This window comes from Pantherophis guttatus, chromosome 1, assembly GCF_059756535.1.
Source record: "Pantherophis guttatus breed Tessera chromosome 1, ASM5975653v1, whole genome shotgun sequence".
In the NCBI taxonomy this organism is placed as follows: domain Eukaryota; kingdom Metazoa; phylum Chordata; class Lepidosauria; order Squamata; family Colubridae; genus Pantherophis; species Pantherophis guttatus.
Genome location: NC_142063.1, coordinates 252,694,716 through 252,766,804, shown reverse-complemented (window position 1 = coordinate 252,766,804; position 72,089 = coordinate 252,694,716). Strand labels below are relative to the sequence as shown.

At 39.4% G+C, this 72,089-nt stretch overlaps 1 protein-coding gene and 1 long non-coding RNA gene across 2 annotated transcripts; one reads left to right on the top strand and one right to left on the bottom strand.

Moving 5' to 3' along the window:
- Window positions 1-17,578: 17,578 nt before the first annotated feature.
- CLVS2 (clavesin 2) lies at window positions 17,579-67,515 on the bottom strand. Its single transcript, XM_034418714.3, has 5 exons — window positions 65,162-67,515; window positions 54,207-54,381; window positions 25,040-25,150; window positions 22,297-22,517; window positions 17,579-18,989 (listed from the first exon to the last, which is right to left on the bottom strand). Exons 1-5 carry the CDS (start codon window positions 65,548-65,550, stop codon window positions 18,902-18,904), a joined length of 984 nt encoding a protein of 327 aa, XP_034274605.1. The 5' UTR covers window positions 65,551-67,515; the 3' UTR covers window positions 17,579-18,901.
- On the top strand, window positions 62,545-64,655 carry LOC117666233 (uncharacterized). The gene is made up of 2 exons (XR_004591693.2): window positions 62,545-62,673; window positions 64,334-64,655. It is a non-coding gene; the product is annotated as an uncharacterized LOC117666233 (long non-coding RNA).
- Window positions 67,516-72,089: the final 4,574 nt, after the last annotated feature.

Below are 72,089 nucleotides of genomic sequence, written 5' to 3'. Positions count from 1 at the left end.
ATTAGTCTCAAAGTACCCAATCTGGTATGAAGATCAGTTTTTAAGGGCAATGTCCAAATTGCCTTGTAGACTGCTTAGAGGAGTCCTTACTGAAATTATAAATTAAATTATAAATTTAAAAAATGCATGAAGCTATTTGAAACCAACTCTTCCATTAATCCAATTTAAATAAAAAATGCATTATGATCTCATCTACCACCCAGAGGGCTTGAACAGCTAGTAAAAAAACTGACCAGTTTCCAGCTGTTTTTTTCTGAACATTTTCTGCCTCTGTGAATGCTGCTTGAAAAATGTCAGCCAATGTTGAAATATATCTTTCTTCTCATTGAAATGTCCTTATTCTTCATTTATCCATCTCTGAATATCACCTTAACTTCTTCCCTGTCACTATCAGTTTGCTAAGCATATTCTTAGTGAAGTTAGTGAATGAGACACTCATTTTCCACTTCGTGTCATACTGAAATTTTACTTATTTTCAGCTAATAAATTCATCTGTAATCCCTGCATTATACTGCATTTTGTGTAATAATCTCCAGTTTTGACCTGTCGTTTCTTCTAATCTTACTACTTTTATTCACAAGTCACAATGTGAATAAAACAAAGGGGAGATATTATGAAGCTTGGAAAAAAAAAAAGCTCTTTTTATGCAGGTGATTATATAACTGGAGATTTACATTATTGCAGTGGTTATTGAATTCATAGGTGGGTGATGGCTGGGTCGATATTATTCCTGTGTTACCGCTTGGGCCTAATCCATCTTTCTTCTTTTATAAATAATTCTGAATATCCTTGCTAAAAATAAAAAGCCCTGGTTTCATGCCAGATTGCTTCAAAGTGATAACTCTAATCCCACTGGGAAAGTATGAGCATCACTATGCAGTACTCTGTGCTCAGTTTTCCAAGCTTATTAATGAACTCTAGAAATACTGGCCTGTCCGCTCTCAGTTATTCCTGGGAGACACAAGGAGGATACATGCATGCAGAAGGACCAGGAAATAAACCAGGCTCAAATTTCATTACTAATCCTTTCTTAATTACAGAGGTTTTATCGATTTAACAGTCTCCTTCTTTCTTCTTCTTTTTAAGAATTTTTCCTGTACTGTTTCTCTCCCTTCACTTTTGGCATCTTTGACATATTTTTGGATTGCCTCTTACCTGCTAGTGGAACACACACACACACCCTCTCTCTCTCTTTCCTTCCTTCCTTCCTTCCTTCCTTCCTTCCTTCCTTCCTTCCTTCCTTCCTTCCTTCCTTCCTTTCTTAAATGTAGATGTTCCCATCTCAGAAATCTCATTATGCATCATGAATAAACTACCTTGCCATTTCTTTATTTGCTGCCATAAACCAGTCTTCAGATTGATAGTAGCAGCAGGCTACTATGGACCACTCCAGTGTAAAACACAAAGTCTTTAAACTGAGTTCAGTTTCTAGTGACTTCACAAATCACCCATGTTCTTTTCTGGATAATAATAATGAAATAATCTGTTATTGCCTTTTTCATGGACCTTTTTTCAGGTTCTCAATCTAATCGATTTTGGGGGACTTCCTGATGGTTTCCCATCAAATAATAACCAGGACTGACCCTAGATACTATTTTTTAAGGTCACCTTTTAAAAGGAAAATATCTAGTGTTTTATACCCATAGTTTCTAAACTTTCAGTCAGAGAGTAACTCTCCTCACATTTATTAATCTCTGATTTGTATTTCCAATTAAAACAAACCTTATGAGTTGAATCTTGGGCTAGCAATTAGAAGCATGTATCCAGATCATGACAATCCTGGCTTACATATAAAGCAGGGGTGAAATGCTCCCGGTTCGGACCAGCTCGGGCAAGTAGGTAGCGATGGCGGCAGACAGTTCAGAGAACTGGTAGCAAAAATCCCTGCCCCTGCCCTCGCCCCCCATGCCCAGCTGAGCCGCGCAATCATCAGAGCCTTTTTTTTTCTTTTAAATGGCTCTGACCAGCCAAGCTCTGATGATCCCAGCTGAGTTGCCTGCTAATCAGGCAACTCAGCTTGGATCGACAGAGCCATGTAAAAGAAAAAAACTTTTTTCCTTTTAAATGGCTCTGCCTGCTAATCGGTAGCAAAAATCCCTCTCCCTCTCCCCCCTCAGCTTGCTTACCTTAGCTGCTGGTCGCAACGCCTTGCTGTAATCCCTGCATCCATTGCATCAGCAAGCAACTGAATCTCCCTGCCTGCAATCAAGCAGGCAGGGAGTTGTGGACTTCAACTCCCAGAATTCCACAGCCAGCAAAGCAAAGCTGGCTGAGGAATTCTGGGAGTTGAAGTCTACAAGTCTTAAAGTTGCCAAGGTTGGAGACCCCTGTTCTATTGGGTAAGTTTTTTTCGCCTTTGGGAGCTTTAAAAAAATAGTTAATTGGGGGTTTTTTTAGTTGTTCTTTTTTTAGACCTAGCCATTTAAAGTTTAGGAAGTTTTAAATTTAGCTGCTTTTATATAAAAATAAAAATAAATTAAAATAAAATAATATTTGTGCAGCTTTCTGAGATTTAGTGTGTTTCTGTAGTGTTTCACTCTAACTACACAATCACACAAAATCTCACAAAGCTGTATGTGGAATTTTGTGTGTGTAAAGTGTGAAAGTTGGTTTTTGGGGCTTTTTGTGGCTGTGTGAGGTTCCTGCTTGTTGCAGGGGCCATTTTGGGTCTAGCACAGCTGCTTTTATATTGTGGGTGAGCCAGTTGTGTTGTGTTGTGTTTTGTAGGTTAAAAAAGGGCAAAGAAGTGACATTGACTTGGCCACAGCCACCTGACCAACAAGCCACGCCCTCCCAGTCACCTTACCACCAAGCTCCACCCACTAATTAAGCCACCCCCACAGAACCGGTAGCAAAAAATTTTAGATTTCACTCCTGATATAAAGCCGAATCCAATGTAGGATGAAGGAAAGTAACAGAAGTGTAGGATTGGGAGATTTGGCTTGGTGAAGGACTATGAAAAGGTTCTAGGAATAGTAGTCACAAAAGTGCTTTTTCAAGAGGCAACTGGACTTTCTTTTTTAATTTTTTTATTTTTTATATCCCAACATAAACATAAAATATATCTTTTAAGAATGAAGTCTTGATCTGGTCATAAGTAGGTACAATTGCTTACATTTTTTAACAAACTCCATTCAAAATTTCCTCATTGCATCTTTTAAAATTACAAATTAAAACAAAATTTTTTAACATAAATTCTAACATCTTAATTTAGGCCATACTATTATATCACCACAAATCTTAATTCCCAAATAAACTCCACTCATTTTTATATCCAAATATAAATCAAAGTTCATTCTAACTCTTTCCTAAATTTCCTCCATTACTTCTTTTAACATCAATATCAAAACACAAATTTAAGAAATATTATAACCTCTTAATCTAAGTATTTACCTTACTATTTTATCACCACAAATCTTAATTTCCAATATATACAACTCTAATTTTATTTCAATTTATAAATCAAAATTCTATCTGTATTTCTTAATGTCTGGACCCATTTCCTCCAATCTTTAGATCTTAAACTTTGTCAATTTACACTTAATTTTCTTGATCTTATCATCTATTACACATTTCATTTTACACAGAATAATCTCAAAATCGTTTTACTTCATTTTAATTGTCTTCCAACATATTCTTTTTCACCCCATATTAATTTGACTATTTTCCAGTATATTCTCCTCTATATCTCCAGCTATTGTTTAGCTGATTTCCAGCAAATTTTATTTTAGCTGAATTTCAGCATATTCTCCTCCATAATTCCAACTGTTGTTTGGCTGGTTTCCAGCATTTCCAACTGGACTTTCTTGTTCTTGTTTGAAGACATTTCGCTTCTCATCCAAGAAGTTTCCTGGATGAGAAGTGAAATGTCTTTGAAGAAAAAAAAAATACAGTTGCCTCTTGAAAAAGCACCTTTGGGACAATCATGAGCTGGATGACTGAGAATCTCCTTAGTCATCTAGGAATAGTAGTGGACCATTAGCTTAACTTGAACAAGCAGTGTGATGCTGCAGCTAAAAGTGCTAATGTAGTCTTAGGTTACATTAATAGAGATCCCAAGTTATAAGAGGCAATAGTTTCATTATCTGATATAACTATAGCTTGCATTAGGAGGATTGTGTCCAAAATTTACCACAGCATTTTAAAGTGAATATGAAGATATTGGAACCAGTTCAGAGGGAGAGCTACCAGGATGCTTAGCGGTCCCTAAACCAAGCCCTCTAAGCTTACAAAAAGGAAAAATTGGGAGAAATACAGTGTGGTCTAGAAAAATCACAAGCCCTGACACTTGTGAAACAGGGGTGGCTGATTGTTGAAAGCAGACCAGGACAAGAATCAAGTGGTTGAAAGAAAAACAAAAAATAATCACTTCAGAGTTTTCCTGCCAAACTGTGAACCACATAGACAAAGTTTACAGACCAATTTATGCAGTGTTGTATTAACCATTAAGCAGACTAAGCATGGGCTTAGGGCACCAAAGCGGGCACCACAAAGTTGAGAAAGAAAAAAAAAACAATGAAGTTTGTACAGTATGTACAAAGGAGGGGGTCACCGAGATTTGTCAGTGCTTAGGGCACCAGTGAGCCTTAATTTACGCCTTGGTGTCTAGTCTACACATACAGGTAGTCCTCAACTTACAAATATAATGGCGCCTGCCCATCACAGTAGTAAGTCATGACGATCATATTCAGATTTGGTGTGCTTGTGAAAATGACTCGGGGATTTGCACATGCCAAGTTTCAAAAACCTGAAATGTAGAGTTTCAGTTTATGTGGAACAAAATTTTGAGAAAATCCATGTGCCACGGGTGATAAATCTTGCCAAGTCTCTCTGATGGAGAACTATTGTACTTCTCTTTTACAGTTGTCAACCTTCTCTGAAAAGGATGAGGCTGCCAGCTGTGAACCATCTGGTCTAATAGAAAGATCCCTATCAGTTTTGAATTGCAGTTAAGCAAGGTATGAAAGACTGCCGCAAGATTGGTGCCTATGTGACTACATTTATTTTATTTACTTTGGCTAATTACTGTAGATTTGGCTCTAAATGAACAAAGGGAGGTTGCTCTTTTTCAACTAGTCTTGAGATTTGATAGCTTCTGGAAAATATATAAACTAGGAATACTTTCAAAGAAGTTCAATAAAACATTCACACACCCAATTCTTTATAAATTGGAAGGACTATGTTTTTATTAAGGGTTTAATCCAAATACTCATGGGAGCAAGTTCCAGGGATAAGAAAGAAGAGATCTTTTCAAGTGGGATCACAGAAAGAGATCTGTTTCACAGTTGTTTCTTCCTTAAACCAACAGGAGGAAAATCCAACATTTGATGATGATGCAGAACAGTCTTGCAAGCTTAAGGTAGAGCGATTGCACCTGAACTGCAAAATGGCAAATGAATATTGTATGGCAAACAAAGCCATAGACAACTCACATCCATTGTTGCCCAGGGGTCATCTAGATTTTTAGCAGTTCAGATACACTAGCCCTGATCCCCCCAGCCCAGAATCCAGTCTCCACCATTCTGTCATCTAGCTCCTCTTCTGATGAATAATAATGTTTTTGCATTACCATATCTGGTCTATAAATATCTAGATGAGCACAAAATAGTAGCAACTCAGTATCCCTCTGTTCCCATCTAGTGGTTGTCCAGATTTTTGCAGATCTGATATGGTAGTGCTAAAAGAAAAGCAGAAAATATACAGGACTAGGTCAGATTACAAATTATCAGGCTCCAATTTTCCTACTTTGGACACATTATGGGAAGACCCAGATCTCTGGAGAAGGCTCCTATGTTGGGAAAGGTGGAAGGAAAGGGTAGCAGAGCACAACCAGCAGCAAGATAGATGGATTCAGTTACCGTGACAAAGGTTGCAGGGGTGAAATCCAGCAGGTTCTGACACGTTCTGGAGAACCGGTAGCAGAAATATTGAGCAGCTCAGAGAACCGGCAAATACCACCTCTTAGCTGGCCCCTGAGTAGGGTGGGAATGGAGATTTTGCAGTATCTTTCCCCTGCTATGTCCACCAAGCCACACCACACCCACCAAGTCACGCCCACAGAACCGGTAGTAAAAAAAATTTGGATTTCACCACTGGTGTATTGTTAGAAGTCTTTAAAATCCAGGTTAGGGATAGTGTGTCATAGAGGAAATGTATCTATGTCATCATTAATACTTGATATTAATTTGATGGCACATATTCAGATCAGTATCTGTGGAGATTCTCAATCATCCAGGTTTATGGTTGTCCCAAAGGTGCTTTTTCAAGAGGCAACTGGATTTTCTGGGATTTTCTTTGAAGATGTTTCTCTTCTCATCCGAGAAGCAGAGCTGAAGAAGCTTCTTGGATGAGAAGCAAAATGTCTTCAAAGAAAAACCAGAAACTCCAGTTGCCTCTTGAAAAAGCACCTTTGGGGTAATCAGATTAGGTTATGTATTGGATAGCTGCCAGCACAGATGCATGTAAACATATGACTTTGTTCTTCTGGCATGTACATTTTCATTCTAATACTCAGGCATGGATCCATTATCTTGGTAGATTGTACTTGGGACAATTAGGACACCATATCCTTACCAGAAGTATAACCCATTGTTACTTGTGAGCACTTGCTGAATTGGATCTTCTATTTTCTGGACAACCTTCTGATATGTGCTGACATATACTGAGTCACATTTGCCATATTGATGCTTGTTTAGAAAGATGAGAAAAGATTCTTTCACAGCCAATGTAATCTGTAAGCATTTAGTGGAGCTCATGAGGAAAAGATAAGTAAAAAGGAAATAAAGAAATAATACTGTGTAAATATAAGACACTATCTTTTCCAAACATGGAAGAGATTATTTGCCATCAGCATTGCTAAGAGAGAAAATGTGAAAATAAATAAAAACAGGCAAGCTTTTCTTAATTCTGTCTCTCTCTCTCTTTTTTCATTTTTGAAAAATCTTTCCTTTTTGTTATTAGGACAAACCTCCTCTCCATAAGCAAGGTAGCAATCTAAAACAGGGGTCTCCAACCTTGGCAACTTTAAGCCTGGCGGACTTCCAACTCCCAGAATTCTGGGAATTGAAGTCCTCCAGGCTTAAAGTTGCCAAGGTTAGAGATCTCTGATCTAAAGGAAATAAAAATAGTCATGAAGTCACTAAGAATTATGTTGGAAAACTCCAAACTCAACTCCGGTCACTAACCCTCCATCACAGCAACCTGGATGAGAATACAATATAAAGAGAGATGTCTGGGAAGTGGAGAGAGGCTGTGTTAAAAAAGTCAGTATGTCAGCCATATCCACATGACCCAAAGCCTTCTCCCCCTTTTTTTATGTCACTGGACTCAGATTGTGCAGTTGGAGGGGGGCTGCTAATTTGGCTTTTTTGATTGCCTCCTCTGCAGGGAAAACTATTGTTATATTGTGATGCAGTCTAAATGGATGCTGAGAGAAATGGGGCTGTTATCACAAAACTGTCCCTAGCAGTAACAAGGAATTTCATTTAGAGAATTTTGTGTTGCAATATGCAGAAGAAGAAAATAAAACCCCATCTATTTCTTTCATTGTATATCACAGAAATGGAATACGTTAGCTGCCACAAAGTGGAAAATACCAATTCAGTGGTTAGGAACATTTAGGGAAAGAATTACAAATAAAGCAGCCTCTGTTCCTCTTATGGCATGCTTTTTAAGTGACAACCAAAAAGGTAGAAGATTAGGGATTTTGCAAAAGGTAAAATAACTGTTTTCTAACATGGTAGTTAAAGGAAAAATATCACCTTGCTTATTTATTTATATGTTTTTCTATCCTGACCTGCTAATGCATATTGATTTAATTTCACGTACGGATATTTCAGAAAGCTACTATTCAAAAACCTAGATGCAAAATGCTGGTTTTCAGAAATAATAGCACAGAAAAATTTACGAAATTTTAAATGTCAAATAAAATCAGGACTCTCTAAAGCTTTTTTTTTCTCATCAAAGCTTTATTTTGACAAAATTGAAGCCCTCTGCACTCATTAGCTTCAGCAGTTTATTTTTGTTCAAATATATATTGTTTATATAAACAGTGAAAAGGCTTGTTACAATTTTTCAAAGAGTTTTGTGTGAATAAATGGTTATGAAAAAGTTCTATTTCATGTACATACACTGATCAGTTTTGGCACAAATGTAGTACAATAATTGCAACTTTTCCCAAACAGTACAGAACAATAAACAAGATCTCTTTCAGCAAAATTCTTGTCTGTGGTGTGGTTTGGGCCCAATTCACACAAATATTCAAAAGGTTATTTTACTTTTTGTGAGCTATCAATCTGTTTGGGGGCCTGAAATACTTTAGCACAGTTAACCACTCTCAGGCATTTTTTTTTTTTAAAAAGTGTCACAACAGCATCACGTGAATATGCATCTCATAAAATAATTCACCTTATGAGCTTGAAAAATAAAAGCAATTTTGTGAAAGTTTTGTTCCATCAAATATAGGGGAATTTGATCTCAACTTGAAGTGTTATATAAAAACAGATTTAATTTCTTAAATCTCAGCATTCTGTCTGATTTGCAAATAAAATGTTTGAACCTTTTCATGAAGAAGAAATGACATTTTTTGCCCCCGAAGTCGTTGCTACCCACCATGCAAAATTCAAGATTTACATATAATTAGGCTGACAAATGTTCTGCATGAAGAAAATGTAAACATTATTTTCTGTATCATTTCTTTCCTCTATTTAATTCTATTCTAACCAGAAAAAAACCAACAAGGAAAAGTAACCACGGATGTCTTGGAGGCAGGGAAAAAAATACCTGCAGATATCCTGATGTCTTTCTGCAAATGACATGAATTACATATTTGCGACAGAAGTGATGATGTAGTTATACAACTGCTTTATTTGCAATATGATATCATGGCGTATGTACCATTTGAGGTAACTGTGGCTGATGGATATAACTAATGACTAAAAAACAACAGAAAATCTAACAATCATGAAAGGTACTTGAAGTCAAGATTAAGCTGTGCATTATTAAATTAACTTGTAAACATGGGTATTTTTTTTCTCTTCCATCTCCCATTACAATAAGTTGATTAAAGGCTTGTGTTAGAGAATTTTTTTTTTCCAATTTACATTAAGCTTCGTTTGTTTTCTTATTTGGCACTGGGATTACATGAAAGGTCTTTTTCTTGGGTTTTTTTTTTTTTAATATGATGAAACAGGGGACAGTTATTAATGATAACACTGATAACAATTCTGAATTTTCCATGTTGTAAAGTGTAACATTTGTAACATCAATTGCTTAGTCTTCTCTCCATGCAAGTTTTATTTTCTTTAGTAGATTGCTATGCCACCTTTTCTCCCTGAGATCAAGGTAGCTTACATAGGGCTTTCTCATTGTGCTATCCTTGGAAAAACTTACCTAGTCAGCTAAACTGAGAGTGATTGGCTGAAATTTGGCCAGTGAACTGCGATCCCAGTCCTAATCCAATACTTTAACTGCCACACCATACTGGCATATGCAGATGATCTGAGAAGCAGGCGACAGAACTTTTGTGAAGCACAGAAAAACAAAAATAAAGTTGCTTACTAGTGAATGTTGACAATGGTACTATAGTACATATAGTATATATTTATGAAACTTCACAAACTTTTGTTGTGATTCAGAACTGCAGTAGACAACATATGAGAAATGGGTAATGGATAAGGATATTTTAGTTTTGAATGGGGTACAGAAATTGGTAGCTTATTAGTAACAACTAAGTTTGGCTTCTTGGATACTTCAAAATGTGATCGCTGCTCAGAGTTACATGCAGAATTCTTAGATATGGATAATTCATAGTACAGGAAGTCCTTGACATACGATTATTTGTTTAGTGATCGTTCAAAGTTAGGATGGTGCTGATAAAAATGACTTACAACCTATCCTCATACTTATTACTGTCATGAATGTGAGGTTCAAACTCACACTACCTCTTCAGTTACAGGATCAAAATTTGGGCACTTGGAAACTGGTTATGTATTTACAACAGTTGCATCATCCTGGGTCATGTGATCACCATTTGAAACTTCTCCTGGGGGCTTCCAACAAGTTAAAACAATGGGGGAAGCTGGATTTGCTTTGTGACCTTGGCAAAAAGGATTGTATAACCAGGTATGACTCTTTTAATAACTGCATCTCTTAGTAACACAAGTTCCATTCCCAATTATGGTTGTAAGTCAAGGACTATTTGTATTATTTTCAAAATGTTTCCAAAATTTGCCTGAACTCTTTCCATATTTCCTAATTCTGAATTCACATCAGAGTGTAAAATACAAATAGGATGGTTCTAATTGGTTTTCAGTATTGTGGTTAATTGGTTCTGGAGAAGACTCCTGAGAGTCCCTTGGACTGCAAGGCGATCAAACCGGACAGTCCTAGAGGAGATCAACCCTGACTGCTCTTTAGAAGGCCAGATCCTGAAGATGAAACTGAAATACTTTGGCCACTTAATGAGAAGGAAGGACTCACTGGAGAAGAGCCTAATGCTGGGAACAACTGAGGGCAAAAGAAGAAGGGGACAACAAAGAATGAGATGGCTGGATGAAGTCACTGAATGAGCTTAAATGGTCTCCGGAGGTTGATAGAGGACAGGAAGGCCTGGAGGAAAGTTGTCCATGGGATCACGATGGGTCGGACATGACTTTGCAATTAACAACAACTGTGGTTAATTATGGTTCAGTAAGTTAAAGGCAAATTGCAACTTCAACTTACATGGTTGAGAGGGCAGGAAAAAAAGAATGTGCCACGGCTGTCCGTATCCACTCCTCCAATAGTCTATTTTTTTCAATCTGTTTATTGTATGAAAACTGAAGGAGGTAAACGTGATGCCATCAATGGTGGTGGTAGGCTTTATGCCAATCATAAGCAAGCAATATGTCCAGCCTCCTACCGCCCCATGGGAATTTCCAGGCCTGAAAGTCACAACTGGGGATATGGGATGTTATGTAGCAAATTGGGAGGACAGACGCGCCCTATGTTGATGTAGGAGGAAGAGGTGGCCCATGAAGTAAGTATTCAGAGTAAGATTGTTGGGAGGGTAAGAATATATGTGCTGATGGAATGCAGTGGTGACTTCTTCAGCCTGATTGAGTCAACAATAACTAAGACAGAAGTTGGAAGTCTATAAAAGCCATAAAACTGTAGCCATAACTGTAGCCATAAAACTACAAAACTGCCCATCTACTTGTGGATTAAATAAGATATCATGCTCTCTATTTCCTCAATCCCCACCATTACCATCTGCCAATCTGCAGCTGTTTTATACAGGATGTACAATCCAAGTGGTATTTGTCACTGCTCTCAGAAGACCATACTTTCTGCAAGGAGTATCTCTATTGTTGCTAAAAGATGGAAGATGAATTATGCATAATCAATCTGAGAAATCACATCCTGAGAAAACTTTCCAAATGCTCCTTGTAGTAATTGATCAATTAGACATTTTGTAAATTGCAATTAAGCAAACATAGAGTTGAGAATTCAAACGCAAAAATAAATCCCAAACAATATCAGACAGAGTTTTGTCTTGGGCGTCCTCCTGGATTCACGGCTGTCTTTAGAAGAGCACTTGACAGCCGTGACCGGGAGGATTTTTCATCAGGTCCGCCTGATTCGCCAGTTGCGTCCCTTTCTGGATCGGGACTCGTTACGCACGGTCACTCATGCCCTTGTCACCTCCCGCCTGGACTATTGCAACGCTCTCTACATGGGGCTCCCCTTAAGGAGCACCCGGAGGCTCCAACTGGCGCAGAGTGCGGCCGCGCGGGTGGTAATGGGAGCAACATGGCGTTCCTATGTAACACCCCTCCTGCGCGAGCTGCACTGGCTCCCGGTGGTCTTCCGGGTGCGCTTCAAGGTTTTGGTTACCACCTTTAAAGCGCTCCATGGCTTAGGACCTGGGTACTTGCGGGACCGCCTACTACCACCAATAGCCTCCCACCGGCCGGTACACTCCCATAGAGAGGGGCTCCTCCGGGTGCCGTCAGCCAAACAATGCCGACTGGCAGCCCCCAGGGGGAGAGCCTTCTCTGTGGGGGCACCTACTATCTGGAACGAGCTCCCCCCAGAGATACGGAGGATCCCGGATCTGCGTACCTTCCGCCGCGCTTTAAAGACCTTACTATTTCACCAGGCGGGCCTGGCCTAATTTTCTCCCTCTTTTATAAAAGATTTTTAATTTTTAAATATCTTTTAGTATTTTATACATTCAATTTTAAATTGGTTTTAAAAGTTTGGGGTTTTAAATTTGTCGGGGCCAAAATTATTTAATTTGATTTTATCCTACTTTTAAATTTTGTATGTATGTGTTTTATTGTTTGGCTGTGCACCGCCCTGAGTCCTTCAGGAGTAGGGCGGTATAGAAATCAAATCAAATAAATAAAATAAATAAATTGATCTATGCGGAACCTTTCAAGTGTGGTGTTGATCACTGGCTACTTATATTAGACTAAATGGTTCTGTCCTTGGTGCCAAGAAAAAAAAAACCTGAATCTCTTATTGCTGTGAATGAGAACTACGGCACAAACATCCTGTTTTACAAAACCTGCATACAGTTAACCCTTGACTTACGACCATTTGTTTACTGACAGTTCAAAGTTACGACAGCCTCAGAAAAAATGACTTATGACCCATCCTCAAAATCATAATCATTGTACCCACCGCCTTTCAATTCAGACACATTGCAATCAACACATAGTTGTGATAGTTGCGGTGTCTTGCAGTCACGTGATTGGAGTTTGCGATCTTCCCAGCTGGCTTCCGACAAGCAAAGTCATTTGGGGAAGCCAGGTTTTATTTAATGACCATGTGATTCACTTAACAATGTGTGAGTCGCTTAATGGTCACAGTAAAAAGGGTCGTAAAATCCGATCTGGTCTTAATGATTCACTTTATAATGGCACTGGCTTCTGACAAAAATGCCAATCGCAATTGTCGTTGTACACTAAGAGCTACCTGTACATCTGGGAGAAAGAATCGTGAAAAAACCCTTGAAATACAAAATATTTACAAGTAATTAGAATACTGCCTATTTTTTTTTCCAATGAAAAGCTTGTTTCTAGCAAGCAGAAGTTCAATTCTTTTTAAGAGAAAAAGGAAGATGGATTAATATAGTCCTACAAAGAGAGCATATTTTTCTACAATGCTTTTTGAAGGTCTTCCAAAAAGGACCTCCAAATATTGGTTATATTGGTTGTAACCTACTCCAAAAAGGAGGATTGGTTATAAACTGTGAGGTCCTCCCTCACTGCTTATAACCAACTAAGTCAGTGTTTCTCAACCTTGGTAGCTTGAAGATGGGTGGACTTCAACTCCCAGAATCCCCCAGCCAGCGCTGCTGGCTGGGGGATTCTGGGAGTTGAAGTCCACCCATCTTCAAGCTACCAAGGTTGAGAAACACTGAACTAAGTTATAACCAAGGAGAGCAACCAAGGAGGGCAAGTAGAGAAACTCTACTGAATTATTATAATACTATACAGAAGTGAAGAGGGTTCCTTAAGTTCTCTGTTTATGCAAATATATCTGTGAGGCTTCTATACGAGGATTCAAATATGAATTCAAAAACTAGCTCAAGGTCTCTGGGATCCCTCTGGGTTAGTTTAGCTTGGCAGTTTAGTTGATTTATGAATGGCTCAGCTGATGTGCAACCCCAGTTATGATCTCAAATCTCAAAGAAGGATTTCTCGTGCAACGATTTCTATCTTTTCTGCATGAAGCAGTCCATTCCTGCAATGAAGGAAGCCTTGCTTGCTCTCTCTCTCTCTCCTCCTAGTTCCTGATCTTGAACAAGCTCTCTCTTTTTTTAAAACCTACTGAACTGATTCAGCAGTGGTAAATTAAGAGGTTTTTTTTTCCTCCCCCCTTTTTATGAATCAAATTACTGTGCCTAGCTCGGAGCTGCTTGCTTTTGTTGTTAGTGTTTGTTTTGTTTCTTTTGTACAGACTAGGGACCGTGCAATGAATTTTACTTCTTACAGCCAAAAAAAAAAAAAGCCTTTTACTTACAACATATTGCCATGCTTCAGCCAATAGCCACAATAGGCACTGAAAGAAATGGGTTGAAAAATGGGGGACATTTTATCATGCCACCTTCACACCTCTTCCTGAGGTTTCTAGAAACATAAGAAATGATGGCCTGGTAGGATTGTCTTTCTTTTTGAAAACAACTGGACAACACATTCTAAAAAGGAGGAAGGCATTTCCTTTTGTTTCAGATATGTGTGTGTGTGTGTGTGTGTGTGTACATATTGTAGGGACCTAATAATCAGTTGGGGGGGCACAATGACAGCAGTTAAAGTCACGAAGCTTGTCAGCTGCAATGCTGAGAGCTCAGGTTTGAGACCCGAGTGCTGTGTGACAGAGTGAGGCTCTCGCCCTAACTCCTGCCAAGCTAGCAGTTCAAAAGCATGCAAATGTGAGTAGATAAATAGGTACCATTTCAGTGGGGCGGTAACGGCATTCTCAATGTATAGTCATGCTGGCCACATGACCATGGAACAATGCTGGCTCCCTTGGCTAAGAAATGGAGCTTAGTATTGCCCCCTAGAATCAGGGACAAGTGGACAGGGGAAAGTTTTAGCTTTTAATGATCAGTTAGTGGGACAGCAGGGATTGACTTGTTCTCAGTATTTGAAGAATATAGTTCAACTGAAGAACTATAGGGTGTTCCTTTTCAAATTATTTGAGAGAGATTTGGGTGCTATATCGTATCCCTTTATCCCAAACCATCTTTGGAATTAAAAGGCAATTTAATCACATTTTCACTCCAGCCCAATGATCCACAGAAGGATCATTCCTTGCATTCCTTTCTGGATTAATCTTTGCAACTGGCTTTTGAATGGCATTATTCTAAAAATTGGGCAGAGCCAGAATACTAAAATTGATTTAATTAATCTAGATGAAATGGATAAATTAAGATATAATTAAAATTAAATAGAGTTAATGAACTACATCAAATATCACTCTCTACATATTAAACATTTTCTGCCTTCTGTTACATGAACATTATGATGTAATTTGTGACGGTATTTTGATAGCTGCCCTCAAAATCTTGCAAAGGTAGTGCATTGACAAGCTGAGGGGCTTTGTTCTGTTCTTATATTACAGGAGGAAAATGTATCTGTATAATTACCGCTTGTCTTGCTGAGCATTATATCCAAAAAGATAATTTTTCCACCATCCTAATTCTACCAGGTTATAGGGCAGGTAGCCCTTGTTTTATAACAGATTATTTTGTAACTGTTCAAAGTTATCACAGCACTGAAAAAAATGACTTATGACCATTTTTTACAAATATTGCAGCATCCCCATGCCATGTGATTAAAATTCAGATGCTCAGCAACTGACTCATATTTATGACGGTTGCAGTGTCCCAGGGTCATGTGATCACTTTCTGACAAGCAAAGTCAATGGGGAAGTCAGATTTATTTAACAACTGGGTGACTAACTTAGCAACTGCAGTGATTCACTTAATAACTGTGCCAAGAAAAGTCGTTCAATGGGGCAAAACCCGTGGTGAAATCCAGCAGGTTCTGATAGGTTCTGGAGAACCGGTAGCAGAAATTTTGAGCAGTTCGGAGAACCGGCAAATACCACCTCTGGCTGGCCCCAGAGTGGGGTGGGAATGGGGATTTTGCAATATTCTTCCCCCTGGAATGGGGTAGGAATGGAGATTTTGCAGTATCCTTCCCTCAGGAGTGGGGTGGGAATGGAGATTTTGCAGTATCCTTCCCCTGGAGTGGGGTGGGAATGGAGATTTTACAGTATCCTTCTGCCACGCCCACTAAGCCACACCACACCACGCCCACCAAGCCACGCCCACAGAACCGGTAGTAAAAAAAATTGGATTTCACCACTGGGCAAAAGTCAATAAACGTCTTACTTAGCAACATAAATTTTGGGCTCAATTGCAGTCGTAAGTAGAGGACTACCTGTACCAAGGTCTAATCATCCATTTTTTTTACTCCTTTAAAGCCTTGTAAGAATGTATATTTGGTGCTCAGAAGACTTTTAAGTTCAAGAACCTTCAAAGGATAAATATAAACTAACCTACTAGCATGAAAATACACTGGGAAAGAACAGACATGTGAAGTTCTTCCTTCTGATGGTGAAGATACAAGAAGATAGGTTAAAGCCAAAACTAGATGCCAAGAAATTGGCCATTTTCTTTTTCTCTATGCACCTAAAACTGTAAAGTATGAATGTGACAAATATGCTTCAAAACATGATTTATATAAGTACCTGGTTAAAGAAAGAAGACTAGTTGCTATTGCCAGTTCAATATCTTCTTAGCAGTAATTCTGAATGCATTGACACATACAGAAGAACCTCTGGTCACAACCATAATATGTTCCATGACTTTGGTCGCAAACTGATTTGGTCGTGACCCGAACCTAATTTTGGAAATTTGGCACTTACAAAAAAAGAAAAAAAAAATGGCACGGAAGGGAAGATTGGTCATGAAAAGAAAAAAAAAATTGTGAATTTTTTGGTCGGAACCCGATTTGGTCGTGGTCAGAAGCGTACATGACCAGAGGTTCTATTGTACTCCAATGCCTCAGCAAGTGACCACACGTAGCAATACATGGCTGACCATGGAAATGAAGTAAGGTTGGATCTGGTTAATATTTGGATGACAGACCTTCAGGATATTTCCAACTATAAACTAGACTAGGAAACAAAAATAAAGAAATGAAAAAGAAGGCAGTAGCAGTGATTTTTCAGGAAAAAAGTCATGGATAATCACCATGAGTCAAGCTCAATGTGAAGGAGACATAACTTTTTGCTTACTTTTTGTAATCTTTCCAAGGAAGCTGAAGCATATCCTAAGAGAGGCAAGGGTTGTTTCAGAAACATGCCTTGAACTCTGATGTGATCAGCATCAGTCTTTCTAAATCATCTCTACCAGTAGGGATCAGTTCTGATGCACTAATTCCAACATTCTTCCATTGAGAATTTTCTGCATAATACTGTACATAGGACATTTTGGATGTAGAAAGTATACATTCCTGGTGGAACTTTCCCGCTATAGCATTATGCTCACCCCTACAAGGATCCTCCTGAGGACACAAGAGAGATGGAAGTTTATGCTGTAATTTTGTATGTAGCCCTATACCACCAAAAATGAGGATGATTTAATAACACAATTAAGTTAATGTCCAGAAATATGAAGAGAACACAAGTATCAAAATGTACACAGGATAAATTAAGGCAAATGTGCCTTTCTTAGCATTCAACTGCACATAAAATGGCCTAGCATGTACTAAAGCCTCACATTATATTAATAGTAATTTGTAATGGAAATGACTCACCAGAAGACATGTTTCTGGTGAAAAGACTAAGCATCTGAATCACGCAACAATGGTAGAGCCAACATGAGATGTAATAGTCCATCCATGAACTATTACCTGCAGAGGTAATCTCTGAATGGAGCAGAGTGCTCAAAACATACTCATGCTTTTTTTTCTATCAATCAAAGATCTTTAAAATTAGGATTACAATGAATCCCACCCATGGTCAAGGATCTCAAGTATTTTTAACTGATTAATAAGTCCTTGAAAGCTTATTCATAACATTTTTTTTTGCAAGCAAGAGATCTTGTCATTCCTGTTGAACTGTACTGTAATATTAAATCTTTCTGAAGGAAAGATAGTTGTAGGGTGCAATTCTTGTTTTGATGTACAGCAGAAATACACATGCATATCAGCACAATCAAAGATGAAGACACACTCCTAAACTACAGTCCACTTCAGGTACTGTTTGATCTTCTGAGGTAAAAATGTTATTTCAGTCTAATATGGCACATATCTCATCGACACAATTACATCACAAACAAAAGATGGCCTTAGCATGGCATTGCAGCACACCATTCTTCTAACAATTAAGTTTTGCTCCAAGTAGGATGATGTACTTAATATTTTACTAAGATAACAATGACATTGCCTTAATATACAATATATAATAAACTCTAAACACACCAAATAGGTATGATTTTTTTTTATAAATCCTTGATTAAATATACTTATCTACCAATGACACTTTATATGTATAGAGACTGGTAAAAATATATAGATATGTATCCAGACTTTTGTTTCGTACAGTTTAGAAATCATTCATCCATCTGCGAAGTAGAAGGAGCAGAGGATTATGAACTAGGTTCCACAAGGATAAAGTTCTCGAATACGGTACCTAGATGAGGCTTCTTTCATTTTTCAGGAACCAAACAGCTCTCAAAATCCAGACTGTGAAAATCAGATGTCTCCAAAAATATACCAAGGATTGATATTTAGCTCATTGTCTCTCTGACTATTTCTTTTCTTTCTTCTTCTTCTTCTTTTTCCCACAGTGAATTATTTTATAATCCCTGTGATGAGCTCTGGCAAGGTTTGTGGCAATCTTTTAAACCAGCAAATCTGAGTTACAATGCCTACAGCTTGCTAAATGGAAACTGCGAGAAACAAATGAAGCAGTGTGGCAGCTGAAATATGGCTTTGTATAAAAAGGATGACATCTATCTAGGGTCTGATTTTCTATTTTTGTCTGAGTTCATTCTGTTCTTTTATAGGGCCTTCATCTGGCATGTTAATGGCCATTTTATATTTTTTTCCTGTACTATATAATTCCTATCATTACTTACAAATGCACAAAGAAGGAAACGACTATTTACAAACAGGTTGGCACTTAAGAGAATATATTATTGATATTTTCTCCTGTTTATTTTTTCCCCCACCCTGTTTTCCAGCTCAGTGGTAGCTAGGATGCCTGGCAAAACCTGCTGCCTCATTAGAATATGCTACGTTAACATGAAAAATAGGATTCCGACTTGTACATTCTTTCTCAATGGATGGCTCTGAAAAGCAATACCTTCCACCCTCATTCATATTTGATGCTCAGACTGCTAGTCAAGCGAAAGCAATGGCTGCATGTTTTCTTCTTCGTTTTTATCCATGCGCTTGAGCACTCCAGGGTCCACAACAGACTGAGACCTAGAAAAACATTAAGCAAAGATCTATTGTGACTCATTTTAGCGACAACAAAAAGGCAAGCTCCTTCGCGTTATTAAAAAAAAGCAAGACTGCAATCAGAAAATATGCTTGGGGAATATGATGGATGATGCAAGACCCTCCTGAAAAGAAATCCAGCCATGTTTCCTAAAGCAGCGATGAAAAAAAAAAAGTGATTTAAAGGTCAGATTTGGCCAGCAGGCCTCTCTTTTCAGTCTATTGTGGCTTTTGCTCACATGCATTCCCCACCTAAATGCCAACCTTCTTTAAAAATAAAAAAAAAGCTGGTTCGCTTTGAAGCTGCAACTTCCAGATGGGTGGGAGTGATTTTCTTCCCAGTTACCTCCCTCACACCTTGCCTTTGCCATTAGAGGAGGCAAAGGCTGAATGAAGTTTGATTCCATGTTGCTAGGGAGCACTTTTCTGCCTCTCATTTTGTATGGTTCCTGCTCTTCATTCCCAGGAGCCCTTCGCTCAAAAGTCTTTATTATAGCTGGGAAGACAAGCTGATGAACTAGAAAAAAGTGCATCTGAAAGTTTACAGCTGAAAGTCTTCAGAGGAATGGGTAAAGGTTAATTAGGGAGCAGCCTTTTACATATATCATCCATCTGAAAGAGGGTTTTGGTGGGGGGTGGGGAGGGGTTCCATCAAAAGTTGATGGGCAATTGACAGCTTGCGCAGAATGACGTTCTTATGAGGGACAGTCCATAGCTTATTGTGCATGAAATTGCACATGAATACTGTATGTGAAAAGGGGGGTCAAAGGCTCTGTTACAAAATAAGATCTAAAAGAGGGCGTTGCAGCACTTGCCCGAAGGGGAGTGGGCAATTCAAGTAGAATTAGGCATGGATGCTGTCCTTCAGCAAAGTTCAGCTCAGCAAACCTGGAATATTTCACAGCTTAGCAACTCAGCAACACACTGCAACCATTGTGGAGCCATATCAGTAGTGGGCTGTCCCCGGTTCGCACCGGTTCTCTAGAACTGGTAGTAAAACCGGCGGGAGGCTCCGCCCACCGACCCTGACTCATGAAAACGCTTCTGCGCATGCGCAGAAGAGCATGCACATGGCCCCGCTGCGAACTGGTAGTAAAGGTAAGTAGAACCCACCCCTGAGCTATATTGCTCTTCTATATGCAGATCCCAACATGGAAGTGCAGGTCTATATGCAATTCCTTCCCCAGAAATACTATCTAACTTGGTTTTGAAAGAATTGTATGGCATCTGGATAAATGGTGTGGGAGATATGCAAGTTTGGTATGATGAATGCATGCTAACTATACCCTTGTGCACACTAAGCACAGGGGTGCTAGGATCATGTTCAGGGGTGGGTTTGCTTTGTGCTAGGGTCATGTTCAGGGGTGGGTTCTACTTACCTTTACTACCAGTTTGCAATGGGAGCGCATGCATGTGTGCACTTCTGCGCATGTGCAGAAGCTTCTGCGCATGCGCAGATCATTAATTGTGACATCCGGGTGGGTGGGCGGAGCCTCCCACCGCTTTTACTACCAGTTCACAAGAACCGGACAGAACTGGGAGCAACTCGCCACTGGTCATGTTCCTGCCTAAAGTAAATTCACCTAATGTAAAGCGAGGAAAATCTGTGTATGCACGAGAAAACTTGCCTGTTTACGTGGGTTTCAAGCTAGCACTCAGCTTCAAAGCTGACCTTTAAAATCAACTGATTTTCCCACTCCCCCTCATCCTTAAATGGTCCCCTTTATCAATTTTATTTTCATTGTCTAAATAAATGATGATGGCGTTCTAACAATGGAAACCAATTGGTCGATGTTCTGGCCTCCATGTTCAGAGGCTAGAGATCATGAAGTGAGAAACGAATGACAGCTGTCAGCAAATGCGGAGCGAATACTAATCCCCAATGGGGGGAGGGGAAGGGAAAGGATAAGCAACAAGGACAGTTGAGAGGGCTCAGTCCAAGGCCCTGGAGAGCATATGCTTCTCTAAATTTTCCAGGAAGGGCATTCTTTAGTTTCTGAGGAAAACAGTCAGGGTGGCTTGTGTACGTACAGCAAATTTCCCAGGTCTGATAAATTTACAAAAATAGTTTTTCTCCCTCTCTCTTTTTTTGGTGGATCTGTCTGAAAAATGAAAAGTTGGCCTTCTCTTTGATTATGCACAAGCATAATGATGCATAGATGCTTTGTGAATAGAGTAGTATATCCTCTAGTGTAGTATATCCCTATATCCAGAGAGGAAGCATCTTCAGCCATAATACTGTTTTATATCCCCCTCCATGCCCTCTTTCTCCTCCTATAGTTTAAAGTAAACTATAGTTTATAGTTTACTTTATTGCCACAGCACCTCGTACAACGAAATTAAATGCCATCTTCAGTGTACATCATACATAAGAAAACTATAAAAATAAAACAAAAACACACATTCTTCACATTCTATGCAATTGAATTGAAACCCCCTAATACTGCATTAATATTACACTATACAGTAGAATTCAATATAGTTACTGCTCTGGGATAGAAGCTGTTTTTCAGCCTATTTGTCCTTTTTTTTTATTGTCCTGTGCCGTCTGCCAGATGGTAATAGTTCACACACACAAAAGAAAAGGGTGCCCAGGATGAGATGGATCTTTAAGAATGTTTTGAACTTTCTTAAGGCAGAGGGAGCTATAAAGCTCTTCCAAAGAGGGGAGAGGGCAACCACTGATCCTCTGGGCAATGATGTTAATGATGTAATCCTCTGGGCAATGACATTGGCCCTCTGGAGTGCTGTCCTATTTGCCACTGTGCAATTGGCAAACCATACACAGGTGCAGTAAGTTAAAATACTCTCTATAGTGCAGTGGTAGAAGGTCAGCAGCAATTTTTCATTCAGTTGTTGCTTCCTGAGAAGACTCAGGTCTCTGGCTGGATCCTTTGGACCAGTGCTGCAATGTGAGCACCCCAGGTCAGGTCTATATAGAGAAAGGGAGTTTTCTGCTTACAAATGGGAGTTGAAAGCAACTGTTTTGATCTGAGCAAGATTGGAAGCAATTATTTAATCCTCCGTATAGAGAAGGACTGGGAGGAGAGTTGAGTTGCCTTTCAAGCAAAGGAAGGAATACCAGAGGATGGGGGATTCAATTCAAGGAGGAAAGAAAGGGTTCCAGACTGACATGTGAGCAATTTGAATCAAAGGTTTACTTAGCTTCCCATCCCTAATTTTTTTGGAATGGCCCCATAATGTAAGAGGAAGGCATCAGTACTTAAGAACAGATATTTGACCTGAGAGATCACCTAGGCATTTCCTGCTTCAAAAGATGCCATTAACTTACCTCTTCATGGATTTGGGTGAGAGCTCCTTTTCAACTTCTTTTGCAGATGTGTTATAGGAGTCCACACTATATTCACTGTCATCATCATACTCGTGATCTAGCAGCGTTCTTGCCCATGTGCCCATGTCGTAAGGTGGAAGCATTCCTCCAAATTCGGAAGGGAGAATTTCAGGATGAATCAACTGGTGCAGACTGTTGAGGTTGTTTCCATGGAGAAATATCTAGGGGAAAGAGGGATGTAATACATTGTAAAATGATCAGAATCTATAATAATAAACATAGCTATCTGAAAAGCTGCATAGCTCAAAGATGTGGTTTTTATCACAGAAGATTTCCCAATTGTTTCAGAGGATTTTTTTAAAAATGCAATTGTTTGCCTAAAGATGCTGCTGAGAAATTACTCACATTTCTACTTCCAAGTAGCATCTGGAATCCAATGAAAATGAATCCTGTTCTATAATCCAAATAGCTCTAACCACACTCCTTCTCAAATGTACAAGGCAAATTATGGGGAACATCCAAGCTATTTTGGGCTATGACATGTCAGGGTGCCTGATGCTCAAAGGGGAAAATAGTACACACCTAATTTGTCATTGCTATGTAGGAACTTTTTAAATGGATTCATAAGGCTTTCAGCCCCCTTCAGGGATTACTAACATATTTGTAAAGAGGCTCGCAATTTGGGTGTCCTCCAAGATTCCCAGCTGTCTCTGGAAGATCATTTGATGGCCATGACCAGGGGGGCTTTCGCACAGGTTCGCCTGGTGCGCCAGTTGCGCCCTTTCCTGGACCGAGATGCCCTTTGCATGGTCACTCATGCCCTGGATACTTCTCATTTGGATTACTGCAACTCTCTCTACATGGGGCTGCCCTTGAGGTGCACCCAGAGGCTCCAGCTGGTCCAGAATGCGGCTGCGCAGGTTGTTACGGGAGCTCCCCATTACTCCCATGTAACACCTCTCCTGCGCGAACTGCACTGGTTACTGGTGGTCCTCCGGATCCGCTTCAGGGTGCTGGTACTCACCTATAAAGCCCTACATGGTTTAGGTCCAGGGTACTTGCAGGACCATCTCCTGCCTGCCTCCCACCATTCTGTCCGCTCACATAGGGCTGCCCTCCGCAGGGTACCGTCAGCCAGATAATGTCAGCTGGCGACGTCCAGGGGTAGGGCGTTCTCTGTGGGCGCTCCTACCCTCTGGAATGAGTTACCCACCAAGCTCCGGATGGCGCCTGATCTCCGCTCCTTCCGTCAGAGCCTAAAGACTTGGTTATGTCAACAAATGGGCTGAATTCTGATTCTGTGGTTTTATTATTTTGATTTTAATTGGTATTAATTAGACTCTTCTTTTATCATTATATGTTTCTAGCTTGTGTTCACCACCCTGAGTCCTTTGAGAGAAGGGCGGCATATAAATTTGTGATAAATAAATAAACAAACAAACAAGCAAATACAAACTCCACCCCATTGGTAATGCACCATGAAATTACACCCATATCCAACAGGGGCAGAGCTTGAGACCCAATGGTGCAATGCATCTCTCTCCCCATTTTGATCTGAAGCCTTCAGATGCCCACGATCCACTGAATAACGAAAAGTCCAAAAAAGATTACTAATTATGCTTTATTAATTATCCAAAGGTTTTGACCAGGTAGACCACAACAAATTGTGGTTAACCCTTAGAAACAGGAGTATACCCAGGCCTTTCCCTCTGCCTATTGAAGAAAGTGTATGATGATCAGGAAGTAACAATTGGAATGGAAGACTAAGCAACAATTTAAAAAAGAGATCAGTGGAAGACAAGGTGATTGGATGATATCACTGATGATAGAAGCAACGTTTACAAGAATTCAAAGCAGTTACTGACAGACATTCCTATTAGTAGAATTGTACCCATTAGGTCACAAAGAGAAGCAACTGGAAACCGAAGAATTTAACTGCCTTCATCTTCTATAGAATTTGGTATTACTGTATGCTTCCAAAGAGCAAGCTTATTAAATTGTCCATTTCAAGATGCTTTTGAAACTTAGCTGCAGCTAAAAGAAAGAGACCTTGGGATTTTAGTGAGAGGCATGGTTTTTGGGTGAATGTATGCATGTCACTCTGTGTGTGGGTTTACTGGTGTTTTCACCTTGTGCTTAGGATCCAATTCAAAGTAGAATAATGTTGGGTTTTTTTTTACTATTTTTACATGTTGTGTTGATAAGCATCAGACAACAAATACAGAAACAAAGTGAATCTCTAGAGTTGAATCACCGCTTATCTTTAAGCTGCTGGATGAGATTCCAATGAATACATCTGCCACGGACTGTGTGAATATATAGCAATACTTTTTACCAAGATTACATAGCTTAATTCTCCCATTTCAGAACAGTGTTTTTAAGATGAACGAAGTCTGCTTAGACAGCTGTGCAAATAACTATTCAGCTTTTAATAATTGGGACTGACTTGTGTTCTTCAAGAAACAATGAGTTGAAAATCCATTTTTATCCTTTGCTGTGTTCTAAAATGTGTTCGTATTTGTATGTACACGGAGAGTTTATGCATCAGAGACAAATTCCTTGTGTATCCAATCACATTTGGCCAAGAATATTCTAACTCTATTAATGTTTTATCTAGCATAGGTATATAATTAAAGTCACAAAACAAGACACTGGAAACATGTATTTGTTCTTTAGTTTTCAAGGCTATCAGTCCTTTCATAAAGTTATGAAATACGATGGAAACAAAGACGAATAAAATTACCCTCTTCCTTGTCTTCTCCTTTAAAAATGGACGTATAACTGTATAAAGGGCATGGATGTACCATGGCTGATTGACAAAATGAATTCCTCCAAATCGAGCTGGGAAACTGTCCTAGAAGAGAACATAAAACAAACAGTAGATATTTTATCTTATTTGCCACTTTCTCTATATCTTTAGCATTGCTGTGAAAACAGGTAGTGCTCGACTTACGACCACAATTGAGCCCAAAGTTTCTGTTGCTAAGTGAGACCATTAAGTGAGCTTTGCCCCATTTTATGACCTTTCTTGCCACCATTGTTAACTGAATCACTGAAGTTGTTAAGTTAGTAGCGCAGCTGTAAAGTGAAACTGCCTTTTCCATTGAAGTTGCTTCTCAAAAGATCAGAAAAGGGGATCCCATGATCCCAGGACACTGCAAGCGTCATAAATATGAGACAGTTGCCAAGTGTCTGAATTTTGATCACATGGCCATGGGGATGCTGCCATGTTTGTGTGAAAAATGATCATGTCACTTTTTTTTAGTGCTGTTGTAACTTCGGTCAGTAAATGAACCGTTGTAAGTTGAGGACTACCTGTATAGGATCATATAAATTCATCCTCACAATAAACTTGTAGATAGGTTTCACTATAATTATTCGGATACAAACCATTACAGATAAGCTTTTTGTTTAAGATCATGTCTTCAGACTAGTGATTTTCTTTTGCAAGCTCATTAAAAAAAGTTGTCTTCCACTCCAGGACAATAATTCTGTATCCAGCTACAAATTTGTGGAAAGAATTCTGATAAAGAGAGAGGACGTTTTCTACCAAGCAACAATGCACTTATTTTCTGCCTATATTATTTGCCACCATATAAACTTTCCATTTTATATGCACAAATGTACATGCATTTATTTTTATTTGAAATAACGATTAGGTTTTTACATACAGTATGTTCTTAAGCATCTTAGGAATCATTGATTAAAAATTGGAGGAGGGAAGAAGAGGATTTAAATGCTTTAATAAATTAAAACAGCAGCTTGATTATTCCATGTTAAATTATTTATACATATAACTGTTGGGTTTCAGTTGAATAACCGAAGTGTGAACACTGCATGCTTATTTGTCATTATCTCTCTAGTTCTTAGCTGAACACCTCCAGTGAGGTTTTTCACAGTGTGTTCTATTGTTCAATGACTCCTAGTGTCAAGAAATTAATCTAAATATTTGGCCTGAACTTCCTTCATTTTCATTTCAATCCTCCTCCTTCAATCATTTCAATCCTCTAATCTTCTTCTGCTCTAAATTTAAGAATAGAGCTGTCCTTTATTGTAAGTAGAACCTTTTGGTTTGTTGAAAATTGTGACCACATCTTACCCCAGGCATCTGTTTTGTAAGTTAAAAATTAAAGCTTTTTAAAACCCTCAGTAATCAGCTTGATAGTTGGCCCCCTTATCTTGACATACCTCTTCCATTCCACTTCAACTTCTTCACCTCTCTTTTAAACAAATATCCTACCAAGAACTGGACACAGTACTCCAGATGCAGATGAATCAGTATAGAAGGCATAGTCCTAGAAACAATAGGCCCCAAAATCCAGACCCACTCAGTCTTTCCAGGATTCAGTTGAAACCTGTTGTTACGCATCCAGATTCTTACAGTCCAGGGGTGGGTTCTACTTACCTTTACTACCGGTTCACAATGGGATCGCGTGCACACAATTTCTTCGCTCGTGTGCGCGCGAAGTTTTTGTGCATACGCAGATCACCTATGATGACATCTGGGGCAGTGGACGGAGCCTCCCGCCGGTTTTACTACCGGTTCTTGTGAACCGGTTTGAACCGGGAGCAACCCACCACTGTTACAGTCCCCATACACCAAATAAAATGTTCATGCTATTGCTTAATTCACCAAAGGCTGAGATAGCATACTGATGATGAACTAACAAGCTGGTCTCATGTAAATGTTGAAAAGAAGAGAGAGCACTGAACTCTGCAGCCTACTCCCCTTTCTAATATATAATCATGTCTAATATTAGATTATCAGTTTGCATCACAGGAAATTCTCCCCGATTCAGTGAGTTCCATCAGTATTCTTGATTCAGCTATGTTGTGCATTTCTTTAAAACTCTTAAAATTGTTGACCTAAACCCTCAGAATATCTCGCAGCATAGCTAGATATTCTGAAGTACAAAGAAACTACATTTAACATTCATTAAATTTCACAATCAATTCTTTTGCCGTGGAGATCCTTAGTTGTCTTTACATTTTCAATCTAAAATTTGTTGAATGGAAAAAATCTTTTCCAATTCTCTCAATTCCACTGGTACTTTCCATTACATTAATATTTTTGAGCTAAAATACAGCCCTTGACAGTCTTCGTGAATGATGGATCATGTATGTATGTATGTATGTATGTATGTATGTATGTATGTATGATGCAATTATAAGGCAGAAGTGACTTGGGTGATCTTCAAGTTTCTTCCAATCCTTACATTCCATGTAATTGTTATATGTGACATTTTGCAACATTCAAGGGAACATCTACCCTTTTCATTTTAGCAGAAGCTAGGATATATCAAGAATGACCTTTCTGATGTTTCTGAATTAAATTTTAAAAAAAAAGCTATGGAATAGCCGTAGGATGTATGCTCAGCAAAAACATAAAAAGCCAACCAATAAGGATATAAAAGAACAAGTTTAGCAAGAAAGTAATCTGGCAACATCTATTTATTTTCATCTCTATATTTTTCTCCCTGATGCTAGATGAAATCTGGAGCCCGTAGGCCCTTTTATACCAGGCTAATGGCTAGCTCATCTACTTCTATTCCATGCTACCATTTGAAACTGATGATTGATGGGGCTACAGGTAGTCCTCATCTTACAACCATTTGCTTAACAATCTTTCAAAGTTACAACGGCACTGAAAAAAAGTGACTTGGAACTGGTTCCTCACACTTAATGACCATTGTAGCATCCTCAGTTGCATGATCAAAATTTGGGTGACTGGTAAACAGCATATATTAATAATGGTTGCAGTATTAATAATGGTTACAGTGTCCCAGGTTACTTGATTGCCATTTCCAAACTTCCCAGACAGATTCTGACGAGCAAAGTCAGTGGGGGAAGTCGGATTCATTTAAGGACCATGTGATTGCAGTGATTCACTTAACCCTGACAAAAAAAAAAAAAGATTGTAAAATTGGGCAGGACTCATTTAACAACCGCCTTGCTTATCAATAGAAATTCTGGTCCCAAATTGAGGACTGCCAGTATAGTTTCTAAGAGATGTTTAGCTTTTATTCCAAGCTGACCTGAAAAATCGACATGCAAGATTCAAAAAACTGACAGAAATTTAGTTTTATTTCTCAGAAGATAAACATCTATTTTCATGTAGCTGTAAAGTAACAAATGCAGGATTAGACACTAACACTGAGCTTCATGTACTTTTCTATATAAGCCCTCTATTCACCAAATTATAATGCTTCCCATGAGGATTAATGAGATGAGAGGTTTTCATCTCCCCCTTTGCTGCTTTGGTGGCTGCTCATCTGGAAAACAAAGCAGTTTGATGACAGACTATTGCTATTTTATAGTGGCGGCTTTCACTTGGATATAGAGATAGTCCTCAACTTACAACAGTTCATTTAGTGACCATTTGAAGTTACCATGGCACTGAAAATAGTGACTTATAACCTTTTTCATACTTATGACCGTTGCAGCATCCTCATGGTCACATTTTTTTTATTTTTTATTTTTTTTTAAATTTGATTTATATGCCGCCCTTCTCCAAAGACTCAGGGCGGCTTACAATGCGTTAAGCAATAGCCTTCATACTTTTGTATATATTTTATACAAAGTCATCTTATTGCCCCCATAATCTGGGTCCTCATGATTTACATTTGGGTCCTCGGGATTTACAAATCCCACATGATTTACATTTGGATGCTTGACAACTGATTCACATTTATGACAGCTGCAATGTCCTGGACTCCCGGGGTCATGTGATCCTTTTTGCAACCTTCTGACAAGCAAAGTCAATATGGGGAAGCCAGGTGCACTTAACAGCCATGTTACTAATTTAAGAACTGTAGTGATTCACTTAACAAATGTGGCGAGGAAAGTTGTAAAATGGGGCAAAACTCACTTAACAAATGTCTCACTTAAAACCATAAATTTTGGGCTCAATTGTGATCATAGGTTGAGGGGTACCTGTAGATGAGGTTTCTATTGGTGTCTACTTATACACACTTACAGAGGTGGGCAGGGCATTCTATCAAACTTCTTTGTTGAAAATTTGAGACAAATTGAGAAGCTCCTTATTTACTCCTTATCTGAGTTCGATGTGCTATTGTGTTGGGGTGAGTAATAATGTCTAGCTATCATTCTTGTAACTGCTCTGAATTACAGTGTAGCCTTTTGTAATTTATTAATACCTCTAATCTAGCACCCAGCAAGGAAACAATAATAAAATATATTTTTTTCAGAAATCTACTAAAGATATTATGGATACAACAAGAACAAGAGTAGCTGGCAAATATTATTATTTTGAAGCTTTTAGAAGTATCAGCCTCACAGAGGTATCAATTGTAGCACAATGATATCAAGCGTTAATATTGTGACATCATTTTGAAAATGTGATGAATTACATCATTTAGTTAGTTTACACAAAAACCTATGCAACACCATTATTTTCACGTGCAACATTACTTATGCTATAATAAACTGTGTGTTGTTATCAGCCCGTTATTTTACAATTTAAATTTAATCTATAGTGATTGACATAATACTGATCAAACCAGGGGTGAAATGCTCTGAAGTCTGCTACTGGTGCGCTTCGCTACCGGTTTGCTTTGTGTGCGCATGCACGGTATACGCCAATTGTGTGCTTTGCACGCATGCGCACCGCAGGCACTACTGCATGGCGCTGAAAAAGGAGGATTAAAGAAGCCTTTTCTAAGTCTGCAAAGGTAAGTAGAACAGTGAGGGGAGGGAACAGCTGTGCCGCGTGATTTAGATTTGTTAGAAGCAGGACTTTCTGCTTTCTAGCGAATATAAATAGCGCGGCACAGCTGATCATTGGAAATATCGGTTCGCCCAAACCGGTAGCATTTTTTACTACCGGTTCAGGCGAACCAGTCTGAACCTGTAGCATTTCACCCCTGGATCAAACCAAACAAATAAATTCCACATCCTTAAAAGAAATCTAGGAAGATAAAATCTAGAAGGGTTAGATGAAACCCAGTGGTGAAATCTGATTTTTTTTACTACCGGTTCTGTGGGCGTGGCTTGATGGGCGTGGTGTGGCTTGGTGGGCGTGGCTTGGGCATGGTACAGGAAGAATACTGCAAAAACTCCATTCCCACCCCACTCCAGGGGAAGGATACTGCAAAATCCCCATTCCCTCCTTATTCTGGGGCCAGCCAGAGGTGGTATTTGCTGATCTCTGAACTGCTCAAAATTCCCGCTACTGGTTCTCCAGAACCTGTCAGAACCTGCTGGATTTCACCCCTGATGAAACCCAACATAATGTGAATGACATCCTATCTTCCATAGCTTCTGTCCCACCATCTGTTCTAAAGAGCCCTTCAATCTTGGCAGCTGATTGTGATATCCCACCCCTCCTCCCATTTAAATGAGGACAGTGATTCCCTTAGCAGGAGGAAATTAATTGGATATCACCTATATCTGAGGTCATTAAGTCTGTTACCAGTTCAAGACTGCCTCCAGCAAACAGCTGTTGTTGTACATTTTATTAGCTTTGGAACAAAAGAAATGTATAATCCACTTAATTACCTATGAAACAGAAGCTTGGAAAGATGAGTTGAATGAGATTGTGACAGTGACAAGCCTGTAAGAAATAGGTATTTTTGAGACTTTCATTCATTTCCTAAAACTGTGATGTGTGGGTGTGTGGGTGTCTTCGTGCGTGTGTTACAATAGTAAAATCAAAGAAAAGAACGAAAAGAACAGAAAGAGTGAAAAGTAGAAAAGAGAAGGAAAAGACAGAAAATAGAAAGAAAATTAAGACTATAATAAAAAGAAAAGAAATGAAATGTATGACTTCCAGCAGTTATCACAAGTACAAAACCTGTCTAGTTACAAACATGTATCCCTTCATCCCATATCCCATCTCTTATCTATAAATAAATCCATAAATCATAATCTTTTCAGTCCTCGTGACAGCAAAAAAGAATTACTAGAAGGAACAACGTATCTTATTTTAAACTTTAACCCAATAGGTTTAATTGGAAAATCAAGCTTTCCAAATAAACTAATGCTCTGATTTTTCTATGGGTATGCCTACATATTTTGTTAAATTTCTGTTTATTTGGGGAGTTTGGCCTTCTGAGAATAATTTTGAATGAAAGAGAACAGACAGTACCAGAAGTATGATTGCAGTTAAGGAATCCATTAAGGACTGGCCAGTGAGAAAAATCCCCTCAGAGAAAGCTAGAAGAAAACCTCCTTAGTAATTTTTCAGAGTCATAGCAACCCATTACTTATGAAAGAAATAATTATTGATTGGCAAAAGGCCAGACTAACACTTACTGTAGCAAAAGATAAGAATAAAAATGGAGGGGGGGGAATCATTCTTCCTTAGGGAGAATAAGACAAGGATGGAATATTTTCTTATCGTAAATGAAACACTATTACAGGTAATTTTCAATTTACAAGTATTCATTTACCGACCATTCAAAGTTAAAATGGAACTGAAAATGTGATCTACAACCATTGGACGATCCCCATGGTCAGGTGATCAGAATTTGGGCTCTTGGCAACCAGCACTTATAATGGTTGCAGCATCCCAGAGTGATCACCGTTTGCGACCTTCTTAGCCAGCTTCTGACAAACGAAATAAAATGGCAGAAGCTGGATTCGCTTAACAATTTGCACAATTCACTTAACATCTGCAGTGATTTCCTTAACAACCAGGAGAAAAAGGTCATAAAATCAGAGGCGACTCACTTAACAACCACCTTCCGTACCAATCAGTTGTGGTCCCAGTTTTGGTCATAAGTTGAGGACTACCTGTATAGAAGAAGTATAGTATAGAAGTATAGAAGGAGTAAAAACAAAATTCTCCCTACTAAACCACAAAACAGGTTGTTAGGAAAGAGAACTCCCAGACCAGAGAGGTCAGCAGGAAAGGTCAAATGACAAAAAGAATAGTATCATGAGCTGACAACAAGTGATGTATACATATTAAAGAGAGAAAGAGACAGCAAATGTGAAAGAAGTTTATGAGATTTGTGAAATGAGGGAGACGTTTTTCACTTCTTCAGCAAGTTTTAGTTCAGGATTTGCTAGAGGCTTTTTATTACATTATGGAAGTAAAGTCAGATGAGGGTTAATTTCTATCACTAAGAAAACGGGGAAATAATGAAGAAAATGAAGGCAGAAAGGGCATCTGATGGAAGTTTATAGCAATGAAATATTAGCTTTCAAAGAGAATAAACATAGAGATAGGAAAAGTAGAGAACAAGATAGAGTAACTTTCTTTCAGAAGCAGTAACGTAAGATAAGAAGCAAACTGTTAGCTTCAGAGTTTGTGTGTTGGCAACTCACTAAGCACTCAGAAACCAATGTCCCAAAAGTGCTTTTTCTGGAGGCAACTGGACTTTCTTGTTTTTTCTTTGAAGACATTTTGCTTGGATCCTTGGATGAAAGCAAAAAAAAAGCAACCATGACCTGAATGACTGAAAATCTCTACAGACTTCGGAAACCAATGGGTTTCTTAGGATTCAAAGGCAGTAAAGTTAGATCAGGGTAAAATGCCAAAGAGGATTTTACTGAATAAATGTTCAGAGAGTTAACAGAGAAAAATCTGTTATACCTTTGGCAGGAATCCCCAAAACAGCAGCAGAACACTTTGAAGTTAGTATTTGTGTAGGAGTCTTCCAGAACTTTGGATCTACCTTGCGATAGTCAATATTGAACAACTCTTTTCTTGACAGACAGAGAACATGCAAGGCTTCCAGTGGGGCAAGGCAAACTAATGCCTGCATTTTTCTCCAATCCGTAGATTATCAAAGCGTTAGGGCTGAAAAGGCAGCTGGATGCGAGATCCAGCCTGCCAAAATTCTTTCTAGTACAGAGAGAGATCTGGAGATGGTCGATATATACTACAAACAGCTATTTTTTGTGAGGAGAAATCAGGACAGCACCACAATCCCTCTTGTTTTTGAATCCATAATGTATCATGGAACGTACAGTGAGCCATCTTAACACCCTGGCAAAACCATATGAAGATCAGCTATTTGGACTCCAAGTCATTAGGCCTTTAATTTAAAGGGGTAAAGAAAGGAGAGCTGGGAGATTGAATGGTGAGCTCTGGAAAGGAAATCCCATCTACTGCATAGGAAAAATTCCATATACTAGTTGTGGAATAATTAACAGATTAACAGAGTTGGAAGGGACCTTGTAGGTCATCTAGTCCAACCCCCCAAATACATACTCATGTATAGAAGTGAAACTTATATTCTACTTCATATATGATAACCTTATTGAGAAGTAACTACCATCAAGTATTGGATTTTCTTCTGAGTAAATCATGTTGAACATCCATTAACTGCAATCTGGTATATCCATAATGTTGACTATATTTGGATCTGGTGAATCTGACTATCGTTTTCAATTATTTTCACCTTATTGTTTTGTAGCAACTGTGACAAGAGATTGCTATAAACCCTTTCTTATGATCTGTGCTCAAATCTAGGAAGGGATATCAATGTGGGAAAAGATGGCCTCTGGCATACAAATAGAAACATACTCTGTTATCCATCTGTCACTGCTCTTCAGAAATACATAACAATGTATATGCATCTTCTCTCAGTTACCATCTGTTTATATGCCTCATTTAATAAAACTGTGGGGAGGGGAGAGGGTATACTGTTCCTGTGTGTGCATTTAATTGTTTTTTTCTCCATTCATTCTTGTCTGATGCTTCTTCCATGGGAGCATCACTTCTACAGCCTGACACATTTGCTCTCTCTGTTGCTTTCTGAGCATTTGCAGTTTTATTTGATTAATTTTTATTCAAGGTCTGTTTTAGTGTATTTGGCAGGAAAAAAGATCTGGAATGTTTTAACAATAAAGTTATTGCTTATTTATTCTTCACGTATTACATGTACTTCCTGCCTTTCATTTCAAAGCACGTGTAGGCTGTAATGCTACACGAGAATAAATTTGGGGAATGGGGTGGGGAGATGCTTCCTAGGAAATGTCAGATAAGAGAGTCCATAGCCCAAAACTGCATAATGAGTAGAGGAAGAAGCTCAGAAGGGATCCATCCCCAAGTTCTCAGAGCATAAAGGAGATGGTAGGAGATTTGTACTTTCAGATTTTCAAAATTATTTAATATTAATTAATTAATTAATTAAATTTATACAGCCAGCCATCTCATGAGAAATGAGTCTAGGCAGCATACAACAGCCATCTGGGGATGACTAATATAGCTTTACAATAAAGTAGAATTCATTCATCTAGTTGTGTTTCCTGTCTGGTCTATCTGGGAAGGCTGACAGAGGCATACATGGTGCTCCCTCCTATTTTTTCCCAAAAAGACAACCAAGTTCGTAATTTGGGCTAAGAGAGTGTGACTAGTTTAAGGTTAACTATTGATTTCTTATGTCTGAGAATAGACAGGAATGGGGGGTCTTCTCATTCCTAGCCTAACACCTTAATCACTATACCACACAGGCCTTATGATAAGCACAGGATTGGGACCTCCTGTTCAACATTGGCAAGTCAGTGAGACGTAATAGCAACGTTCATTCTCTGCCATGGAAGCTCAGTGGATGCCTTTGGACCAGGCACTATTTCTCAGCCTGTCCTTCCTCACAAAGTTGTTATGGGGAAAAAATAAAAATAAAATCAAATGAAAAGAGGGAGTGTACGCATGCTCCCCTTGATCACCAGCACAGAAATTAGAATAACATCTAAAAAAATAAAGGCCTTAAAGTGTTTCTTAAAGTCTCAGGAAAATATATGGCACTTAAAGTTGGTATAATATATTTTGGGGAAATTATTTACTTACAAAACTGTGGGGAGCGGTTTTGTTACACTCTAATCTAATAGATTCCGCTTAACTTCAGTTATGGTATTGCTGTCCAGAGGCCTCTGGGTGCTGAAACACAATAACATGGAGTTCATGCCTCAAATCTGTCCCTGTTGATAAAATAGGGCTCTCAAAAATCCCATAAAATTGCTTTCAAGTTAGCTGAATAAATCCAAGATGAAACCAAACCAAAACTCCATTTGGGGGTGGGGTATTTTATGAGGATAGGGATGCAGTGACTCGGTGGCTAAGATGCTGAGCTTGTTGATCGAAAGGTCCGCAGTTCAGTGATTAGAATCCCTAATGCTGCGTAATGGGGTGAGCTCCCGTTATTCGTCCCAGCTTCTGCCAGTTCGAAAGCAGGTAAAAAATGCAAGTGCAAAAATTGCAAAAATGCAAATGAGAAATAGGGACCACCTTTGGTGGGAAGGTAACAGCGTTCCGTGCGCCTTTGGCGTTGAGTCATGCCGACCATAACGACCACAGAGACGTCTTTGGACAGCGCTGGCTCTTCGGCTTTGAAATGGAGATGAGCACCGCCCCCTAGAGTCGGGAACAACTAGCATATATGTGCGAGGGGAATCTTTACCTTATTTTATGAGAAGTCAAAGTTTAATTCCTGTGCATAGGAAATCTGCTTAGAATTGCAGCCTAGAGTCAGTGGCATTTCAAGCAATGACATGAATGATCAATGAGAGCCACATATCAACAGAAGAGCAAATGTTCTGCTTGCTGCATATTCAGATGTGTCTCATCTGAAACTCTAGAAAATGAATGGTGATCAGCATATGTAATACTGAGTTGCTGGGACTAAAAACATCTAACTCAATAAAAGCCAGTTTTCTATTATTCATCTGGGTTGTAACTGCTGTGGCTCACAAAGCTCAGCTACAAAGCAAGAGCTGTCTAATCTTCATATTATGCATTCATTTAGGAAATCTGTAGAACATGTGATGGACGCAAAGAAAGTCCTAAGCTTAATTGCAATTGAGGATACAATTTAAATGATTTCAGGGATCAAGGCTGGGAAATGATTCTGCCTGAGACTATGAAGAGCCAGTGCCTGCTAGAGATGACAGACCAGAACTGGATAAATCAAATGTTTATATTATATTCCTACTTAAAAAGAAATGTACACCTCCATTCTTGTGTTATCATGATCAGAATATATTCTTTTGCAAATACCCAGTAGATGACCGAAAGAGGCTGTTCTAATGTGCAATGGTGCACTGTATTTTACAGAGGATTTCACAGAACATTTGGGAAATCACAGCAAAAGAAATGCCCTTGTATAAATTCCTCAATCTTGATGTGTTGTGTGGGGAAATTGAGCTAAAACTTTGATATAAAATATGGTGGGCATACAAATGTACACTTTAAGTTAATGACTCTTGCTTCACTGACTCTGTTTTTCTTGAATTGTGATTGTGGCTTCTGACCGAAACATTCATCTTAGCATTCTACTACTGGTCTCTTTCTTCCTGCAAAAAGGTGACAGTGTATTATGTGAATCTAGAGATCCTCAACTAATTTTTCAACAACTTTGGTTCACTCAAAACTGGGCTTCCCAGTTGGTGGAAGACTAATTATATACAGCTGCATGTCTTGATTAAAATACTCCAAAGACTATCCTTGCTATCATAAATGTTTGGATTTATGAGCTTTATTTCAGTAAACATTTCAAAACCTACACAATATTGATTGACAGCCTTTAATGGCTGTTTTGGCATTACTTTAGCCTGCTGTTTAAATTTGTAACTTTATAGTGTTTGATTGCTGTTCTAGTCTACCATGAAAATTCTGATAAATAATAATAAAAGTGCATTATATAACATTATTCAAGATGATTTGTTATCTACTATAAAATATGTATTGAGATTTGCATGACAAGACACAAAAGAAAATCTTTGCCCTTTGGAAATCTATGCAGCAGTGCTTTGTGTCAACCTCACCAGTGAAATTGTAATGTTTACAATCAGAGCAAATTACTTACCATGGAGAGTGTAAGTGTGAATTTAAACTAGATGGTGAACATTCATAATCCTATTTGTCTCTCCGGCGCCATTCATGTACATAATATGCATAATATGCCACTGTAAGTGTCATATAAAATGCTTAATTTTGGAAATGTCAAACATAAAACAGCCTTGATAAATAAATCCAGGTACATTAATGTAGCACTGTAATGTAATGTAGGCAAATTTATCAAGCAATAAACCTATCCATTGAACATAACTGCACAAATAGTAATGCTGAAGACATTCCAGCAGTCTATCAATAAAAAGGATACCCAAGCTTTTTAATTAGTTGTTGTCACCCTTTCGTTAAGTATGATGAAGTCAAAATATCAGTGGCATACAAGAACTTTATGCTAATATTACACCCTGAATTACATACATAGTATATTCTCATAACCAGACTGAACTCCATTGTGATAACATGGGCCTTGAAGAATTTGGATACATATTATGAAAAGCTATAACCAATGAAGATTTTCACCTTTGCATGCTCCCTATAATTAAAGCATATAATTTCTTACACATACACGTGACAGAAGCCCCATTTTAATATAAAGCTCATATGCTTTGCTGTGTGAAAAAGCTTTGAGAGCAAAGGAGTGGAAATGATTCACTGATGGCCAACTGTTTTAGTATACTTTGTGTCATGCCTTCTCCTCAGACATCTCCTGTTAAAGAAAAATTACGAGGTTCCTGAATTATAAAATTATGAAGCAACAGTTACTCCCGGAGACTCTGAAGTGGAATGGAAAGACCCTTAGAGGACAGAGGCGTCCAACTCTGAGAAAGGTCTTCCAGATGAGACAATTCTTGGGAGTATCAGATACCAAGAAATTCCTTTTGGATTATCAATACAACTCATCCATGGCCCACTGTAATAATCTTACATAGAACTGATCTTTGATTAAGTCTTTGAGGCTCAAAGTTCAAAAGTCCTCACTGTCAGAACAATTGTTGGAGCAATGTTTATAAACACTTCGTTTGTGGGCAATGCCTTATTAGCTACCTTTTCCTTTGGAGACTTTTTAAACTTGTTTCAAATGGGTTACTAGTGACCAGGTGCAGTTTTACCCTAACCGAGACATTTTGACTAGTTTGTTGTAAATATGCTCTAACTAATCTTTGAAAATGTTCAAACGTTATAGATACTCCCAAATGTTATGGCTTTTAACTACTGTCAGTTCTTAAGAGAACATGGATAAATACTGTGATTTCTGTATGAGATCTTCCACTTGCCTTCTAGGCTTAACTAAAATTTATGTTCATGTTTGTTAAGGTTTTCCCTGACTTAAGACATTCTAAATAGCAGCTGAGCCTTTTTCCTTTTGCATCTCATAAACCTCAGGATGCATTTGATGAGTGTGTGAGGTGTTTTTGCATGGCTATAACTCAATTTAAAATATCCTTTTGAGAAATAATGTTCTAGCATCCTCTTCAGTGGTATGAAGATCTTTTTTTTTACAGTCTATAACTGTTAGGACCGATTGCTTAGTCTTGCTTGTCTCTGGAGCTTAGTTTCATGGACAGATTTTTAAAATGTATTTTAAATATACTTTTGAGACACTTATTTTAATTACTTTGGAATGTGATTAGAGTCCTTTTCCTTACTGCTAGCTGCATTGGTGCTTTGAATGTATATTTCCATATGCATAAGATACCTCATTAGATTTTGCTAATTTTCAGTTCTGTACTGCATCCCTACATATTTGGGATGCAGTTTATCGTGACTGAAGAAGGTATTCCAATAATTGTGTGTCCATCTCTGATACAGAAAAACTAGATTAGGCAAAGTATGAGGCGCCCAAAATATGTGCTGGATAATGCAGGATACTGTAACGTAATGTTGAGACACACAATAAGACCATTAACAGAAAGTATCCATTAAAATTACTGATAAATACTAATGATAAAATTTCCAGTAGTAACAAGGTGGCCTTGTCATAGCATGCCTTGACTTATGGCAAAAATGTTCCTAGCTAAAAGAGATTGCTGAGCAGAGACTCTATATCACAAAACTGTGAGGTATGTGGGTGTGGGTGTGGGTGTAAGAGAGAGAGAGAGACAGAGAGACACACAGAGAGAGAGAGACAGAGAGAGACAGAGAGAGAGAGAGAGAGACAGAAAGACACACAGAGAGAAAAAGACACACAGAGAGAAAAAGACAGAGAGACACAGAGATACAGGCAGACAGGCAGAGACAGAGAGACAGAGAGATTACTGATGGTGTTAGCTGGGTAATGAAACGTCTGCAAGAAAACCACCAAGCTCAGAGAACCCCAAGGACCCAACAATTCAACCCTGAGTTACAAATATACTTTTATCAGTGCAGAGATAATTATATGGAAGCCACTGACCAAAAGAAGAATTCTACTTCTCTTTATACTTAATGAAAACCTGGTCTGCTAAATCAATCGCTTAATGCCTGGAGACAAGCAGGTTTTGCAGGTGGTTCCATTTTTATTTTCATGCTTTTTATTACATTTAAAAACTCATACTTACTGCTCTTCAAAATCATTACAGGTAAGAAGAAATCTTCTTGGCAGAGTCTCTGTTTGCCCCTCACATAAACCTCCAAGATCTGTCTGTCTTTATACAATTTAATGCACGCTTGCATATTAACTGAACCAGGTTCACCAGGGTAATTGTCAAATTACTAGGGAACTGGTTTGCATTCAAGTACATAGAAAATTACATTGATAACTCACCATTTTCCAGGGATGTCTCTGATGTAATTTTTATCCCTGCTCTCTAGTACCTAAAAGTAGCATCATTAACTGTTCTGCCTTGAATTGCAGATGTGGAATGCCTTTAGCGCGGTCCCTCATGCTGTGAGTGAGGAACAAGCACCAGCAATGAACTCTTCACAGACAAGAGCAGTGATTATTTATTTTTCCATCCGATAGACACACAATGCATGTGAAACCTGAGGAGGTTTATGTTTGATGACAGCTTGTCATTTGGACAAAAGTGAAGAGGCAGCAAGCCTTCTCAAAATTATGTATTTTAGAGATAGTTTAAAAAAAAAATCTAGCAAGTGAAAGTCAAACATGAATATAAAGTACGAAATATATCTTTTCATTGATTTACTCTTTCCAACACATTGCCTTTGCTGTCTTTTCTAATAAGCTACTGTATTTTTAGTCTGACTAGGAGTATAATGACGAAGAGCAGGGAGAGTGTTGCATTGGTAGCACTTTTCTCAACACGAAAATCTCCACCCCCCACCTGTCAATTTATATGTCATATATGTCATATCAACAGTATCAGTGTTTTCTCCAAAATAAGCTATGTGGTCACAATGTATTGACCTCACGTATTTGGCAGTGGTGGGTTGCTCCCGGTTCTGTCCAGTTCTTGTGAACCGGTAGTAAAAGTGGCAGGAGGCTCCACCCATCTGCCTGGACATGATAAGGTATGATCTGCTCATGCCCTCCCGTTGCGAACCGGTAGTAAAGGTAGGTAGAACCCACCCCTACTATTTGGTATGCTCCAGGTGACTCCTATCTTCCCCAGCCTAGAGTAAAGATTTAGTAATCCAACACAGAGAGAGTATGTTTGATGTAGTGGTTAAGCACCAGACTAGAAACTGGGAGACTGGAGTTCTAGTCCTGCCTTAGCCAGGAAAGCAGCTGGGTAACCCTGGACCAGAGGTGGTATTCAGCCAGTTCGGACCGGTTCAGGCAAATTGATAGTAGCAACCTGTGGGTGGGCCAGGCCACCCAGCCCGCGGCTATGCCGTCCTATTTAGCCACGTTTTCAAGCCATGTGCATGCGTGAAACCCGCACTGTGAACAAAGCGTATGCGTGGAACAAGCGTGTGCTCACATTTTCAGTGCTTGGCGAACTGGTAGATAAATTAATTGAATCCCACCTCTGCCCTGGGCTAATCTCTTTCTTTCGGTCCTAGGAAGCAAACAAGGCAAACCATTTCTGAAAAAGCTTGCCGAGAAAACTACAGGGATTAATTCAGGCAGTCATCAAGAATCATGACTGACTTGAAAGCACCTCCCCCTCCCACCCAAAAATACCCCCAATATAATGAGTACCAAAACTGTAATAGATGAACATCATTTTCTTCCATCTGTTTAGTCTTTTGGTATGCGATATTAAATTTATCTTTGCGGAAAACATTGATGCTTTACTTTGATAGATGTGTTGATTTTGCTTTCGCTAGCTCAGTGTATTCAAATCATGTTTCATCCAACCATGCAAAATAAATAAAATTATGTTCCCTCGGAAGAAACAGATCATTTTTTACAAGAGGTTGTTCCGCACAGTTCATCTGTCTATCCTTCAATGGGTTTACATGGAGCAAAAACAGACGGCACATTAAGGAGTACTGTATTGTACATGTAGTTATTAGAAAAGGCAGTTGTTTTCCTCTGAGGAATTAAGCTCTCAAAAGTTGTTATTGATTTGCTATAATGCATTGTTGACAACAGGCTAAGTGGAACTTTGTATTGGTGGAACTCAGTCTACCAAGCCAGCATGCAAAGCAAGCTTGAGGTCCTCTATTTTTTTTTCTCCTTAAGCCAAATTCTGAAAGCCAATTTTATTGTATACCTTCTTAGCTGCATGATACTACCAATAATATTCTAAATGTGCTATGGATGAATTTTGTGCTCTTTGGAACCTAGTTTGGTCAAAGGTGTAACCCCTTTGAATGGCTTCTCCCAAGCATTAATGTTCTCTGCCAGAGGTTACAAAAATTGTCTTCTATAATTTTTCCAGCAGCAGCATTTTAAAATAGGCAACCCTTTGGTATATAAGCTGGTTTGTTGCTGAGTTTGATGTATGCTATGCCTTTCATGGATGAATTTTATTTTGTTTTATTTTTTTAAAAAAAATCTGTACTCATTTCTCAAAGTTGGCAAAAGACATATAAATAGCAGTAGACTTCCCAAAGCATTATTCGAGACAGGGAAGTCTTTGAAATTACTGATGAAGGGGATATGTCAAGTTAAAGGTCTACTGTCAAAGATTAGTTTGGAAGGAGAAACAGAGATTCTGCCTCTCCACCCCATTAAATATTTCATTCAGCATTCCATCCATTGAGCAGTCACAGAAAATTCAAAGGCCATATGCAGAGATTTCTTTCTTTTGTCATAAATAAACAGCACTGACAGTTTGGAGGTAGGATGAGTGGAAGGATGCAAGACAGAAGAGAGTGCAGGAGGAAGATAATAAGTTAGAAATTTTTCAGAAGTTTCAGCATGGGTGGATTCTTCTGAAACATTTATACTTTGCCCTCTGTCTTACCTTGGTTGCTAATATTTAGCTCCTGAAAATTCAGAATGACTGAAAGAGATCTATAAGATATTAAAATAATTTGGGGAAAGATTACGAAAAAAAAAAAGGCTGACCGCAGATAATGTAAGAAATGGATAAACTTGTTGATCTCACATTCATACATCCATACTCTACATACAAACATGTAAGCATATATAGCTTTTAGGCCAAACCTGTGTATCACACAAATACACACACACACACACACACACAGAGAGAGAGAGAGAGAGAGAGAGAGAGAGAGATGGAAAAAATGATCAAATGTTTATCACTGATCACAGTGATCAAAAGCTGATCACATAAAATAAAGCCTGATATAATATAAGATGGACTGAATAATTCCAGAAGAAATTAATGAGTAAAGTACCCCACATAGTTTTCAATTCTTTAGCAGCAAGTGGGTTACTTCAGTCAACTTGTGTTTTTTTTAAAGTACCTAATAGATGAATGAACGACTTGTAAGAATTATGCATGCATGAAAACTGTATTCCTAATTACAGCATCTGAGACTCAGAGGTGTAGATTTAATTTCTTCAGCCAATTTAATTCCTTTCAAATTGAAAAGATGGCACTGACCTATACAGTACTTTGGCATCTGAAATATCAATTCATGCAGGGGTGGGTTCTACTTACCTTTACTACCGGTGCACATCAGGAGCGCTAGTGTGCACGCTTCTGCAGATGCACAGAAGCTTCTGTGCATGCGCAGATCACCTATGATGATGTCCGGGTCGGTGGGCGAAGCCTCCCATCGGTCCGAACCGGGGGCAACCCACCACTGAATTCATGGCAAGGGCAGATCCTTAAAAGAAAAATTCTTCATACATGGACAATTATCTGTCGAAATAACTAAATCAGATGGGTTGAAATTTAAACTTAAAACAGAAATCTGCCAAATAGAAATAAGTATTTTCTGGGGGAGAAGGAAAATATATTTAAAATGTAGCCATCCAAAGAATGATAAAACAGCATGATGACTTTTCCTCCCCTTACAACTGAGAAATAATTGAAAAACATACCAAAAAAAAAACCAACAACAAACAAACCCAAAACAAAACAAAATACTGCACTATCTTGAGTAGAGTTCAGGATAAAATCAGATTATCCTGAAAGGAAAGCAACCATAAACTTATAACCACAAATTGAGAGATACATGAATTTGGAGTACACATATCAGGATAAGATCTTTCGTATACTGTACTGACTTTCCTAGTGAGGATTCAGGATGCAAATGCTTATCCTTGTTACTTTGCTTTATAGTATAGGTAGTCCTTGATTTATGATCATAGTTGAGCCCAATTCTTTTGTTGCTAAGTGAGACATTTGTTTAGTGAATTTTGGCTCATTTTATGACCTTTCTTCCAGATTTGTTAAGTGAATCAGTGCAGTTGTTAAGTTAGTAACACGACTGTTAAGTGAATCTGGGTTCCTCATTGACTTTGCTTGTCAGAGGGTCTCAAAAGGTGATCATATGACCCCAGAACACTGCAACTGTCATAAATACGAATCAATTTCAAGCATCTGAATTTTGATCACATGATCACGGGGATGCCACAATGGTCGTAAGTGTGAAAAATGGTCATGAGTCACCTTTTTCAATATCATAACTTCAAATGGTCACTAAATGAACTGTTGTAAGTTGAGGACCACCTGTAATAAGATGAATCTCTGTGGTTTTTTTTTTCTTTTGCTGGGTTGAGGTAGAATAATTTTAATCTCCTTTTAAAGGGCCAAAGAGAATCCTACTATCCTGAGTAACACCTGTTCCTTGGTAGGAATGTTAAATTTACTGCTTCAATTGGCAGAAATGGAAATAAATTACACATACTTTTATTTAATTTTCATTCCACAGGTGGCCATGTTTTTTCTCCACGCTGCTACTGTCACCAAAGCTGCCCTATAGGCTGATTGATGATTCTGTTCCAAACTCTGACATGACAACATATGTCTAGCCCCAAGGAAACAGCTCATCAAAATGAGTCAAAATCTGGGGAGCTGCACCGGCTGTTCTACCCCCTGACCCATCTTTGCTTCTTTATGCTGAAGCTCCAAAGTACGGCAGCACTTGAGCATATTCAAATCTCTAGACTGCTTTGACCATCAACGGGGAAAAGGTATACATGGCCATTTTAAAAGAACAGAACTTTCTGGGAATCAAAAAAATACTGTCTTTATCAGATAGGAGGATGAAGTCCCCATCTCCCATTCCGAATTAAGTGAGTAGGCGGTAAGGAAAAATTCATCTTACCTTCACTAAATAGAAGCTGTTATAAACAAAGAAATCAGCAGGGAATGGAAATGATTTGCACAAATTGCTTATGAAAAGCATAGAGGTTTTTGGAGGTAATACAGTAGAGAGGTGGATTGCGTGCTGAATTTAGCTTTCTTCTTTTATTCTTTCTTGGTCCAATTCCCTTCTTCTCACCCCATCTTTAACCTTGTTTGATTCCCTCCTTTCTCTTTCTTTCTCCCTCCCTCCTCCCCCAATGCAGATACTCCGTCTCCTCTCCTTCTCATTTCAGTCCCCATTTTCTTTTCTTTTTCATCATTTTTTTGCAGGGGAAAAAATGGAATGGTGTGCATGTGTGTTTGAGAGAAAACGGTTTCTCTATCTATGCTGAAAGAGAAGGGCTGGAGCAGGCAGATAAAGAATCAATGCTATAAATGGAATACATTATTTTATTAGCAATTAATTCTAATGAGTAATGAATTAACTAATATAAATTTATTCTGTTTTTTTCTTGGTTTGCTCTTTTCTGCAGTGTGGCTTCTCGGCATATACTTAGGATATAGGAATATAAATATGAGAATAGATATAAGAGTATAGCTATGTAAAAGCCTATCTCATGCACATCTCTAGGATTGGCTTCAGATGGGGATGACAAGGTAAAATATGTTTTGCCTATATTCTATTTTTTTTTATGTACTCTTCCTTTGAGGAGAAGAAATTACCTTAAATTGATATCCATGCTTCATTGCACATTAAGTTCTAATTGTCTGGCAACTCAGACTGTATAAGCAATAAAAGATGATTTAAAATAACAGACTGAAATAGTGGGAGTCAAATTGCCTCTACCTACACAACAAAACTCTAGACAAACTAAGCCTGTGATGAGGAGGTTTCAAGAGGAGAATAAATAAATTTGAAAAATAGATGAAAATTATTTAGAAGGGCTGGCTTCTTCTTCTTCTTCTTCTTCTTCTATATATAAAAAGGATCTACTGTATGTATGTATGTATGTATGTATGTATGTATGTATGTATGTATGTATGTATTGGAACGGCTTGAGCAATTTCAACCAAACTTGGTACACAGATAACTTACTCTCTGGAAACAAATACTGTGGGGGTAAGACACCACTCGGGATGTGTGTCTGTGTTTGTGTGTTCCAGCATAATTCTGGATTGGCTCGAGCAATTTCAACCAAACTTGGTACACAGATGACTTATTCTCTGGAAAAAAAAATACTGTGGGGGTAAGACACCACTCGGGGTGTGTGTCTATGTTTGTGTGTTCCAGCATAACTCTGGATCGGCTTGAGCAATTTCAACCAAACTTGCTACACAGATGACTTACTCTCTGGAAAAAAAATACTCTGGGGGTAAGAAACCCGTGACACCCCTAACACCCCTCGTGTGTGTGTGTCTGTGTGTGTCTGTGTGTGTGTGTTCCAGCATAACTCTGGTGTGCCTCAAGCAATTTTAACAAAACTTGCTACACAGATGACTTACTCTCTTGAAAAAAATACTGTGGGGGTAAGACACCCCTAATACCCCTTGGGGGGGTGTTTGTGTGTGTCTGTGTTTGTGTGTGTGTTCCACCCTAACTCTGGAACACCTCAAGCAATTTTAACCAAACTTGGTACACACTGTGGAGATAACCCCTAACACTGTGTGTGTGTGTGTTCCAGCATAACTCTGGAATGCCTGGGCTACTGAAATGAAAAGGAATGAATTATATCTATAGTGTGCCTTAAAATGGCTTCTAATGTACATCACAATGGAGTTGACATGGTAACGGCTTCACAGTACTCCACAAGTATGCTATTCCACCAGTACGCTGATGAGACTCAGCTGTACATCTCCACCCCGGACCACCCCCAATGATGCCCTTGATGTGATGTCCCGGTGCCTGGAGGCCATGCGGATCTGGATGGGGTGAAACAGACTCAGACTTAACCCCTCCAAGACCGAGTGGCTGTGGTTTCCGGCGTCCTGGTATAGCCAGCTGGTTCCATTGCTGACTATCGGGGGTGAGATCTTGGCCCCCTCAGAGAGGGTTTGCAACTTGGGTGTCCTCCTGGATGTGCGGCTGTCCTTAGAAGATCATGTGATGGCTGTGGCAAGGGGGGCTTTTTATCAGGTTTGCCTGATTTACCAGTTGCGTCCCTTTCTGGACCGGGACACCTTGCGCATGGTCACTCATGCCCTCATCACTTCCCGTCTGAACTACTGTAATACTCTGTACATGGGGCTCCCCTTTAAGAGCACTTGGAGGTTCCAGCTGGTCTAGAATGCAGTCGCACGGGTGATTATGTGAGCGACACAGCGCACCCATGTAACACCTCTCCTGCGCAAGCTGCACTGGCTCCCAGTGGTCTTCCGGGTGCAATTCAAGGTGCTGGTTACCATCTTTAAAGTGCTCCATGGCTTAGGACCTGGGTACTTACGAGATCGCCTTCTGCCACCGATAGCCTCCCACCGGCCAATACGCTCCCACAGAGAGGGACTCCTCAGGGTGCCATTGGTCAAACAATGCCAACTGGTGAACCCCAGGGGGAGAGCCTTCTCTATGGGGGCACCTGCCCTCTGGAATGAATTGCCCCCAGAGATACGTATGATCCCTGACCTACGCACTTTTTGCCGGGCCCTCAAGACACTATTATTTCATCAACCTGGACTGGCCTAAATACTAAATTTTAACGGGTTGTTTCTGTTTTTAACATGTGGCGGCCAGATTATTTAATATGTTTTTTAAACTGTTTTTTAACTTTTATATATTTGTTGGTTTTATTTTTTGGCTATGCACCGCTCTGAGTCCTTTGGGAGAAGGGCGGTATAAAAATTTAACAAACAAATAAATAAATAAACAAACAAACAAACAAGGGAGCTCCCTCTGGTAAGGGGTATTGGTTCTTAAACAAACAAACACACAAACAAAAACAAAAAATAAACCCCGTAGGCCCTCAACTTCAAGCAAAAAGGGCAAGTTGTCTGGGGAGGTGCCTGCAAATGCAGATAATCACCTCAAAGGCTGTTCCCTGTAGAATTTTTCCCAGGCTGTTGGCCAGGGCAATTAGATCTCTAATTCTCACCACAGTGAGTGATGGATTTTCCTGTCTAACACAGGATTGCGATAAATAAATACCCGGGCAACGCCAGGTTATCAGCTATTTATAATAATTATCTTCTTATAATAAGAGTTAAGGCAAGGATTGGAGTGAGAAAGGATTGATGGCATACAAAAAGAAATCTTTCTCTCTCTAACATAATATTTTCTGATGATGTTGCACTGATGATGTTGCACTGATGATCTTGCACGGATGATGTTACATAGTTTGGTAAAGAAACGTCTGCAAGAAAACCACCATGCCCAGAGAGCACTAAGGACCTACATACACTTTTCTGCACATTTCTGCTTGATGAATCAATTTAGCAAACAGCAGTAAAGCTCTCTCAAGAGTCAAGCCTCTGACCTGAGAAGCCTAGAGAAAATGTTCTCGGTCCGTTCCTCTCTCTTCATCTGCTTCTCTCCCAATCTGGTCTTGTACATATGGCAAATCAAACCTAAAGCAGTGGAGCTAAGCTATGACTTTCTCAGCTCTTAATACACACTGAAGCATTCCCAAAACTTCTGGGAGGTTTGGATTCAGTTTTAGTTGTCTATGGTGGGGAAATCCTGTTTTACACCGGAGAACCTTGTAATCCCTTGAAGTAGCCGAATTTGACCTGAGATTTCTGGTATGTTGCTTTTCTTCTTCTTGAAGAGAGAAACAAAGAAGCTGATCCCCAGCTGTTCTGCTTCCCCCCCCCACCCTTCTGTCTGATGTGTTTGCTCTCGATGGCAGTTTGAAGAAGAATCGCACCGTGTTCCATTGTGTCTTTGTCTTTTCATTAGTAGAACAGTGTCAGCGAGAGACTTTTGACATCACTATTTACCGCTACAAAGTCTTTCAGGCTACCCACAGAGCAAAATCATAATACCAGCCACTTTAACTTGTACTCAAAACAAATGTAATAAGGGGAACTTTTCGAAGTTCCATCAATCACCTGAGTATTTGTTCTCTTAACATGTTCTCAGCAGTCTGGTGTCATGAAAAGTGTTAAACATCTGCTCTGGAGAACTTATTTTCCTAGTTCATCTACAGACTCAGCTTAGAAAGAAGTTCAATAACAAAAGCAACGTTTATTTGAGCTATTGACTAATAAAAATTAGTAACCAGAAACCACTATTTTATGTTGTGATTAAAAATGAGCGCTGAAAAGGGGTTTTGGGGTCGCATGCTGAATAGCTTAGTAGGGTGGCTGGTGTAGCCCCTTATCTGTCTCTCGCCTATGCCCATCCACCACTCCACACCTTGCGTCTGTCTTTCATACTCATTCTATTCATCCCTCACTTTCCCCCCTATCTCTGCCTTCTTGATATAGGGAGGACATCCAAGAACTTGGGAGGTTCTAGTTGTATGATCATCCATATTTTCAGTCTGGAACAGTAAAACCTATGAAGCAGCTTTTTGATCCCTGGAAAAAGTAACTAAGAGAAGGGAGGGCGTAAGACTTCTGCCTGTCTCCGGGAAAACTCCTCTCTTCAAGTTTCATACACTAAGCTCTGAAACAGGAATGAATAAAATAAGGAATCAGATGTACATGATGACCAGGCAGAGCCCGAGGAAAGGGTTAAGTGCATCATCCATCTCAAACCCCTTTGCACCCACAAGTGAAGTCCAGCCCACCTTGAATTCCATTGACTATTAGCTACAAGCAATTTGCTTTAACCATTAGTAGTTCAGATTCTTATAGATGGTATATGGTAGATGCAGAGAGCAGACTGCTCCAGTTTCGCAAGATTCTGTCCTAAGCAGTGGTGGGTTGCCCCCAGTTCGGACCGGTTCACAAGAACCGGTAGTAAAACTGGCGGGAGGCCCTGCCCACCACCCTAGATGTCGTCATCAGCGATCTGCGCATGCGCAGAAGCTTCTGCGCATTTGCAGAAGCAAGGTGCACAGGCAAGCGAAGCGAGCATTTGTGTACGATTCCATTGCAAACTGGTAATAAAGGTAAATAGAACCCATCCCTGGTCTGAAGGCATGCAACAACAAAGAGCTTGAAAGAATCAACACATGTCTTTCTTGGTTTTTGAGTCTGATGGTTACTTACAGGATCTATATGTAGCCACCTATAATAAATACTGATTTTAGGCAGTTCACAATATTTCATAAAAACATTGCAATTTTCCTCTGAAGCTTCGAGATATTTTGGTACCAATCTTGAACAGTCTGAATTATTCTGCAGGCTCTGCAATTTCTCTGGAGACAGCTATCTCTCCCTCCTTCTGATAATCCTGAGGCAGTTACAATTTCTGTTTCCTTTTTCTTTTCCTATAAAAGCAATTAATTTCCGGGAATGGTAGTATTTTGTATGCAACCAGCCATTTTGAGCTCTGCAAAGTCTTGTGAGGCAAATCAAATTCAAATTAACTGACGGAATAGTATATGAGTTTATCAAGATAACATTATGTTTTATGCAGCAATATTTATCTAGCATGCCCTGGTATAGAGATAGACAAGCTTCTGGTGTACATGTTGAACACTGTGTCAAAGAAACAACATAAAATGTTTCCTCTGTTTTCTGCCTGTCATCAGTGTTTTGCTCAGATCCGGCAAGTGGCTTTTAAGATATAAGGTCATAGCTTCACAATATGCTAGTGAATGAGAAGACATCATAAATGAAATCAGTTGGATTCACCGGATCAGTAGGTATCAATACAAAAAACAATTTTGAAAGGATTCATTGATATTTGATAGTGGAAATTATTTCTTTTTTAAAATTATAGGAAATGAAAGGGCACATCTTTGGAGGTATTTTTGAGGCAGGAGTTTAAACATAACTAATGGATAATGAAATAGAAGACTTCAGTATCTTAATTGTTGTTAATGCTGTGTCACTGATGGTGCATCAATGTCTTAGAGATAGTTTATTTCAGTTGTTCAATATTTGAGGGAAATGTTTGATATTATTATTTGAAGTATTTATTTCTAGAATTCTTGTGCATTTATAAATATTTTAGTTTTTGTTTTATTTATGTATTCTGTTTTTCCTCTAAGGAGTTAAAGGCAGTGTGTGAGAGATCACTCTTCATGTTTACCCTTACAATAACAACCTTGTTAGGCTGAGAGTGTGACAGCTGATGAACTACTTGAGCTTACCTCTATCTGGCCCCAGTCATATCACTACCTCATAATAGCTAATAGCTAAAGGGTCCATGAAATAGAAAATGTATTTTGCTGACAATTCAAAACAAAATTTTGCAGTTCTAAAGTATCAATCACCCATTCCAGAGTGGCCTTCACCTCGATGAAACAATACGAGATTCAGTCAGAACAAAACAAAATCCAGAACAGTTTTGGATGTTCCAGTGATAGAAAACCATGAGATTAGAAACAAGCTACAAAAGTCTGTCTGTCTACTAGATGGCGACAACAGTTGCATTAAATTCTGAATCTTCCTGCCCATCCATCTAGTGACCAAACAGACTTTTGTAGCCCAGATCTGTTAGCTTTAACCCTAATCATTGAATTAAAGCAATAATTTGCCCCGAGCAGTGGTGGGTTGCCTCCCAAGAACCAGTAGTAAAACCGGCAGGAGGCTCCGCCCACCAACCCAGATGTCATCATAGGTGATCTGCGCATGCGAACCGGTATTAAAGGTAAGTAGAATCCACCCTGGCCCCGAGGATATAAGTATTCAAGTAGAATGGCTCTGTTTTTGATTCCTCACACAAGATGGAAATCCTTTCCACTGAGTATCTCCCCTGGAGTAAGAGGTCAACCTGACAGGAAATGTTGAAACAACTCTTAGTCAGCCCATTGAAAGGTTAGTTTTCTTTTTTAAAAAAAGTTTTGTAATAAGTCTCTTCTTCTAATTCTATGTTGTCTATACTTGCACCTAACTTTGCAGACAGTCAGGAAATGGACTATCTCCCTCCACCCTAATATTTAAATGTTTCAGGAATGTAGAGTTGGGGCAAGAGCCCTGGTGGCACAGCAGACTAAAGCACTGTTATTAACATCATCTGCCTGCAGTTACTGCAAGTTCAAATCTCACCAGGCTCAAGGTTGACTCAGCCTTCCATCCTTTCTAAGGTAGGTAAAATGAGGACCCGGATTGAGGGGCCAGTAAGCTGACTTTGTATAAATATACAAAAGTATGAAGGCTATTGTTTAACGCATTGTAAGCCACCCTGAGTCTCCGGAGAAGGGCAGCATATAAATCATTTTTTTAAAAAAATGAATGAACTGTTGTCCAGAAAAGATATCCCACCCTAGAAAGTAGAAAAAAGATCCCTCCCAATCAGAAGCTTTCATTTACCTCCATGGCACATAGAACAAAAGAATAATCATGAGTCATGCACACACCCTTGCTGGCAAAACAATTCTTTTTATACATAAAGAGAAATTGCACACATTTGTGCATATCTATGCTGCAAAAGGCAAAACTGATCTTGCAAAAGAAGACACTATCAATCTACTAACTTTCTGCTGGATACTGTCCACAAAACATGTATGAGAAAAGGCTTTTTACATCAGAGCTCTGTAGAAGTCACAAGCAACATTTTGGCAAATCCTCTTCAAGTGATCAGTATTAGAATACATAAATCCTCATCCAGATGGTTTTTAAATTTGCTTCATAGAAGTTTTACAATATTTCTTTACTTCAAGTATGAAGGAAGCATTTCCTTCCTTAGAATCCGTTTGCAGTAAAAGAACAATATTTGGCTAGTGCATTAAGGATGCAGTTTCACCATGGGGATTTTTCTTCTACCAGTGGTATTCTGTCCAAGAACTATAACTCCCATCATCCCACTGGTATGTGGGAATAATACAAACATAATGCAACACATTTAGAGAATGCCAAGTTGAGGAAATCTGGTTTTTCATACTATATCATGCCAAAGTAAAATGTGCAATGTAGTCATTTGGCATCATTATATTTTAGTTTTTAAATAACATGTTAAACCTTCACCATATAGAACCATATTATCCAGAGTTATTTTAAAGACTGAGACACATTTCATCAAAGGGCAACCACACTCTACTTATGAACAACTAACACCTTCCCTTTATCATTGCCAAGAGATTAGTCTTTCAACAAAAAGGAAACATATTTATGGCCTCAGTTATCCATGGACTGAAGACTTGTCATCCCTTCAAGGTAGATATTACATAGTACAACTTTTATTGTAAAGCCACAGTAACAAATCTTGAAATAATGCTTCCCTTCTCCTTTCCTTTATCTTCCTGAGAACTAGGGAGGGTGTTTTCTGAGACATTTTCTCAGGTTACATTCCTATCCTGAACAGAGGTGCTTTTTACCCAAAGGTTGTCTTGAGAGTGGCTTTTACTCAAGGTCATTCCCACTCCTCTGTACATCAGTCAATGTTGCAAGTTGCCCTCAGACATACAGTATGCATGGAAAGTTGCAATGAAAAATAGTTAACTAATATCTGAAGGGTGCTTGATGGTCTTGGAGCTTGATTGTATTCTTGCAGATATCTTATTACCCAAACTAGGTAACATCATCAGTGCTAGTAAGGAATAGGGTTTGCACTCAATTTATATTCTAGTGGCTTGCCCTGTCAATGTTGGTGGAAGTAGTCCTGTACTTTTCTTACTTGTTGGAGTAACCCTTACTAGCACTGATGATTTTACCTAGTTTAGGTAACGAAACAACTGCAAAAAAAAAACCAAGCTCATATAGCACCAAGGATCCTTCATTTCAACCCTGAGCTACAAATATTCTCCTTTATTGATAACAACTATCTGTTAGTTGCTTAAGAAATTTACAGGTGGCCTTATATATATATATTTTAAAATAACTAAATATTTATAGTTATCTTTTATTGAAACTATTATAGAAAAATGTGTTCATATGTAAATATAAACTGTATGTATAAATAATTACATATATACATGTGTCTGTGTGTACATACATAAAGCCCATAATTATACATGAACACATACAATTTATCTTGTAGTTATACTATTCTTTCTGGCTTTTTTTCTTTTGTATTTATTCTCATTTTTTCTTCTATTAAAAAAAAAAAAAGGAAAGGCCGATCATTGCTCTTTGTATTTCAGGATCTATACATGAATGTATTGCCTGAATAGGACTACTAGCAATGTATAAATATCTTCACTGTTCCATAATGTATAGCACTTGATGGTAGCTTTCACTGTACAAAGAACTTCAAGAATAATAACATAAGATATATAATCCAATAGTATAACTGCTTTCTTGGGCTGTTTTATTATATTCCAACTCTTAATAACAATTTAGAGCTCCTAAATTTGAGAAATCAAATAAGACATTTAAATCTTGAGCATTGTAAATTTGAAGAACTACTTAGATATCAAACTGATTCTTCACAGTTCATTCTCAAATTCCACAATATACATAGACATCTAAAATCTCAATTGTTAGACTGCAAAAAAAAAAAAAAAAGATTGTTAGATTACTAAAGACATGAAACAGGAAGAACTGAAGAGAGATGCCTGGAGCGAGAAGAATAAAAGAAATATAAATAATGCTTAAAAGCATTTTACCTGAAGGCCTTCTATGGCTAATCGAAGCATACTTGGTGTCAGCTTAGAAGCCTGTTTGAAAGTGAAATTACTCCAGTCTATAATCAAAACAAATCCATTTACTTGAAGTTCTGGGTCCTCGATCATAGCCTCTAATGAAAGAAGGATGGCACGTAAAATATCCACCAGTGTGTATCTGTCAACAGATAAAAGCAAAGATGGCCTTAAGCTAACCAATAATGTTCAGATGATAGAAGATAAGCCATTATTTTGCTATTACTAGGCAACATTTTCAGATTTCAGGTGATAAAGATTTCATGAAATATGATTACTGTAGCTATTGTAACTACATACATATAATGTTTCTTTAGGTTTAATAGAGTTAAGATTGGGAAAGTTAAACAGCAGCTATTCAGATGAGACCATATCATAATAGTAATTGTTCCATATGGTCCAGCTCTAATATCATTAGAACAACTCAATACTTCTTCCTCTCAAACTGCATTACATTTTGTTCAATAATCAGAATCAATATTCATCCAGAATGTCTTTATGTTACCTTCAGCATCACTGAACATGATAACACAAAAACCTGTGGAGTCTCCAAAATGTGACAAACCACATTTTCAATGGTTGTATGAATCAGCCTTTGAATAATCAGTTCAGTCATTGCTGGGAGGAAGATGGAGAAAGAGAAAGTGGTCTTAAAAAATAAACAAGATTTCTCTATGCATTGAAAAAAGTAATGCAAATCCCCATCAGGATTTGTCATAAAACAATTGATCAAGTGTAACATCAGAAATGTTGGTACCAATTGCATTGGATAACAATGTTTTCCCCCCAATAGTTTTACTTTCAGAAAAACTTTTGGTGATTATGGTAGATACCTTCAAATACCTGAACACAAATATAATTTCAAAATAACTGTATCATGTAGAACTCTAGAAATATGAAATTAACTTTGGATGACAATACTATATTTAATCACATAATATTTTGACATAAAAGGGCTAAAAGGGCTAAAAGAGATTTGTTGCTAATTTTGTTTATACTCAGTGTTTGATGTAACTTAGTAAAAGAATTTTAAAATAGAAATCAGCATACAATCTGATCTACGAGACACTTTATAGTATCATTGATCCAACAGTAAAAATACATTCTGCTTACAGAATACGAGAGATGGAAGGGGCCTTGGAAGTCTTCTAGTCCAACCCCCTACTCCTGCAAGCAGGAGATCTTATACCATGAGTGTCAAACTCGATTGCTTCATGTGATGTATCACGATGTATCACACCGTTTTTTACCTTTGTGGAGCCGGGGTGGGCTTGGCTTGTGCGTGACACATCCGGCCCAAGGGCCGCCAGTTTGACAACCCTGCTATACCATTTCAGGCAAGTGGCTGTCCAGTCTCTTCTTAAAAGCCTCCAGTGATGAAGCATGGACAACTTCTGAGAGCAAGCTGTTCCACTGTTAGGAAGTTTCTCCTTAGTTTTAGGTTGCTTCTCTCCTTGATTAGTTTCCATCCACTGCTTCTTGCCCTGCCTTCAGATGCTTTGGAGTATAGCTTGACTCCCTCTTCTTTGTGGCAGACCTTCAAATATTGGAAAACTGCTATCATGTCACTGCTAGTTCTTCTTTTCATTAGACTAGCCATATGACATACTGTACATATATGAATGTGGTATTCTCTAGACTAGCCATACATATATATACACGTGTGTGTGTGTGTGTGTGTGTGTGTGTGTGTGTGTGTGTGTGTGGTCTTTGATCACTGGGCAAAGATTTTAATGCAGCTACTTTCATCATAATTTATTCTAGGTTGCTATTTTCATAATAAAATCGACCATTGCAATACCTACGATTACAATTCTGTAATCATAGGTACTGTAATGGTCGATTTTATTATGAAAATGGCAGCCTAGAATAAATTATGATAAAAATAGCTGCATTAAAATCTTTGCCCAGTGATGAACTATTTACAAAAAAGTTTATTTCATACTCATTGTAGATCTGTAATATACAACATTTATTGATATGGATAGATGTGAAACCAATCATCCTTATTGTTATTTATGGTGACAGCACAGGGACAGAGGTGGTGGTGGGAGGCAGATATAAAATTGAAGTTCCTCCACAATCTTCTGACAGATTTCATTATATTTTTCTGACTGAACACGGAATCACAATATATACCTATTTTGAAGTAGACCTTAAGGACTTGAAATGCATGCCTGTTCTGGAGTTTTCATAACAGAGCTTTCCACATATTTAAGTTTAACAAAATTTCAGAGCTTCCATTTTAAGAAACGCCTCATTTTGCTTTCAGTGTTTCTAAGTCTGAATTTGAAAACCCTGTGGTCTGGTTTTCAAAACAACTAAAACTAATATACTAAATGGAATGCTTTTAAATAAAGTAAATTAAAGAGCTCTACATGTTGACTTTGTATGATTACATTTTGGGGCAATATTATGGAAGTGGTTTGTCACTACATTCTCCCAATGTATTTTTTAACTTCCCAGTTTAATTTATATCTCCAGAATTCCTTGTCCTCTCACATCCAAGTCTTAGTTCAATCTGACCCACTAACTTTCGTGAATTCAGTTACAGTAAGCAAGATGTACAGAAGTAGCATAAATTTGAAACAAAACCCCCCCACTTATTTAGCATATTGCACACGAACAGGAATAAGGGAAATGTCCTTGAAAATTTTTCTCCAGACCTCAGTTCAGAGCTCTTATCCAGGTCCTTCAACCTAGCTTAATAAAAATTGAGCATTGGTCATAGTTTTACCCATCTACAAAAACGTCAATCAATGTATTTATTTTAATCAACTATCAGATTTATAATTTAGTAATATCATGTACCATGTCTAACAAAATAGAATATTGCCAAGAAAACTATTAGAAAACCAGTTTCGCATCCTTAAAAACAGCTTTTTTTACAGTAGGGGTTCTTTCCTTTACCTAAGAAATAGGTTTGGAATGTTTTCTTCTGCATTTCTCAATTACCGTTTCAATATGTTGAAAATAAGCATTCAGCATTTTTCCATATCAGATCATATGAAAATGTTACCAAAGAAGTTCTCACTAGGTGAGCTCTACAGTGCGCTAGATAAAATACAATGTTCATAGTGTAGAACAATTATATTCTGTTTTTGCCTCCTTCAAATCTGGTCAGAGAAGTGGTAGCAGATATCCAGGGGTGAAAAGATAAAATGGGAACCGTGACTTTGCAGTAATATGTAGAAGATTAGTGCTAACAATCAACAAAATTAATCTCTAAATTAAATCCGGCTGACTTCAGTGAAACTTAGCTTTCATACAGCGTCTCCTGGGTCGCACTGTAAACCTGATGGTGTATCACTAATGCCTAAAGAATAATCTAGGATTTCTGCTTTATTTAACAGTGTCTAATGCCCCTATGTATACATGCTGTTAGAAAACCTCTGTTTATGCCATTTCTAAAAGTCTTTATGCCTTAAGAAAACAGATACAATTACCAAACTGGAAATGTAGTATTAAGCAAAATGTTCCTCTTTCAGTTCCAAAATTCAAAGTGGGTTTAAATGAAATTTCATACAAGGGGCAATTTTACAGACATTTCATACGTTCAGTAAATCTTATTGAAATTCTCACAGCAGAATTTACTCCAGAAAAGGCATGTAGAGAACTGTGCAACTATACTATGAATTATTTATATTGATGGAGTATGAGGTTATGTCAATACAAATGGAAAAATGAGAACATTTAACAGATAGCCTTTGTTAGATTTCATAGTTCTGTTCAATGGCAGATTAAATTCCAAACTGGGATTAAACATAGAATCTAGTTGGTTTAGAACAGTGATGGCTAACCTTTTTGCTACCGAGTGCCAAAAGCACACACGCACACCTATAATGAAATGTGTGCACAACCCCCACACGCGACCCCCCCACACGTGCACATCTAACCCTCCCTCCCGTGTGCACCTCTGCGCATGCACGGCGACCCTTGCATATGTGGAGGCCCTGTGCATGTGTGCGCGTCTCCCACATGTACCCCGTGCATGTGCGGCAGAGACCTGAAACCCAGCTGGCCGGCGGGAGGCGCGTGCACATGCAGGGTGGAGCTGAGCTGGGGTGATGGCTTGCGTGCCCGCAGAGAGGGCTCTGCGTGCCACGTGTGGCAAGCGTGCCATAGGTTCACCATCAAGGGTTTAGAATGTCCTTATTTTACTTCTTTAAATCAATCTCTTTTAGTAATGTTAGTGTTATTTATCTTTACTCTTGGGAATAGAATAACAAGTACTTATTTCTATCAAGTCTCAGCCCAACCTACCTCACAGGGTTGTGGGAAAAATAGGAGGCAGCAGCATTCTTCCTTTCAGCAGCAAGAGGAAAGGAGAGGTTTATGGATTTGCACCATGAGTCTGAATTGTGTGCTCATCTACAACTTTACTCACACAGAAACCCCCTTTCATATTTCTCACTGAACACCTGGCATGTGGAAATGGGGCTAAAGACTAACCCTAACCTTTATTATTATTCTTAATTGAATTTATTATTCATCTTATCAGTGAATGAAATTTTTGCATGGAGGGAATAAAACAGCAAGGCTTTTGAACTAGATACTGATCCCACTAAACTATATGGTCTATTACTTTTCCATAGAACTTTTAACTGAAGTTAGAAAATGAGTGAAAGAAATTCTCCTGAGTAGCAGCACCCATTTTTCTCTTCAGAAATAGCATTAGGACTAAAGCTACCCACCAGCAGAACCATTCATCTCAAATAACTTATTATACTCTTTCTGTGTTCTATCTACTGTATAGAGATGTAGACCAGTAGTGGTTTTCAAATCTGTCGCTACTGGTTTGCTTGTGGGCGCTTGCACGCTCATGCACAACGCCTCTGCGCATGCGCAGAGATGTCCAGGTGAGTGGGCAGAGCTTCCCACCACCGCCGCTACTGGTTCGCCCGATCCAGGAAGAACTGGTAGCAACCCACCACTGATGTAGACAGCTGAGAGTCAACATGGTATGGTGGTTAAAGTGGTGCAATAGGAGCAAGGAAGACCATTTTTTAGTCCTCCCTTAAACGCTGAAGTCAGCTGAGTGACTTTGGGCCAATTGTTCCTCCTCAGCCCTTAAATCAGTGTCAATCACTGCAACAAACCAACTGATAAACAAATTTTTTTCTCACACCATGCACTGATAGTTTTGGTTTAAGAACTAAGCAATCATACTGCAAGCAAGCATAGACTTCTCCAATCACGTGGGACAAATGGTTAAGAGAAGCATCTAGATCAGAGGTGTCAAACTCAAGGCCCCGGAGGCTGGATCCGGCCTTAGATCTGGCCTGCGGGGCCACCCTGGAAACAGCGAAGGACCAGCCTGTGGTGCCTCTGCCAGCAAGAATGGAGCCCAGGAAGGCCACAAGTTCCATTTTCGCTGACAGAGGGCTGCAGGAGGATCCCCCCAGCCCTGTCCAGGCCACCACAGGTGCCCCCGACACAAATGACATCAAGCTGGCCACACCCACCCAGCCCCCCGAAGTCAAACACAATCCTGATGTGGCCTTCAATGAAATTGAGTTTGACACCCCTGATCTAGATGCATTACATTGTAGGATATTCTGCTCAGGGTTTTGCAATAGGGCTGTGTGAAGAAGGTGTGTTCTATCTTAGGCACTTTGTACTGCAGAGACAACACTCATCTGACCCCATGAGAAATCTCGAGATAGGGCTGTCCTGCCTGAACTGCCTGCCTAGCTCATGACTATTACGGCAGTCGAAGCAGTGGGATTGCTGAGGCTGGCTAGTTACGAGGAAGAATATAATGATAACCTTACAGAGTGTCTCAATTAGAGCAAAGCATCTCATCAAAACTTTGCACAGCACTGCTGTGTGACTATTATACACATAAACCTTGGTAAGTGAGGATTTCTACTTAGATTTCTTTAGAAGAAAATATATGTAGCTCGCTGTTGAACTATGGAGTTCTTGATGGACTTGATTGTTTGCTTGCAGATATTTTATTACCTGACTATGTAATATCATCAGTGCTGATGATGTTACCTCATTGGGTTATGAAAATATCTGCAAGCAAACAACCAAAGCTCAGAAAGCACCAAGGACTCCACCTTAGAGTTCTCTAAGATTTTTGTTTAGCCTAGAAGATTCCCAGCTGTGCTTTTAAAGTATACAGATGTATTGATGAGAGAAACAGAATCTGTTGAATTCTATTTCTTGTGTCGTTTTTATAGATTTCCATGTCAAAGATACATTTTTTTCCCTACCACTCAACTTGAATTTTAAATGTTTAGCACAAGGACATGGTCTGCAATTTATGTATGAATCTATGAGAGACAGGACCGTTCTACAAAATCTATTTCCAACTTAATTGGAATAGGAATTTGCTAATTGGACTTATTCAAATGAGAAGCTGATAGTGGCAGCAATCGATTGTCTATATCATGGTTCTTATTTCTTTTACAATCAACAGTCACGTCAGTATAATTATGACCCAACAGACATTTATGCATGCATAATAAATTTACAGACAAGCACATTTCTTTTATCTTAGACATGAAAAGACTGGGAAAAGTTAACTGATGGAACAGAAACATCTGAGCTGTTCCAACTTATGTAGGAAAAAAAGGAGAGACTTATGTCAGGTAAGCTAAGAGGGCAAAGCCCTAACATATGTAGACCTGACTTTTTCTTTGAAAATGCATTGCTAAAGCATATCCATCCACAGCAAAGGAGACATTCCAGAGGAATAAGCCAATATGATATGTTCTCTAATTTCACCTGTCTAATATTCCAAGACAGACAGATATAGGATCAGCATGAGGAAGAAATCTAAATGCTGTAGAAATCAGATTAAACTTGTCAGGACTACAGAAGTCTAATCACATTGCTTGGAGTTGATAGTTCAGTTCCCTGCTATGAGTTTTTTGTTTATTTGTTTTGGTTCTGGTTTCCTTTCTGTTTTTAATCCATCAGCTTTCTCTTGCTCATGACTAAACTACGTTTTAGCAGACTGTTTTATTGGGAATGCATCAATATATTTTAAGATAGTTAAAGCTTCAATGTGTATATCACTGGAAGATATGAAAGACCAGGCCAGGGACAGATCATAATGGATGACCTATGTGGTCACTAAAAGTCAGCACCAACTTGATGGCACATAATCAGTTTTAAGATACTTCATTGGCAGACTTTGTGCCTCTGAGACACGGTTCTTGCTTTTTCAAGAAACTAGATCAAAAGTGAGTGCAACACTTGTGCAAACCACTAGCATTTTGTCAACAATGGTTTCTTGCCCTTCGTACAATAGCAGCCCAATTGCATTCCCCTGAGCAAAATGATGATGATTAAGAAAAGGTTCAATTCAACAGTTATTTTTATACCGTGTGTTTTACCCTGCTACAAAGGTCCCATGTAGGAATGCAGCATCTGAAGTTGGGCATTATTCGGGGTAATTAATTCTGATTACAACTTCAGAGGAGGTGGAACCTTATTTTTGAACTCATACACTATTCAGGTCACCCAAAAGCCATGCTATGCCAATATAAAGTGAGGCAAGGTCAAAAGAAAAGAACAACTGTTCTATAAAGAAACATCTGGATTGTGTGCAGTTACAATAGAAATTTTAATTTGAGCAGTGTAAACACTATAAGATCAGTCTAGAACAGGGGTGCCAAACTCACATCGTCACCACATGACATATTGGGACTTTTCCCCTCCTTTACTAAACTAGGCAGGGGCGTGGCCAGCGCGTGACACATCCGGCCTGTGGGCTAGGAATTTGACAGCCCTGGTCTAGACTGTCCTGGTTTCATATCACTACTCCAATCACAGCCACAGGCACTGGAACTTGAAGTTTTCACTAGAACGATGAAACTTTCTTTACTGATATGAGGCCAAGAGGTGTCAGAATGATGAAAACAACATCGTGGCCAGTGGTGGGATTCAGCCAGTTCGCACCTATTCGGGAGAACCGGTTGTTAAAAGAAATCTTATTTTGGTTTTTTTCCACTTTACAGGGCTAATCCTGTAAGGAAGGCAGGAAGGAAACATTCTGGTGTTGTTTCTAGCCTAATCTTTATTGTCCTGCTTACAGAAACTGCCTCTGTGGTTAACCCTCATTACATTGTAACAGCTAAGGCGCTTCACTCATAGACGTGAGTGATGTTGAATTGGCCACGCCCACACAGTCACATGACCACTGAGCCACACCTACCCAGCTGGTCATTAGGGCAGAGACCTGGTTGTTAAATTATTTGAATCCCACCACTGATCGTGGCATTGTGCCATAAGCTCCACCCCTACTGCCTATGCATGTGACATCACAATATAGTCCAAAAGGGGCGGGTTATCTCACTGCATTGCAACTTTCCTCGCTTCTCTATCCAGTAATGAAACCCCTAAATGAGACATTCATTTTCTTTCAGTCTTCCAAGACAGACTCTGTATCTACTGTAGGTACTCCAGACAATCCTTTCAGGTAATGACTCTTTTTGATAGGAAAGACAGCATGTTGTTTGTTAGTTACTACATTTAATTTATTATGATTGTACAGTATTGACCTCTCAGAAGAAAGAAGCAAGCATTATGGCCCACAAATGCCCAATTAATTCAATCATTCTGGCGTATTGTGATCCTTGATGGGGAGCAAGTGGGGGAGAGGGAAAACATGACATTTACCATTTCATTTCAAGTAGCAAGCTACCTTGAGCCAACCTCAAGTGCTTACCTACTTCAAGAGACTATTGTAAAAAAATAAAAGAGGAGAACCATGTATACTGCCTTGAACTCCTTCAAGGAAGTATAAATGAAAGTAAAGTAAAATGCATCAATGAGAAGTGAGGATAGGATGGCATAAAAGTCTTCTTCATGGATCAGAACTCTTTAACTCAAAGTTGGACAGACCTTAGGCTTTGTGACATTCACAAAATGCATCATGTTGGAGGGACATTAAAATTAATGGAAATTTTATTAAAGCAGGTTTGAGCGTATCACTTTTCTGTTTCATAGGTAAGTCCTTGTATATTAATATTACTGTTTTCTGGTAAAGAAGCTGATACTGAATCTGCCAAGAAAGAAGAAACGTAAATTTGCCTTCAAATTTTATAGGTTGCTAAACATTGGGAAACCCAGTTCATTTGGAAAAGTAGAAAACAGCAACATGGGTTAACAACATTGTCAAGACATTATTTCTCTCACATTGTTCTTGTCTCAATGGCCAAGACCTAAATTGGGATGCCTGGAAGCTGTGGGGAGCCTGGATAGGGAACCAGAGATTTCTGCAGAACCCTGGTCAGATGGAGTGGCTGCGGGTGAGGAATCCCTCTGTACCTAGGAGTTTATCATTTTTGGTCTTAGATGGGATTGCACTACCCAGGCAGACCTGGTGCACAATCTCGGCATCCTCTTGGATTCACAGCTCTTGCTTGAAGAGCAGGTGGCAGTTGGGGCTAGGAGGATCTTTGCTCAACTGCACCTTGTGCATCCGTTATGGCCCTTCCTCGATAAGCAGGCCCTTTGCTCTGTCACTCACACCCTGATTGATTCCTATCTGGAATACTGAAATGTGCTCTACATGGATCTTCCCTTGAAAAGTACCTGGAGACTTTAGTTGGTACAGATTACGATCACATGAGCAATATCGGGCGTCCCAAGGATGGTGCATGTAACACCTCTGCTGTGTAAGCTGCATTGGGTGCCAGTTTGCTTCCAGATCCAATTCAAGATGCTAGTTATGACTTTTAAAGCCCTACAGGCCAGATCACCTGACAAGTCATCTATGGCCCATTATATTGAACCGTCCCACTCTATCAGGCAGGGAAGGTAGGCTGCAGATCCCACCAGTTAAAAATTTTCAACTGGCAGAAAGAAAGCCTTCTCTGCCATTGCCCCAGCCCTTTGGAACATTCTTCCCCCAGAGATGAGGTGGGGGCCTCCACCCTCTTGGCCTTTTGGAAATGCTTGAAGAGTTGGCTCTGCCAACTCGCTTGGGGATAACACAGGAGCACGCAGCCATGGGGCTCTGAAGTCCTTCCCTTTCCTTTTGAATTTTAATTATTTAATTCTTATTTTTTAACTGTTTTATTGTAATGTTTATATATAGTTTTTTATGTTTTTGTGACTATTTGTATGCCATCCAGAGTCACTCTATGAAGGAGATGGGCAGTTCTAAGTACCATATGATGCATCAAAAAATGAATAATTCAAGAATGAACTTCTCAGAGATACCCAACTGGCACCAGCATTGCAACTTCAAATTAGAAGTTTCAAGGATTGTTGTCCACTGTCTTAAATTGCTTGCCAACTTTATCCTTGGTTGTCTTTTAATTTGCCATTGCCATTGTTTTTTATTCTTGTACTTTTGTTTCAATATTATGTTATTGCTGTTGTTGTCTATTAGCCTGGAATCAGTTGGATCTAGGGCAAGTTAGAAAGATTTTGAATAAACAAATAGTTGGCAAATTGGGTCAGGGGACAAATTGCTAATTGCATTAGCACCTGCTGTTCAAGTCCCAGGAAAGTGTAACTGAGTAATTGAGAATGAACTTCTCACTAGTCACTGATGAGAAACCAATCTTCCCCCCAAAAAGTTTTAGATGAAAGATTCTATTAAAATCAGTTTCCATTCATTGTTTTCACCATCATCTTATGATTGAAGCTCCATAGGCACACCTGATCTGTGCACATGGTTTTTTGCCAGAATTTCAAGTTTGGGAAGAACTTTTCAAAAATTAATCTAGCTCCTTCCCCCTGAATTAGATTACAAATATAACAGTTTGGCTCCTGCACATTAGAATCAAATAAATGTTCTTATTCCTATCATAAGTTTGGAATGGAATATCATTGAGATCAAAGGTGATATGAACCCATTATGATGATGTCAAACATATAGACTGTAGTACTACGATGGATTCAGATGAGCATCTTAGCCTACCCCCCCCCTTCCCCCCATGAGTTAAAACCTTTACCTGCTTTGGTCCCAGTTGGCAGCAAACAGCACCAGGATCTTCCTGCCATAATGGTCAAGGTTGGCCAACCCTCCTGGGAAGCCATCCTTGAGTGCTTGCTTGATGCCTGGATCAGTGGCTTTGAAGCTCTTGAACATATCAAGGTTCTGCTGACGATACTCAAAGTATTGGGCCAACAAGCGAAACGCTTCAAAATGCTGGAACTTTCTGGCCCGCAAGAAGCGGAGGATAAAGGCATCATCTGTGCGTAGAAAGCCAATGTCCGGTCGGGTGATCACCATGTCCCGAACTTCTTGGATGTCTTGGTGCAGAGTGTCTGGGTTCTCATTCAGTTCCAATCGGGCCTTCTCCAGGGTCTCTGGAGACAGACCTGCCTGCAAATGAGTCATTGTGCCACTTGGTCCGATAGTGGTTCTTCTAGTACAGAAGAAGGGGTGAAACCTCCAAACTGCCACAAAGCCTGCAATTCGGTCTCTTGTTTTGATCTATGAAACTCTCCCTTCCATTTCTAGTATCCAACAAGTTAGGTAATTCTTTGCTACCAATCTCTCCAACACTAATGCCTAATATGATTCAATTAATATATGCCCCTCAATTCCAATCTACCCTTCCCATCCCCCAATTAACTACACACACACATACTGTACTATTGCTCTGCTCTCCTTTCTCAGCTCCAAATCCCACCCTTCCAACATCTGTCCACAGCTTGAAGCTGCAGCAAAACTATAACTCACATATAATTGAACCCAATTACTCTCCTTCTGCAGCAATTGCCTGTTGATGACTAGAAATAATGGCTCTGACAGGGCCCAAGTAGAGAGAATAGAGCATCTCCTTCTCATTCAGTCTGTGGTTTAAACAATCGGGTGAGCGCAAAAAAAACAACACCACCCCACTAAAATAAAATGCCTTGATCAGCAGATACAGATCAGCATTATGATGCCAGCCAGAACAAGGCCAAACAGCCGTACAGTGACTTTGCCTGGAGTGCAGAAGAGATTGAGGTAATTACTCCCTCCACCACAGGCACACGCTAATATTTCCCACCCACTTCTACCTGCAAATTAGAGATCTTCACCTTGCCGCTGCTGAAATAGCTAAAGAACTGCAATTTCAATAAATACGATCTAATTCCCACCTTTCAGTAAAGATGTTTTTTTTTTCCCCCTGCCTCCCTCACTCTCTCTGAGCCATTCCTGTATAGCATTTAAAAATCAATGCGTGGTAGGGTTCAAGAGGCATGTGCTGATCAGCTGGGTAAATTGGATTATTGTTTTTAATCAATTAGCTGCTTCTTCAGATACCATCTCCCCCAAAAGAGCTTTTTAATCTCCGGAGCAGGGGATGGATTCCTCTACCACGTCTTTCCACCCACTTGTCCACTTACATAGTGACCTCATCTAGTACCAGCAAGGCTGCCGTCTGTCCCTCTCCGTCGCCTATAGAAAAGGGGGGTGGGGTGGGAAAGAGCGGGGAGAGGCCGGGGGTGAAATCTGGGTCCTTTTCACTCACTGAAGGAGCAGGTCTGGTCGCCTCGCGGAGATCCCAGCCATCCGCCGGAAGAAAGGCATTCAGAGACAAAAAGGAACAGCCAAGTAATGCCTACCAGCCAAAAAGCCAACCAACATACACCAGGCAATGCGGCACCTTCCGGCATCCATCAGCCGAGGCAGCAACTCCTTCGGATGGGAGGCAAAAAGAGGCAGCGGCGGTCAGAAAGGAGCAGCCGATCGATCAAGGACGGGCCTGTGGGCTCAGGGCTCCCCTCTTCTCTCCCGTCCGCTCCCCTTTTCCCCCTTTCCGCAATGGTGGTCCAGGCATCAGGGCGTGGAGGCGGCGTGTCCTCCTCGCCGGTCTCTTCGGGGAGGGCGGCGGGGGGGGGGGCGGAATGCAGAGCTACTTGCCAGAGGAAAGGTGAAGCTGGGCGGCCGCCGGTAGCCGAGAGCCTCCCAGCTACCCGCACGCCTTTGTGTTCCTGCAGGAGCGGCCGGTGACTTCTGCTGTGGCTCAGCCTGGTGATGGATGCGCCGCTTCCAGCAGGTCTACGTCAATCAAGGCTCCCTGGGCGGCAGCCGCCGGGGCAAGTTACTTCAGATCAAATCCCCCGCCCGAGCCCCTCGCATTGTTGTTACCCAGCCCGATCTTTTCCTCTCTGGCTCGGGAGGCTGGGTTTGGGATGTGGGGAGGGGGAAGCCTCGGCGGAACAGCGCGGGAGGGAGAAGAGCAGTTTTCCAATAATAGCCCCCGAGTCCCACCACGGCTTGGCCTTCCACCGCATTGCTTTCTCCGGCGCTTCTTGCTCGATCAGCGGAGCGCTTGTCTTTCTACCATCAACCCATCCGCCAGAATCGCCCCCGCCCCCGCCCCCATCGACTCTCACGCCCCCCGCACCCCCGCCGCCCATTTGTTTGCGATGCCCCAACTGCGAGAGATTTAGTTGCTGAAGGCTGTTCTGGGGCATTGGGTGAAACGAGGCCTGGTCGATTAATCTTATGGTGCCGTTTCTAATAAGAAAAAGCGAGTCCCCCCTCACCCTTCCCGATTCAATATTGTGAAGCCGGCGATATATTGTTTGCCCGGATTCCAAGCAGCAACACATGTGGAAATATTACAAGGGAAACTGCCATTGACAGCATCTTGTTTTTAATCTTTCAGAAATGGTATCTGGGGCAAAGCTACACACTGCCACCACAATTGAGCAAAATCTACTTCGCCCTGCTTGTCCCCTTCTGCCTCCATTATATACATGACTGAAGTTCCAGGCTACCCACTCTCTTTTAGCCCATCCTACCTCACTGGGTTGTTGTAGAGAACAAGCTGAGGGAGCATTATGTATGCTGCCTCAAACTCCTGAATGAAGCACAGGATATACTACTAATACTACAAATAAACATTGTACAGGCAAACACTAGGTTTAGTGACAAGGTGGGCTACTTTTGCATTTATCCTCACGTTCATCTAACTATAGCACAAAGATGATTTGTTCTCTTTAGCTCAGCTGTGAGTTTGACTGTTGCCAAGCCAGAAATAAAATGAGAGGAAATTTGAATTTTCTTTAAATACCCTCTCAATCTCCCTATTTGCATAGCTGATTGTTGAATTACAGTAATAAAAGACAGTGGTAAACATTGAAAAAACATTGAGAAATCTCAAAATTTTATTGTTTTTATTCTGTGAGTCGCCCTGAGTCCTACGGGAGAAGAGCGGCATATAAATATGATAATAAATAAATAAAATAAATAAATAACAAAAAGAAGGATATTTGCATGCATTAAGTAAGGTATTAAGCAAATATCCACATTTTCTGCCTAAATTTTGTTCATTCCCAGAAGAAAAGTTTTTAACCAAAGCTGATGCCGCTGGATTCCATTATATATTATATATATCCCTGCTTCTTCCATCATATAACTTATACACCTTTTTGTTGTATTTTTGTAATTTTAGATTCATTTTTAAACTCCTTCTAAAGATAGTTTTTTTATCATCCTTCCAATATTCCTTTAATATTCCCAATTTGATGCATGTTAGTTTACTTTCTATCTACCCTTAATTACTTTCCTTCTCATCCTTTCCTACAACAAGAAAAACATTAAAGAAATAGGAATGGAGATAGTGATGGCCCATAATATTTTAGCCAAACTAATGAGGTCTTGCTGAAAGCTACTTCTTGGGTACAGCATTAGCTCTCTCTGCTGCAGAGAGAAATTTTTAGAAAGGGAATTTGACAGGAAGCTTCCAGATATGTTGGGTAAAGATAGACAACAATTTAAAAGACGGCAACAATTTTGCCATCTTGCTTGGCAAAAATACAAAGCTTTAGCAAGAATTCTCAGACTCTGCTCACACCTGCCTTCCTGGAAGTTTTCCCCCCCTACCCTTTGAGTGACATATGTCAATTTGAAGATATGCTTAAAGGGCAAAAACTGTACTACAGGCAATCCTCAATTTACAACCATTTGTTTAGTGACCACTCAAAATGGTACCAATGGTCATAAAATTGGGCATGACTCACTTAATAACAGTCTTGCTTAGCAACAGAAATTCTAGTCCTAATTGCAGCATAAGTAAAGGACTACCTTTAGTTACTAAGTAAGATTTGTAACTAGATAGCTACAAGGTTCTAATGCCAAACATTAAGAAAACAGACATTAGATGATTAATAATCCTGTGGTTCAATTTATCATCTCCAGCTGCTGCTGATCGAACAGTTCCCTTTGTTTGGGATCATCCTGAACAATCTCCTTCTTCTCATCATCATCATCATAATAATAATAATAATTTTATTTCTATACCGCCCTTCTCCCGAAGGACTCGGGGCGGTGTACAGCCAATTTAAAAGCACAAGACACAACAGTGATTAAAAATTAAAATAATTAAATAGATTTGGCCACTTTAAAACCCCAAAAAATTTAAAATACCCCAATTTAAAATTATTATATTGATAGCCCAGCCTGGCGGAACAACAGGGTCTTCAGTCCGCAGCGAAACACCCGGAGGTCGGAGATCTTACGTATTTCCGGGGGCAGTTCATTCCACAGGGCTGGGGCTCCCACAGAGAAGGCCCTCCCCCTGGATGTCGCCAGCCGACATAACTTGGCTGATGGCACCCTGAGGAGACCCTCTCTGTGGGAGCGAACTGGCCGGTGGGAGGCTATTGGTGGCAGAAGTCGGTCTCGAAGGTACCCAGGTCCTGTGCCATGGAGCGCTTTAAAGGTGATGACCAACACCTTGAATTGCATCATCATGTTAAAGACTCTCCATCTTTTCCCCTCTTCCTTTCAGCCCAGGAAAAAGAAGGGAGAACCCCCCCCACCCTTTTGGCTTGCCATTTAATGTTTATTTTTTCAAATCCTATGTGAGAAGCTGGTTTTGGTTTATTTTAATTTGCTAATTTCCCCAAGAAAAGTGTAAAAATGTTTCTCAAATACAGTATTCAAGATGGAGGAGAAATTCTTGTTCAGTTAAACAACTCTTTTCCTTAGTTTTATTTCCTTTTTAATCTGAAAGAAGCTAAAGTGTCTTCATCACATGTCAGGAAATATATTCCAGTGCAGCAAAAGAAAAGTATTGTTTCCTGCTTCTTAAACCAGAAATCCTTTCTTAATTTAGTTACTAAGAAGGCAACCTCTTCCTTCTTTGGCAAATTAAGCTGTGTCCCACAACTTGCTCAAAAAAAGATGTGCATGTGAGTGGGAATGTTACAATATTTTCCCTTATTTGAATGACAAGAAATTTGAAACCTTTTCTCCTTAGTTGCTGGATCAAGGAGCTTTAACTTTATTTATTTATTTATTTATTTATTTATTTATTTATTTATTTATTTATTTACTTACTTATTTACTTATTTATTTACTTATTCATTCATTCATTCATTCATTCATTGCTTTCTGCAGCTATAGCTGAACTCTGTGTATGCTTCATTAAAGTTAACTGGTGTTTTTTTTAACTCAGTCTTTGTTTTTCTCTCACTGAATTGAATGTATTAAATTCTCTGTAGATTATTTACTGCCTCTTACCTGATTGCTTCCCTCAAATATTCTTTGTGCTAAATTCACTGTAAGTTGTCAGCTACTTATTGATTGTCTTGTATATAATTAGTTTTAAATACCATTTAATAACATGTATTGATTCGTTATTAATTATTAAATATAATTTCAGGTTTGGACAGCTTGAACACATAAACCTTTGAATAACCCCTGCTAAGATCCCAACCTAATTGGTATTGTGAAAGGCTCCAGTTGTAATAATTTTAAATGACATGTCCTCATGAAGTTGCCTTCTTCCCGATACCAATCCATAGCAGATTAGATCTTTTCCATCTGTTCCAGTTTAAAAATAGTGTTTTTCCTCTTCTCCCTAGCCAATTTTTGCCATTGACGCAGTCTGGAATCTATCATTGACACAGGATGTGCTCAGCTTTTATTGGTCATTTTAAGCTGTGTAAGCCCTCCCAACACCCAACAGGAACAGCTTACCTTCAGAAGTTGTGGGAGCTTCATCACTGGAGGCTTTCAAGAAGAGATTGGACTGCCATTTGTCAGAAATGGTGTAGGCCAGGGTCTCCTGCTTTTGGGGGGGGTTGGACTAGATGACCTATAAGGTCCCTTCCAACTCTGTTAATCTAATCTAATTTTTTTAAAAAACCTCCCCTCCATTACTGTACATGGCCATTTTGGCTTAGGCTGCAGAACTATTTGCCCTACTGCATAAACCAGACTAAGAAATCAACTCCATAGGAAGATTAGAATTACTTGTATTAAGATTGGCCATAGTAAGGGAAGTCAGAACAAGAAACAATGGAAACTAATCAAAGAGGGAACCAATCTAGAAATAAGGAGACATTTCCTGACGATTAATCAATGGAACGGCTTGCTTTCAGCAGTTGTAGGTGCTCCATCACTGGAGGTTTTTAAGAAGAGATTGGAGAACCATTTGTCTGAAATGGTATAGGGCTGTGATGGCGAACCTATGGCACGCGTGCCAGAAGTGGCACACAGACCCCTCTCTGTGGGCACGCGTGCCATTGCCAGCTGGTCTCTGGGTTTCTGGCATGTGCATGCACGCCAGCCAGCTGGTCTTCGGGTTTCTGGTGCTCCAGTGTGTGAGAAGACCAGCTGACAAGTGCGCATGCGTGCGCCGGAAACCCAAAGAGCAGCTGGTGACGGCGTGCATGCCCACAGAGCTTGCACATGCTGGTTTAAGCACTCGGTGCCGAAAAGATTTGCCATCACTGGTATAGGGCCTCCTGCTTGAGCAGAGGATTAGACTAGGAGACTTCCAAAGTTCCTTCCAACTCTGTTGTTTTTGTAGTCCCAATTATGCTTTACTCCCCCACCCCTATACTTACAGTATGTGAATTAGAGAGGTCTCCTCCTGAGCTCCTTTCCAGTTCCTTCTGCTTATTTTGGATTTAAGTCATGTTTTCCCC

Bases quoted from the DNA above. Each gene is read 5' to 3' on its own strand.
- CLVS2 (XM_034418714.3), bottom strand. From the start codon at position 65,550: ATGACTCATTTGCAGGCAGGTCTGTCTCCAGAGACCCTGGAGAAGGCC. The intron at 22,518-25,039 runs GTAATTTTATTC...TCTTTCCCCTAG, and splicing joins AGGAGAAGACAAGGAAGAGG to ATATTTCTCCATGGAAACAA. The intron at 18,990-22,296 runs GTAAGTTAATGG...ATGTTTTTCTAG, and splicing joins TCACCCAAATCCATGAAGAG to GTCTCAGTCTGTTGTGGACC.